This window comes from Nelumbo lutea, chromosome 3 (genome assembly GCF_056320005.1).
Source record: "Nelumbo lutea isolate HS-2025 chromosome 3, American lotus-T2T, whole genome shotgun sequence".
Lineage (NCBI taxonomy): Eukaryota > Viridiplantae > Streptophyta > Magnoliopsida > Proteales > Nelumbonaceae > Nelumbo > Nelumbo lutea.
The window spans coordinates 59,750,400-59,815,411 of record NC_142686.1 but is presented as its reverse complement, the minus strand read 5'-3'; the positions used below and the strand labels follow the sequence as shown (position 1 = coordinate 59,815,411).

At 39.1% G+C, this 65,012-nt stretch overlaps 3 protein-coding genes across 10 annotated transcripts; 1 reads left to right on the top strand and 2 right to left on the bottom strand.

Annotated features, from left to right (window-relative positions):
* The first annotated feature begins 14,834 nt into the window (after nucleotides 1-14,834).
* Nucleotides 14,835-15,581, top strand: LOC148865208 (uncharacterized). Its single transcript, XM_088976362.1, has one exon. It carries the CDS (start codon nucleotides 14,835-14,837, stop codon nucleotides 15,579-15,581), a length of 747 nt encoding a protein of 248 aa, XP_088832488.1.
* A 4,219-nt stretch (nucleotides 15,582-19,800) lies between these two features.
* Nucleotides 19,801-21,755, bottom strand: LOC148865207 (chalcone synthase-like). The gene is made up of 2 exons (XM_088976697.1): nucleotides 21,448-21,755; nucleotides 19,801-21,018 (listed from the first exon to the last, which is right to left on the bottom strand). The coding sequence occupies exons 1-2, from the start codon at nucleotides 21,623-21,625 to the stop codon at nucleotides 20,027-20,029; spliced, it is 1,170 nt and encodes a 389-aa protein (XP_088832823.1). The 5' UTR covers nucleotides 21,626-21,755; the 3' UTR covers nucleotides 19,801-20,026.
* Nucleotides 21,756-33,574: 11,819 nt separating this feature from the next.
* Nucleotides 33,575-63,012, bottom strand: LOC148865206 (uncharacterized). Of its 8 annotated transcripts, none has more exons than XM_088976690.1 (8): nucleotides 62,723-62,906; nucleotides 58,358-58,485; nucleotides 55,841-56,068; nucleotides 49,539-49,634; nucleotides 48,680-49,447; nucleotides 36,008-36,269; nucleotides 35,591-35,910; nucleotides 33,575-35,415 (listed from the first exon to the last, which is right to left on the bottom strand). In XM_088976690.1, the coding sequence occupies exons 3-8, from the start codon at nucleotides 56,027-56,029 to the stop codon at nucleotides 33,808-33,810; spliced, it is 3,243 nt and encodes a 1,080-aa protein (XP_088832816.1). In that variant the 5' UTR covers nucleotides 56,030-56,068; nucleotides 58,358-58,485; nucleotides 62,723-62,906; the 3' UTR covers nucleotides 33,575-33,807. The 8 variants fall into 8 exon arrangements, with proteins under 8 accessions (XP_088832816.1, XP_088832821.1, XP_088832822.1 ...); XM_088976695.1 differs by lacking the exon at nucleotides 58,358-58,485 and adding an exon at nucleotides 53,285-53,397 and having other exon boundaries at nucleotides 62,723-62,902; XM_088976696.1 differs by lacking the exon at nucleotides 58,358-58,485 and having other exon boundaries at nucleotides 55,841-55,908; nucleotides 56,000-56,068; nucleotides 62,723-62,887.
* Nucleotides 63,013-65,012: the final 2,000 nt, after the last annotated feature.

The following is a 65,012-nucleotide window of genomic DNA, read 5'->3' as shown; positions in this document are numbered from 1 at the left end:
TTCTACCCAATTTGCGCAGATATGGGTTTTGAAAAATTTGTTCCCAAAATTATGGGCGACTAATATGAAATTAATTTTTATTTGATTTTTATTTAGAATTATTCTTTATAATTTTCTTGATTTATGGGTTGTTCGTACAAGAGGAGATTGAATTCTTGATTTGCGCAGGGAACCTGCAATTTTGCAATTTATGGATTACTTTATTACATTTGGTCTGTTTTTCTTTTTAATTTTTAGACTGAATGTATAGGTATTCGATCTGATGTAATTATTAATAGAAATTAGGATTTCTATTTATTTTATTTTGGATCGAAAAAGGCGGCATAGAGAAGGAGATTTCGCAGATGGGAGAATCACGATCTGCGATTTGCAGTTTATGAAACTGCAAACTGTGATCTAACCTCTGTTTTGCAGGATGGATTGTGCGAACAACCCTGTTTGATTGATTCCTGATTTTCTTTTATCAGTATTTAATTTCAGATTATTTTATTGAATTAAAGATTTAATTAAAGATCAAACCCTAGACCCATTCGAACCAAGATTGGTTCAAATTGTTTGGACCAAATCTAGGGTTCGATCTAGGCTGAAAGTCAGCCCTACTTTCCCACCAATGGGCCTGAGGATTGATATTTAATTAAATGGTTAATTCAGCCCAACCTGTAAAGGCCCAGTTTTAAATGGTTAAAACTGCTAAAAGCCCACTCTACGGATGAAGCTATATGGGCCGAACCCATCAACCCTAATTCGACCCATATACCTAGATAATATTAATGGTTAATGTTATGGATTTAAAATGGGCTTTACAGATAATTAATTGAATGGATCAATTTATCCTTGCATGTGATGTATGGATGTGTGATGTATTACGTACATGGGCCATAAATGCTTGGCCCATGATCAATCGACAGTGGCTCTTGCGCACACCATGGCTGAATGCACATCATTGCCATGGTGTTCCTTTTGGTCATTGGATGACCTCCCTCAGTGGTGGGCCCCACACCTCATGTTGAGGTTACGTGCGGGACCCTAGCCGATTTGGGCCCACTGAAATCTGACTTTATGAAAGTTAGTGGGAGCCACTTGGGTTTGACCTAGATCAAACTAGGGCGTAATTGACTGTTCCCTCCAGCTAATATGAGTGCATATGATAGGGAGATTCATATGATGAACTCTCTAAAGGCCTTCCATCATTAGCATGAGGATGGGTCCTTCAGTAATGAGGAAATGCACTAGAAAATTGGCTATCCATTTGCTGTTGGGCTTGTCTGAATGTTTCATAAGATGATAGGGGTGTCATAGACTGATGTGGGAGGGGCTTCACCAGAAAATGAGAACTCTCTCACGGTACCTTGGCGTTCACGAATATGATGGGTAAGCACTCACTGGACAGAAAGGTTTACCTGAAAACGACTTTGAACCTTGTCTGACAGAGGCCAAAGGGAACGCTCATATGATGAGTGGATATGATCATTCACAGAAAGGTGGTGGGGTTTTGTAACTGAAATAGTTGGCTCCATGCACCCTATGTGATTTCTCACATTTCCAGAGACAACTCGCAGTCTCTGTCATTGAGAAAGGAGGAAAATCTCAGAGATGAATAAATGGGAATGGAACGTAGATTAAAATCCATATCTATGTAATGAACATGAATCAAATTAGGTTGTGGACTGATGTTTGCTCTTTTATCAGAAAAATGACAAACGGACAATTTACAAATCTGCTTGATGACAACAAGCTGAAGGGCCCAAACTATGCCGACTGGTACAGGAACCTTATGTTGGTCTTAACCTCTGAGAAATTGGACAAAGTAGCCAAGAATCCTGCCCCGGATCATTTGGGAGATAGGGCTTCTAAGGCCCAGAGAAGAGAATTTCAAGAATGGGAGGAGAAAAACTCCCTTGCCCGTTGCTATATCATTACCTCTTTGAACAATCCAATTCAGAGGCAGTTTGATCAGATCGAACTTTCTAAGGATGTTTTGGACAGTCTCAAGACAATGTATGAAGAGCAGAATCATTCTACTCGGCAAAAGGTCTTGAAACAATTGATGACTGCACAAATGTCCAAGGGCCAACAAGTTCACGACCATTGTCTTCGGATGATGGGTTATATCAATGAACTAGAGGCTTTTGGATCTGGGCTGGATCTAGTAACACAGATCGATGCTATTCTCAACTCTTTGTCTTCATCCTTTAATCCATTCATCATGAACTACAACATGAACAAGCTGAATGTCAGCTTGCAGGAACTCAACAATATGTTGTAGAGGGCCGAAGAATTGATTGAAAGGATGAGCCCATTGCCATGCTTGTTGAAACTGGCAAATCAGGCAAGAAAATGAAGGCAAAGAGAAAGTCCCAGAAGAAGGCTCCCAAACCCAAGAAGCAAAGGAAGGACAAGGCATCAGATGCCTGTCACTTCTACAAGAAGACCGGCCAGTGGAAAAGGAACTATCCTGCCAAACTGGAATTCAAGAAAGGTAATCTCGAAAGTTGTGTTATAGAAACCAACTTGTTGGTGGCTTCTGCGTCCTGGTGTATTGACTCCGGGGCTTCAACTCATGCGTGTTACTCACTACAAGGGTTCAAGGTAAGCAAAAGGCTGAGTGAAGGAGAAGTCACGCTCTACTTGGGCACTACTGCAACTGTTGCAGCCGCGACCATAGGAACCGTGGAGTTACTTTTTAGAGAAGGAACTATTGTACTGAAAGATTGCCATTATGTACAAAATTTAAGAAGAATTTTGATTTCTGACTCAAAACTATGTGCAGATGGTTATTCTATCTTCTTTACTAATACGATTACTATTAAAAGAAATAACAGATTCATCGCATACAGGGAACTAGAGAACGGTCTCAATGTTCTACATTCTTCTCTAGAAACTAACATAATTGAAACTACGTCGGCTGAAATCCTTAAGAAAAGAGCCTGAGATACCGTTAATCCCATGTGCCTATGGCATTACCGACTTGGCCACATCGGTGTTGACCGAATAACAAGGTTGGTAAAGGATGGTCCTTTGGATTTTCTAACTGTAGAAGATCTTCCCACTTGTGAGCCTTGCCTGCAAGACAAGATGACGAAACGACCATTTAACGGTAAGCCTGAAAGATGTATAGGCACAGTTGACCTTATACATACTGATGTATGTGGTTCCCTGAGTGTTAGGATATGGAATCAACACGTGTATTTCATCACCTTCACCAATGAATTTTCACGATATGGTTACATGTACCTAATAAGACACAAATCTGAATCCTTTGAAAAGTTCAAAGAGTTCAGACAAGAGGTCGAGAAACAGTTAGAGAGAGAAATTAAAGCCCTTCGATCAGATCGAGGAGGCGAGTATCTCTCTGATGAATTTAGGGACTACTTAAAGGACAATGGGATAGTATCACAGTTAGCTCCTCCTGCTACACCACAACTTAACGGTATTTTAGAGAGGAGGAATAGGACCTTATTGGATATGGTCCGGTCACTTCTCATACACTCAGAGTTACCCACATCCTTTTGGGGTTACGTGTTAGAGGCTGCGATTTACGTGCTGAATCGGGTTCCAACCAAATCGGTACCGAACACTCCATATGAACTTTGGACCGAAAAGAAACTAAGTGTCAGACACTTGAATATTTGGGATTGTCTAGCACATGTTAAAAGAACAAGTGCAGACAAGTTAGAATCCAAGACCAGCCATTGCCTATTTGTAGGGTACCCAAAAAGCTCTGTGGGTTACCTATTCAATGACCCAAGTGAGTAGAAAGTGTTATGCAGCCGACTACATCCTAGACACCCATCTTCAGTAAATAGTTCTTGATGAAGAGAGCTTGGGAGAAATGGGAGATGTCTAACAAGTTCTAGGTAATAACCAACCTAGAAGATCTATTCGGGTATCCAGGCCACCAGTCCGTTATGATTATGACCAAGATTGTTACGTGGTGGAAACCTTGACTAGTGAGGAGGATCCCTATGTTGGACATAGATTCCCAGAAGTGGGTGGAGGCCATGAGAGCAGAGATGGATTCAATGGAGACCAATGGAGTCTGGACTCTGGTAGATCCGCCCTCCGGGGTAAACAATCGATTGCAAATGGATTTACAAGAGGAAGAAAGGCCCCGATGGTAAGGTTGAGACCTTCAAAGCTCGTCTGGTGGCGAAAGGGTACACTCAGAAATAGGGCATCGACTATGAGGAAACCTTTTCGCCTGTGGCCATGCTTAAATCCATTAGGATCCTGCTAGCTGTAGAAGTTGGAACATCCATTTTGGAACACTCGTTTATGGACTTAAGCAAGCTTCTAGAAGTTGGAACATCCGTTTTGACTCTGTTGTCAAATCGTTTGACTTCAAGCAGAATCTAGATGAACCCTGTGTCTACAGGAAGTATAGTGGAGATAAGGTTACCTTCTTGGTTTTGAATGTAGATGGCATTCTACTCATTGGAAATGACGTAGGAATGTTAACTACCGTAAAAGTATGGCTTTCACAACAATTCTCCATGAAAGATCTTGGAGAAGCCTCATATATACTGGGCCTTTGACTCTTTAGAGATAAATCGAAGCGGATAATAGGATTATCCCAATTTGCTTACATTGACAAAATAGTCAAAAGATACAATATGGAAAACTCCAAGAAAGGAAATGTTCATTTCAGGCACGGAGCCACTCTCTCCAAGAAGATGTCTCCCAAGACTTCTGAGGAGAGTGATGGCATGAAAGACATTCCCTATGCCTCTATCGTAGGGAGCATCATGTATGTCATGCTGTGCACTCATCCTGACATTTCTCAGGCAGTGAGTGTAGTAAGCAGATTTCAGGCCAACCCAGGGCAGGAGCACTGGACTGCTGTGAAAAACATACTTAAGTAACTTCGAAGGACAAAAGAGTTTTGTCTAGTATTCAACTGTAGCTCACTACAAATCCAAGGGTATACAGATGTCGATTTCCAATCGGATTCAGATGATAGAAAGTCTACACCTGGATATGTTTTCAAGATAGGATCGTGTGTTGTTTGCTGGAAAAGCAGCAAACAGGGGTCCACTACAGACTCCAAGACCGAGGCCAAGTACATTGCTGCAAGTGAGGCTGCCAAAGAAGCCATGTGGATGAAGAAGTTCATTCACGAGTTGGGAGTAGTTCCGTCCAGCACATCACCCATCCCGTTGTTGTGTAACAACAATGGAACCCCTGCTCAGACTAAGGAGCCACGAGTCCATTCGAAGTCGAAGCACATCGAGAGGAAGTACCACGTACTACGGGAGATTGTTGGTAGAGGGGACGTCCTAATTCAGAAGGTAGCATCAGCAGAAAATGTAGCAAAACCATTGACAAAGCCACTATCACAGAAAGTGTTTGAGAAACACATGGAAAGCATGGGACTCCGACTTGTACCTAATTGGACCTAAGTGAAAGTGGGAGCTGTTAGACAGTTTTGTATGCCCTTAGCTTCAATCAGAATGATGTACTTTATGAGTTTATTGTAAATGAATAAAAGTACATATTTGATTCATGTTCCCTTGGTATGTTTCTATGTAATACCCTTAAACTGGACACTTAATGAGACTCATGTTAGTTTAGAATGTTCACAGCTAGTGGGTCGATCTGGGGAGACCTATCCTGATAAGGCTGACACTATGGTGCCACCAAGTCGGTTGGGGTGGCCTGTCTCAACTACTAGGGTGAGACCCTAGGCACATACGATGTATGATTAATTGAATCTTTGAACTGGACCAGATTTACAGTATTGCCCTGGACCTTGGAGATTAATGGGAAAATCTGGAAAGTTACACCCAACCCCTAGACTCGATTATGATACTGCACTAGGTGTCGAATTGGGCTATCTTTGATGTACCAATCAGTGAGATCCTTAGCGGGGGTCAAAACCTAGGTATGTTGGGACAGTCTAAGAATTCATCTGAGTGGGTTATAGGGGATGCACTCTCACTGATGGAAACCAAGACTACCGGCAGTCGATTTCAATCGTTGAGATTTGTTTTGCAAAATATATTTTATATGAGATATAAAAGTATATATATATATATATATATATATATATATATATATATATATATTATGATTTCTAAAATGTTTGCAAAAGGTTTTAATTCTCGGGATCCATATAAGTAGAGAGTACAACACTATTCCTTGCAACCGAGGGAGAGGTCCTCTCTTGTCGGGCAGTGTATGATCATTATGGGCTGAGAGGTTATGTGTAAGACCATTGAGGATAATACCTGATGGGCTAATCTTGCATCTGCCCACAGTCCTTGGGTGTTACAAGGTGACTTGGACCAGGGACCACTTAGGGTAAGTGTTGGGTCCATAGAGCCCATTTGATGGGTTTCAGGGGGTGCACTGTCCATAACAGTGTATTCGGTCAGGCCTTGTAACAAAGGCTAGGTCAAACCCATGTGGCTGATGTGTAGATCAATGCTTGGGTCCCATGCCATACAAGGAAGCCTAACTGGGCAACAGTTAGGAAGGTTAAGTGAGCACATAAGCTTAATAGGCCTAAAGCCCATTTCAAACTGGACTTATTTAATAAGTTAAATATGGGTGAATTCTGAGATGGATCAGCAGATAGGATAGGGTCTTAACCCTATCCACTCAGAGAGTCCAGATCTGAATATGATTCAGATCTAGAAACCTCCTGATGAGATTAGGAGAAGGCTAATCTAATCTATAGATAAGATAAGGGTTTATCCTTATCAGCTGAAGAGAGATCTGATCCAAATATGATTTGGATCAGCAGCTCCTAATTGGATAAGGAGCTGATCTTTTAGGATTACAAAAGGAGGGGGCGGCAGCCTTTAGAGAGATATTCACATTCTCTTCAGAGCTGAAATCACTGAAAAAAGATTTATGCAATCCCTGCAAAGGTCTTTTTTGCTGCCTCTTTCCTGCAGCCGCCAGACATCCAGTTCGATCTCCAGTTGTGGGAGAAGTCAAGATTCGATCTTGACACTAGTTATTTGAGAAAGAATTGATAGGAAGCTGTGCTCACATGCCATCCTGCTGTTTCTTGCGAAGGACAGAATTCTTGGAGAATAATACTATTGATTCTTCTCTATCCTGCATTGTGCCATCTTTAATGGGAGCAGTCTTTGGATCCTTCATTGGGCGTGAACACCTTCGTTGGGAGATACTTTTTCTCCGTATTTGGTATAATCTTATCTTACTCCTTTTGGTTCAGATCTAGTTCAGTTTATGGTTCAAGATTAATTTTGAAAATATGATTTTTTAAATAGGGAATGCGATTCCCAGTTGAAAGGGAGAGAAAAATTTTTTAAATTCGCCCATTTATTTCGCAAGATTTGGGCATCCATACGATGGATCTCTCATCCCTTCATTGGGTGACCGTGGTTTTTTTCTTTCCCACACTAGAAGGTTTTTCCACATAAATTTGGTTGTGTTTTTGTGTGCTTGTTCTTTGGTTTAAGTTCTACTAAATTATTTCCTAACAGATTCACACAAAGAGGGAGAAAAATATTTTTTCTGCTGTTTTTGAAACTTGGTTATAATTTGCTTGATTTTGTGATTCTCCCTACAGATTGATTCCTCACCTCTATTTTTTTTTCTTTTTATCTGTGAAAGATAAGCTATCTAGTTGATGTTTGTATTCTTTTTGAATTCCGAGCTGGACTTATGTACATCTTCATACTCCAAGGCCATCTTTTCTATTATCCAACCTGCATGTGGGATTTTGCAGCTTGGTTACATGACAGTTCTGATTAGAGGATTCTGTATGCGTGGATCATGTTTTTTGTTAAATATTGCTTAGATTTATAGGTGTCTTGTTGGCCTATGTTCAAAGGTGCCCAATTCAAGGGAAAAGACCTTGTTCTCATTATTGTTCCATTTGAACCGCTACTTCATATATACTATTAGGATAGAGAGAGAGAGAGATTGGGAGAGGAGAGGAGACCTGATCGCCTAAATGCAAAGCCACTTCTAGTGTGAAGAATTTAACATTAATCATCACCATAGGCTCAGATTGAATACAAAAATAGAGAGAGAGAGAGAGAGAGAGAGAGATGATTGAGACAGAGAGAGATAGAAGATTGAGAGTTGATTGGGAGAGGAGAGAGACGAAGAGGGCGAGAAGAGGAAGAGGTGTGTGGAGGAAAAGTGGAAAACCTTCTCAGCCCGTGTCAATTATGTAGCAGCAATTGCTTAGTCTTTAGTGGCAATTTTAATTGACTTCCACTAAAGACCAATATTTCTAGCTCTGGTCACCAAATAGCCGGTTGAAAAACTACCGCTAGAAATATATTTTTTGTAGTATATTCTTAGTATGATATAGTAAATGTTATTTCTTCTAAAAATATGATTATAATCCTAAAATGATTTAATGTGTAGGCATTAAAACATGTGAAGCTCCTTTACCCAGGATATGATAAGAAAGAGGTGGCTAGAGGTATACTTATTAGTAAAGATCCTAAAAAGGTGGTGGGTGATAAAGCACTTGGTCATGGATGGTGTGAGATATCCTTAAAATCAATAATGATTAATGGCTTAGTTTTGTTAAGGAAATGTGGTAATATGGTAACTCTTGGAGATGCACTTGGATCTTACATCGCATGGGTTAAATCAATGGTAAATGTATAATGCATATAAAATTCTTACATTATTTAATTTATATAGTTAATTATTTACATCAATCTTTATGTGTTCATTTTTGTTGAATTTGACAGACCAAAGTTTATGATGCGATGAGAATAATTTTGTCAATTTTCTTTTCTCTTTTGGTGATGAAAAAAATTATTAAATGAGTATATTGAACAAGGACTATTATGGATATATTGTGTAAATGTGTAGAGGTTTTATTTGTAAAAACCCCTCTTATCATACAGTAACAGGTGAAACTATTTTTTTTTTATTTTTTTATTTTTGTAATGGCATTCATTTGAAATTCAAATGAGAACTACACTTTTAGCAACAGTTCGATGAAACCGTGGCTAAACGTTCCATACAGTTGCACTTTTGGCAATAGTTATATTTTGTAACGATTATTCTACAACATCCCTTTTTGACACTAACCATTGCTATAAGAATTTTATAGCAACCATTAATGTAAAAACCATGGTAATTTAAATGAATTATTAATACTTTAAGTGACGATTTTATCTAAAACCGTTGCTATCAGGGGCGGAGCCATAGGGCGCCAACCATTGAAGTAGAGAGTGGGCGGGAGGAGGGAAGGGAAAATTTATATAGAAAGTGAAGATTTTCTGAACCATGGGGGGGACATGGCTACCTTGGGTCCCCATTGGCTCCGTTCCTGGTTGCTATCTCTACTTGTTCATCAATATTTGCTATAGATATTTGTAGCCACGACCAAAACCGTTGCTATCTCTACTTGTTCATCAATGGCATTCATTTGAAAATCAAATGAGAACTACAATGTAAGCAACAGTTTGATGAAACCGTTGCTAAAAGTTCCATACAGTTGCGGTTTTGGCAATAGTTATATTTTGTAACATTCTACAACATCCGTTTTTGACACTAACCGTTGCTATAAGATTTTTATAGCAACCATTAATGTAAAAAACCATGGTAATTTAAATGAATTGTTAATACTTTAAGTGACAATTTTATCTAAAACCATTGCTATCAGGGACAGAGCCATAGGGCGCCAACCATTGAAGTAGAGAGGGGAGGGGGAGGGGGGGGGGCAGGGGGAGGGGAAAATTTATATAGAAAGTTAAGATTTTCTGAACCATAGGGGGAGACATGGCTACCCTGGGTCCCCCCTGGCTCCGTTCCTGGTTGTTATCTCTACTTGTTCATCAATATTGCATATTTTATAGCCACGGCTAAAACCATTGCTATAGATATTTGTAGTCATGACCAAAACCGTTGCTATAGATACATGTAGCAATGGTACAATATAAGTCCGTTGCAATAAATTTTTTTATTAGCAATGGTTCAAACCATGGCTATACATATATTTTTAGCCACGGCGTACAATATCCGTGGCTATAGGTTTTAGCCATGCCAATATCTGCCATCGAGAAAAAACCATGGCTAAACCATTGCTCTATCCATTAGCAACAGTTTTTTGTGTCTTTTTGCAATGGTTTTATCCGTTTCTAAAGTTGATTTTTCCTGTAGTATATTCCTTATTAATATACATACATACACACATAACTCCCGCTCTCTCTCATTAAATGCCAACTGAGGGCTGGCTCAATTGGTATGTTAGCCAATTCTTTCTAACATGGATGCGAATTCAATTCCTCCAACCACTACTTTGGGTAAGGGGTTATTTGGGTGGTGCGTATCACCAAATACCAAAAATATTCTCTCGTTAAATATTGTATTTAATTTTTTTCTTACCAATAAATTCTACTAAAATCTATATCCAATATTTTTTTATATAAAGCCTATATTTTTTTTGAGACCAACTAAAAATAAAACTGTCCTTTCATCCAAGTGAGAAGAAATTCAAAATTTTCAGATGAAATGGGTCTAGAATTTGGGCGTATCTCTAATACCTTTTATCATATTAAATGGTTTATTACTTAAAATAGTCTTGAACTATTTGAGAATTAGTTAAAGTTGTCCTAAGGTAGTAAGATATGATGTAATATGACACATATTACCCTTCCATTACTTGGCCATCACATTCCATTTACATGGGATATCATGTGACACTTTTAATTTTTGAAAACCCAATTTTGTTCTCAACACCAACCTTGCCCATTTCAGAGGTTGCCCATGAAATTTTCTAGAACTAGAGTAGCGTCGATATTCCTCTTCCCTCTCTTTCTTCCCACATTCTTCATCTGCTTCCCCTTCCTTTTTATGAAGCTCATGGCCAAAGAGAAAGATCATAGGACCATGTTCCTTTTCCAATCATGCCCATGAAGAAAATTTTTTAAGACTGAGCCCCCTCAGTCTATCCCCTGGCCCTAGTTGTTGTCATTTTTGGAGGAACGCCATCGTCGTTTGAATCTCATCCTCGATGATCTCATGTACATCGTTGATTGACTTCAAGCTTCCCTTTTCCTCTCAACTGTCCACGAAAGGATCAAGCTTGCCTATGTGAAAATCTGGAACGATGGCTAGTGTTCAGGTTATGGCTGAGCTAGCTTACGCCACACGGCTGCCCTATTCCCTTGGCCATGTTAGCGCTGCATCACCTTCATGGCCCAATTTGTCTTCGCGGCTATGTCCACACTGCATCACCTCCGTGGCCCCACCTTATCCTTTCAGCCATGATGGCATCATGTCATGAGGATAAGTACAACCAAAATAGGAGAGTGGATAAGGATAACTCCACTAGGGATTAGGTTTTATCCCGAAAACCTTGACAGTTAACTTGATCATCCTGACAACCCCGGAAACATCATCCGATCAGGACATGGATCTTCAGCTACAAAAGGTATCTCTTATTCAGAGTAAAGGATCCGACTCTTAACTCCCATACCGTTACTCTACTCGAACTAGCACGTTCTCTAGTTGCTCGGCCCGACCACCTACTACTTTCTACTGACTTGAGCGTCGGAGTGCCAACGCGGGGATAACTTCTCGGGCTTCTGACCTTTTCTTGGTTTCAGATTTCATTGCGTGGCTTCATTATTCTGTTAGACAATGTATACCCTTAGCTCCAATCAGATTGATGTACTTGATGACATTTATGGTAAATGAATAAAAGTACATAATTCATTCATATGTTTTTGGTATGTTTCTGTGTAATACCCTTAAGCTGGACACTTATGAGACTTGTGTTAGTTTAGAATCTTCACAGTCGTTGGATAGATTTGGGGAGATTTATCCTATCAAGGCTGACACTGATGTGCCGCCAAGTTGGTTGGGTGGCTTGTCTCAGTTGCCAGGGTGACTGAGACCTGAGGTACATTCAGTGTGGGTTTTTTTGAAACCCTGAACCAGACCAAATTCTAGTATTGCCTTGAACCTTGGAGACAGACGGTCAAAATTGGAATGTTAAACCTGACCCCTAAGCTCAATTATGGTACTACACTAAGTGTCGGATTGGGCTGTCTTTGATATGCCAATCAGTGAAATCCTTAGAGGGGGTCAAAACCTGGGTATGTTGGGACAGTCCGAGAATTCACCTGAGTGGGTGATCATAGTGACAAGATCTGCCCCTTTGTTGGATAAAGTGAATGATCGGGGGGGGGGGGGGGCGGGGGGGGATGCACTCTCTTTGATGGTACCGATAGTTGATTTCAAATGTTGAGATTTGTTTTGCAAAATATATATATATATATATATATTATGGTTTCAAAATGTTTGCAAAAGGTTTTAATTCCTGGGATCCATGTGAGTAGAAAGTGCAGTACTGTTCCTTGTAGCCGAGGGAGATGTCCTTTCTTGTCGTGCAGTGTTTGATCATTATGGGCTGAGAGGTTAAATGTAAAACCATCGAGGGTAATACCTGATGGGCTAATCTTGCATCTGCCCATAGTCCTTGGGTTTTCATAAGGTGGCTAGACCCAAGGACCATTTAGTGTAAATGTAGGGCCCATTAAGAGCCTATGGTGATGGACTCAGGGGTTCACTGTCTCCTACAGTGAATTCGGCCATGCCTTGTAACAAATGCTAGGCTGAACCCATGTGGCTGATGTGTAGATCGATGTAAGGGTCCCACGCCATACAAAGATATCCAACTGGGCAACAAGTTAAAGGTGTAAGTGAGCACATAGGCTTAATGGGCCTAAAACCCATTTCAAACTAGGCTTAAATTGGTTAATTAAAAGGAGGCAAGAACTGATTTATAATCTGATTAGGATTAGCTGAAAGGATAAGATCAGTCTTATCCATTTAAGAGTTCATATCCAAATATCAGATTTGAATCAAGAAACTTTCTCCTAATTACATTAGGAGGCTGATCCGAAGAAGACTATAAATAGGGGGCAAATTCCTCAGTTTTATACACAACAATCTACAAAATTCTCCCCTTATTCTTGCTATCCCTACCCAGTTCGATCTCCACCTTCGGAACTGATCAAGAAGAGTTCTTGATATTGTTTCTTGGCTGAAGAAACAATCTGAAGTCATGCTCACCAGCCCTTTACTCCATTCTTGCTGAAGAGTCATCCTACTGATCTTGCTTCATTACACACTATGTCATCTTTAGTGGAAACGGGTTTTGGTTTTCTCCTTGGACGTGAACACTTTCATTGGGAGTTACTGCTACTTCGTATCAGGTATACCCCTCTCCTCCCTTTGGTTTCAGATCTGGTCTGGTTTTGTTTCAAAAATGATCATTGAAAATGCAATTTTCTAAAATAGAGAATGTGATTCCCAAATGGGAGAGAGAGAAATTTTTGAAATTTCTCCCAACCTTCCTGCAGGGTTTGGCTATCCATATGATGGATCTCTCATCCCTTCACCTTGCACCTTGGCTCCACCCAGTTGACAAGGATTATCTCACTATGACCTCGGTTCTTGCACTACCTAAGATCAAGCAGCATTAGATTGACGCCATCTGTGGAAAACACACAAAATTCCTTCCCAAAACCCTTTTATTTTCCGCACAATTAAAAACTGATCAAGATGCTGAGAAACAACTATGAGCGTTCAACAGGCCAATCCCCATCTCGAGAATCCCACTCTCATCACAGTCCTCCATGCCACAAAACCTAGCAACCTCAGCACCAAGCCATAGTCGACCCTACCTAGTTCCAAGCGATGCAAGAAAATGTCAGCAAGATCTTGGCAATGATGTAGTCATTGGGATCTATGGCGTCGTCCGCTCGGACCAAACCCCCTCTTGCCTCGATGTATACGAAGGGTGATCCTCGCCTCAAGGACCCCAAAATGCATTGACCGGACAAGGACGGGTTACGACCTGATCAAGAAAAGCAAGATACCACAAGATTAGTTTCATCCACTCGGTCCCGTGAGCTTGATAACCGCGGCAAAACCCACCAATGTACTCGGATCCCAACCAAAGAAAGGCTTGGTAATTGGACGCCGTATCAACTAGTTTCCATTTCCGAGTCCAGTTCAGTCAAGGACCACCTAGCACAGCCCAAGAAGGATAGATCCGCACATGCCACAACTCCAGACGACAGAGATGCGGAAATCCGAGAACTCTGACAACGCTTGACCGAGTTGGAGCGCAGCCAAGCCCAGAGGAGCGTGGCACCATCCATAGTCCAGCTGGTGCAACCAAGTGGTCGGCCTGCCAAGGAGCCACCCTTCATCCAAGAGATCGTGGACGAGCTCCTCCTACAAGATGGCGGGTGCCGCAATTCGAGAAGTACAATGGGAATATCGACTTGGCGATCACATCAAAGCATTCAAAGCTTAGATGATGCTACACGGTTCATCCAAAGACCTGATGTGCAAGGCTTCCATAGAAACTCTCAAAGGTCCAACCTTGATATGATATTTGTCCTTTCCCCCGTGCTCCATAGCATCATGGGAGCAACTAGAGAACCGGTTTTTCGCTAAATTCACAGCAAGCCAAAAGCACTAGAAAACTTTGGCCAAACTCAGATGCGGCAGAGGAAGGGAGAATCCCTCAAAGATTACTTGGCCAGATTCAAAACTAAGGCATTGCAAGTTTGGAACCTAAACCAGTCAGTAGCTGTCACAACCATTCAATATGATCTGCGGCCTTCTCCATTCAACTTCAACATCTCTAAGAACCCCCCTCAAACCATAGCTGCATTGATGAGCCACGCCTAGAAGTATATCAATGCGGAGGAATCACATGCATAGCTAAAAGACAAGGAAGAGAAGCCCAAAAAAAGAGAAGGAATACCGAGGATCACAGGATAGAGAGTGTGGACAGAGATCACAAGAGATTGGACTTCCAGACCGACCGCAGACCAAGGACTCCTCCACCAACCTACAGGAAATTCATGCCGCTGAATACACCATGGTCTAAAGTTTTGATGCAGATCTACGACCGTAGCTACATCCGCCGGCCCGAGAAGATGAAGACCCAAGGCAACAAAAGGAGCCGTGATAAATATTGTAAGTTCCATAGAGACCACGACCACGACATGGACAACTGCTATGACCTGCGCAACCGCATCGAGGACTTGATCAGGCGAGGGTACCTCGGTGGGTTCATTAACAAAGACGAGAAGCCAGTAGAAGAAGAACCACGTCCAGGAGGGATCATCGCTGGAGGAGAAAGCAGCTCGGGCCACAAAAAGTATCTGCGGCTACTCGAGTTCAGCGAAAAAGGTCTGAAGAAAAGACGTGAAGACCCGATTGCTTTCATAGAAGATGACCTTCGGGTGGTCCAGAACCCACATGATGACGCCTTGGTGATCACTGCCGAGGTGGCCAATTTCGAAGTGCGGTGCATCCTAGTTGACACAGGTAGCTCAGCGGATGTCTTCTTTGAAGACGCATTCAACAGAAACCGCCTCATCCCTATCAACACCCCTAATGGGCTTCTCCGGGGAGTCGCTCATGCCAATGGGAGGATCACTCTCCCCCTTCTAATCGAAGACAACGACATCACCATAACGGCCATGGTCAACTTCATTGTTGTCCGTTGCTCGTCCTTGTACAACGCTATCCTTGGCTGGCCGACATTGAGCTCTCTACTGGCCTCAGTTTCCATGTTACACCACACAATGAAATTCCCAACCTAGTACGGTGTGGGAGTAGTGCATGGAGACCAAAGGGCTGCATGATAGTGCTACTTAACCTCCTGCCAAAAACTGCGCCCTAACGCAGACCTACAAGCATAGATCTACGGGATGACGTGAATACACAGCATGACCAACCTTTCGAAGACCTTGTCCAAGTGCCACTCTCCAATGAAGACCTTGAAAATATGGTCCAAGTCGAATCTCTCTTGGGAGACCGTCTTCGGGATGAGTTAGTATAGCTACTAAGGGACCATGCCAATGTGTTTGCTTGGTCGGTGGCGGATATGTCAGGGATTAACCCCAAGGTCATCACCCACCACTTAAACGCCGACCCACGCTACCGACCCATCAGGCAGAAGAAGATAAGCTTCACTATAGAACAGTGGCATGTGATCATTGACGAAGTCCAAAAGTTGCTTGATGTCAACTTCACTCGAGAAGTAAAGTACCTGGACCGGTGGCCAATGTGGTAATGGTGAAGAAGGCCAACAGGAAGTAGAGGATCTGCATTGACTTCAACGACTAGCTTGTCAATGCGACGACAGGGCATAAACTCCTAAGCTTCATGGATGCGTTCTCAGGCTACAATCAGAATCAGATGCACCTAGATGACTAGGAGAAAACCACCTTCATCACTGACCACTGATTGTACTGCTTCAAGGTGACACCTTTCAGCCTCAAGAACACTGGTGCCACTTATCAGTGGCAGGTGAATGAAGTCTTCATGGAATCAGCTCAGCTGAAATGTTGAAGCATATGTTGATGACATGCTCGTAAAAAGCAAGAAGGTCGAGCACCACTTGAATGACCTTAAAGAATTTTTCAGCACCCTTAGGAAGTAAAGAATGAAGTTGAACCCGACCAAATGCGCCTTCGGGGTCGACTCCAACAAATTCTTGGGATTTATTGTTACAAAGAGAGGAATTGAAGCCAGTCTAGAAAAAATCCAAGCCATCCTCGACATGCAATCACCTCGGACGCACAAAGAAGTGCAGCGCCTCACCAGACGAATAGCCGCCCTCAGCAGATTCATGTCCAAATCAGTGGACCAGTGTCTGCCCTTCTTCAAGGCCCTCAAACACATAAAGAACTTCCAATGGACCGACGAGTGTGAATGGTCCTTTTAGGATCTAAAGAGATACCTAAGCTCGTCGCCTCTCCTTACAAAACTGAGCCCAGGGGACAAGTTGTTGCTCTACCTCTCAGCCAGGGATGAGGTCGTCAGCTTGGTACTAGTCAAGGAGGAAGACCAGGTACGGAGACTGATCTACTACACCAGCAAAGTTCTTAATGGCGTAGAAACCCGGTACACCACTTAGAAAAGGTGGCCTTGGCGTTAGTCACCTCGGCAAGGTAGCTCAAACCATACTTCCAAGCTCAAAATGCCCGGGTGCTTATCGACCATCCCCTCAAGCAAGTACTCCAAAGGCCGGAAACATTTGGCCGCCTAGTTAAGTGGAGCGTGGAGCTAAGCAAATTTGACATCGACTATGTTCCTTGGCTTACCATCAAAGCCCAATCCTTGGTCAATTTTATCACAGAATGTACCTTCACCACACAGGACCCGACCCTAACTCCGCAGATATGAACTCTCTATGTAGACGGTTCATCCAACAGATAAGGCAACAGGATCAGCCTCATCCTCCTCGGCTTAGACAACATGGTCTAGAGCACGCCCTTAGGTTGGAGTTCAAAACCTCCAACAATGAAGCTGAGTGTGAAGCCCTAATCGCCAAACTTTGACTTGCCCTAGACCTCGGAGCTCAACGAGTTGAAGCTTTCAGTGACTCCCAACTGGTAGTTAACCAAATCCACGGCCAATTTGAGACGCAGACTCCTGCTGTGGTGAGCTACTTACAGAAGGTGCAAGAGCTCATACAATGGCTTGAGCAGTTCAATATTCAACAAATTCCCTGAGTTGAAAACATCCGAGCTAACGCACTATCAAAGTTAGCCAGTTCGTCGCAAACCAACCTTGACTCAATAGTGCGGATGGACACCTTGGCCCAGCCGAATATTGCACCGACATCCCTCCTCATCTCCCTATTCAGCATGTCCCATCTTCGATGAACCCCATCATACAATACCTCTGGGATGGCACACTTCTAGAAGACCGAATGAAGGCCAAGAGACTCGTGCACAGATCAGCTCGGTATTGCCTGATCCTGGGATAACTCTATCGCTACTCACACACTCTCCCCTACCTAAGTTGTCTTCCACCCTCTGAGGCTGAATATGTTCTCAGGGAGATACATGAGGGTATCTACGGAGATCACCTTGGCACCCGAACCTTGTCTCACAAGGCACTCTGGCAAGGATACTTTTGGTCGACATGAAGCAGGATGCAGCACGGCTTGTCAGAAAGTGCAATAGTTGTTCGAGGCATTCCAATCTCCATCATTAGTCAGTAATTCCCTTGAAGTCGAACACTAGCTTGTGGCCCTTTACGCAGTAGGGAATGGATATCCTCGGCCCCTTTCCCACCGTAGTTGCACAAAAAAAGTTCCTCCTAGTGGAAGTGGACTACTTCACCAAATGGGTGGAAGCTGAAGCCATAACACGCATTATCGCACATAATGCCCCAAATTTCTTCTGGCAAGGTATTGTTTGTTAGTTTGACATTGCTTGGGTTCTTATCACGGATAATGGAGCGCAGTTCACTGACTGCAAGTTCGAAGCCCTCTGCGCCAACCTAGGGATCGATTACCAGACTACAGCCGTGCACCAACCATAGAGTATTGGGCAGACCGAAGTGACCAACCAAACGCTATTACACGGCCTGAAAACCAGACTTGACCAGGCCAAGGGAAGGTAGTTGTGGAGTTGCCTAGTATCCTCTGGGCCTATAGGACTACTCCGCGGATAACTACCAGGGAGATGCCCTTCAACCTAGCCTATGGGTTCGAAGCCATGATACCCATAGAAATAGGCTCGCCGACTCTTCGGATCGAGTTCTACGACGAGTAGCAGAACAATGGAGACCTCCGTGCAGAACTATACCTAGTGGAAGAAGCATAGAACCAAGCATACATCGGGATTGCAACACAATAGCAAAGAATGGCCAAATACTATGGTTCTAAGGTCCAAAGAAGGGAATTCAAAACCGGCGATCTTGTTCTCCTCAAAGTCATAGTGCCCGCACCAGGAGAAGGAAAGCTCGGACCCAATTGGGAAGTATCATATAGAATTACCAGAGTCCTCGGACCCGATACCCACTGACTAGAAGACCTTAACAGTAAGCCTATATAGAGGAATTGGAATACTGGGAACCTCCGAATATACTATCAGTAACCTAGTATCAATAAAAAAGTTCTTTGTTCTACAAGATGGTTGTTCAACACGTATCACACAGCACGCCACACTACACACACATCGCGTATACTAAATGGCACATATCGCGCATGCACATCAATCAGCTAAAAGCATAACGTCGGGATAGCCCACACATCGACTCGACTGACCTTTGAACGTTCAGAGCTCGTGACTGACCTAAGGGTTGCAAGCCACTCTCCCAATATATAAAATTATGAGTATAAGAGAGATCCGCTTCTATCAGGGTTTACCCACACCGTTCTAACAGTTTTTTAAAACCTTGCATCGAAAATATCTCTTCATGAAATAAAACATACAAATATGATGATATTCTCAATGCAAGGCAGTTAAGACTGCTCGGATGGGCTTTGCCCGACTGAAGCCGAACTCCGTATGAGATGGTTTGCTCAGAGCCCTAACAAATGGTTGGGATAAACCAATACCTCACTAAAACATCTTGTAACAATCAGTTGACATGTTTGTTTCTGACTGGTGTCCTAGGAACTGTCACATCCTGTTTCTTACAGATTTGGACTCATTTGTTCAAACATTTAATGTGCAAATACAAATATACACAGTAAAAATAGCAGGTTTAAAAATACTGTATAAATGGTTTTGCACCGTACATGTTTGTATTTGCACTCTTCCCAAACTGTTCAATACAGTTTTGTAAGAAGATCAAACGAGTTATGTGGATTTAAACCTTTGCCAATTATATACTCCAAACATCTCAAACATACATGTACAACTCCCAACTCCAGCTACTCCACTATCCTCTCTAAAGGGTGTTTGGCATCAATGGTAACACATATTTCTGTGCAAAAGCAATTATTGCTCTTAGAAACAAAAAAAAAAAAAAACACTACTGGGAAAGTAATCCACTGGGTCAGGGTGGGTCACTTGTATATAGCCAAAGAACGTGGTGACCATATGTATTATTAAATATAAAGTAATACATTCTCTGATCGATGTCTTTGTCGGTAGGACACATTGGCATACTACAATTACAAGACCAGATCAAACACAACCAACCCACATCTCAATTCACTTGAGAGGGAGGAAAACAAGAAGAAAATGCAAATTTAACCATTCATTTGGTTAAGAGAGATTTTGCAGCCTCCATGCATCTCTCTCTAGGCAGCGATACTGTGAAGCACCACAGTCTCAACGGTGAGCCCTGGTCCAAACCCAAACAGCACACCCCACTCGAGCCCTTCTCCAGTGGTCTTGAGGCCATCCTCAATCGACTTCTTCCGCATCTCATCCAATATGAACAGCACACAAGCACTTGACATGTTTCCATACTCGCTCAGGATGTGTCGTGTGGCACTTAGCTTCTCGGGCTTAAGGGCCAGCTTTTCTTCCACTTGGTCTAGGATGGCTGGACCACCAGGGTGGGCGATCCAGAAAATTGAGTTCCAGTCGGAGATGCCCAGAGGCTGGAATGCCTCCACCAGGCTCTTCTCGATGTTCTTTGAGATGAGACCGGGCACATCCTTGAGCAAGTGGAAGGTAAGTCCAACCTCTCTCAGGTGCCCGTCAATGGCGCCATGGCTGTCTGGGAGAATTGTCTGGGCTGCCGACACCAACTCAAACAAAGGCTTTTCTACACCGGGCACCGGGTCTGCACCCACAATAACTGCAGCTGCTCCATCCCCGAAGAGTGCCTGACCTACAAGACTGTCGAGGTGAGTGTCACTTGGGCCACGGAAGGTAACAGCAGTGAGCTCTGAGCAGACGACAAGGACACGGGCGCCTCTGTTGTTCTCTGCAAGGTCCTTGGCCAGGCGAAGGACCGTGCCTCCGGCGAAGCATCCTTGTTGGTACATCATGAGTCTCTTGACGGAGGGGCGAAGGCCGAGGAGCTTGGTGAGCTGGTAGTCAGCCCCGGGCATGTCGACGCCACTGGTGGTGCAGAAGACAAGGTGGGTGATCTTGGACTTAGGCTGTCCCCATTCCTTAATGGCCTTCGTGGCAGCCTCCTTGCCCAGTTTTGGCACCTCAACCACCACCATGTCCTGTCTAGCATCCAGCGAGGAAGCCATGTACTCACAGATGTTTGGGTTCTCCTTCAAGATCTCCTCGGTCAAGTGCATGTAGCGCTTCTTGATCATTGATTTCTCGCCTGAAATGCACATCAAAGTTGTTAAGAGTCTTGAGAGAAACAAATTAAGTTGGGTTAATGTGTCTAACTCAGCCGGATCGTTGAGTCATCCGGATTATGAGTCTACTCAATTCCTAAAGTCTTTCTACTTTTGGCCAGGTCTATTTGTCTTGGCCATGGATCAATAAATTCACCCAAAACTGGATGAAAAAAAAAAATCTAACAATGAATAATATTCAAACACTTTAGCTAAAGAAACTCTCTATATGTATGATATGATCATACTTCAAAATTCAAATCCCTCTAAATAAGCTAAAGCTCAATATCTGTGTTTGTTTTGATCAATTCACTCAAAATAGACAGATGCCATGACCCAGGGACAATGTCTTCCGACTGACTGCCGGTTGCCAATCGACTCGACAGTGATCAGAGTGATACACTGATACTTACACATGCGCTTGAACTTCTCTTTGAGCTCTGTCTTGTGCTCGCTGTTGGTGATCCGGAAGTAGTAGTCGGGGTATGTGCTCTGGTCGACACAGTTGGGCGGATTGGCTGTTCCAATGGCCATCACCGTGGCCGGGCCTTCAGCCCTCTGTGCCTTGCGGATGTCTTCCACGGTAACCATTTTCGCCTTGAGCTAGCTGAGAGAGAATTGAAGGATTAATTAGAGGCCGGCCCTTGCTGAAGATGCTGGTGGCTTGAGGTGTTATGAACTGATGGGTTCAAGGGGAGGACATTGAATGACTTATAAACATAACAAAGTGGTAGTTGGGAACTTAGGATATCACGTGCTTGACCGAACACTCGTGGCCAAATTACCAACAACTCTGGAGAGCGAGTGCATGTGAGGAATGAATTTGGTGCAGCCCCACAGAGCTCAGACTCCCCGGTTACTGTCGGTTCCATCTAACTCCGTTGGTGAGTTATTTGAGGTCGATATACCTAAGCATCAATCAATGAAGACAAAACAAATTATTTCTTTATATTAAATATTTCTAGGATATGTTGCTTCTTCAGACAAATCAAAAGAAAATGAAAAATCTGAATGGCACATGCCGGAGATGTAGCCTGCTTGACCAAACAATAAACTCATACTGTTCAGTCGATCCTAATGGGCTCTGTTATTGATGAAATTGAATGGGATATATATATATATTATTAATTATCGGCTTATGTGGACGGTTGGGTTCTTTTAATTTCTGGACAGATGGCAGGGTTTCATGGGTTGTGTGGTGTTCCACGGTCAGTATCTCATTAGCCTCGTCTTCGTAGGTAGGTCTCCACCTGCATTTCAATGGAAATCACCTACCCTTTGTGGTCATGTTAGTGGCAGCTGTTTTCATAGCCAGCCCCTTTCCTAGTTGGATCCTCACTTTCATGAGTTTGTAGTATAAGAATTTCTGTTGTGATCGTATATATACATAGATGATATAGAAATTGATCAGTTTGGAACTCCTATATATAGGCAGGCCATCAGAATCCTTTGAAACCTATCCACACATCACATTGAGAACATCTCACTTATGAATTCGTATTCGTATTGGCACCCCACAGAGCATGCCCTCACTTATGAACATCTCATAATAAGTGCAGACTGAGACGTACATGTGGGGCACCAATGTATTTTCATGTTACCATTTATGTGGATTATAGTGTCCTGTGGTAGCTTGTAGGAAATCTGGATTGAAAATTAGTTCAGATCTTACACACCAGAACCCTACCTTGACATCACTATAGCCACACATTGGAAATCAGTTAGGATTCTTTTGATTTGAATGACTACATGGCTGAACTAAGGCCTAAAATTTTAGGGTCCCGATCATCATACAGTTATACATGATGAGTAGGTAGTTAGAAAATTTTGACACCTGTACCTTAAAATTCCCCAGCCTAGAAAAGAACTTTTCATACAATTCTCAGAATATTTATTAATTGCTAAATATATTAGTTAATGATAGATTTTTAATAATTAATATATATCAATATGAAAATTTAAGATCTTTGTAATTAAACTAAGAACCTAATTTTGTACCAAGAAAAATGGTGATCTCCTAAGCAACATAATTGAAACATAACTCCAAAAAAAATGAAAAAACCCTTCAATTACCTAATTTTGTACCAAGAAAAATGGTGATCTCCTAAGCAACATAATTGAAACATAACTCAAAAAATGAAAAAACCCTTCAATTACGTAACTCATCCCTAAACCGAATAGTAAGTTTGATACATGCATGTTTCTTCATTTGTGTTTCCAAGTATAGATGGGTGCAAAATTAAAACAAAAAGAATTCTTTATAATTCATGCATGATGCTAATATCTAGGGATCAGTGAACCGGGTTTAGTGAACAAACCCACATTGACCCAACCCCATCGGGTTTGCATTAGGTCAGCGCTAATCAGGTTTGGGTTGAGGCAAACCCGTATGAACTGGGCTGTTAACATCGTCGCATTGACTAGCAAATATGTACATGATTTGTATGTAACAATTTCAATGATGATGATCATCATCATAGTAATAATATGTTTTCAAATTTTTTTTGTAAAATTTTCATATTTTTGTATATAAAAATAATTTTATTTATCACACTTAGTTTTGTTTAATATAAAGAATATGTGATATTAGAGATGTGACCAAATATTGTTTTATAAAATATGTATTTTTTTTATAATTTTTGTATTTTTATCTTTTTCATTTTATTATTTAATTATAACATCATGTGTTTACCCATTTGACCTCGATGGTTGAAACTGTTTACTTGCCACCTAAAACAGAAGAATTTCATTTTTTGAGTAAGTTTTAAAGAAACATGTGTTTTATAATGTTAAAACTACTAGTAAGCATGCACGTGCATATGGCAATTCTAGATGACGAAAATGATAGTAATAATATAACCAAAATTTCCTATAAACTTTTATGTATATTTTGTTTTTATATTTTATATTTTTTATTATTAATTGGATGTAAATTGCTAAATACAAATCTGATTACATAAACACCTCATCCAAATATGTGATAATTGAATTGAGTTGTGAAGTTTCAAGTATCATTGATAAGCCTACCTGTTTGGTAGGGATGCAAATGGATTGGATCGGATTCGAATCAGGGAATATTCGAATCTGATCAAATACTATTAACAACATATCGGATTGCATCTCATAAACATGGGTTTGAACCTCACAATTAAAAAATGGACTAAATTAAAAAAAAATGAGTATTTTAGTCAAAAGAGAATTTTACAACCTTATTCATATTTTTCTATTTGATTACATAAATGTGTCTAACTTTTTTACATTTTTTTTGTAATTTACCAAACCTCACAATATGTATTTCATTTTCATTATCAACAAAAATAATTTGATTACATAAATTTGTCTAGTTTTTCTACATATTTTTGTAATTTACCAAATCTCACATTATGTATTTCATTTTCATACAGAGAGAAAATTTACAAAAAATATAGAAAATCATAAAAATTGAAGAAAAAAATAAATTACAAAAAAAAGAAAGAAAAACCATAAATTTATATCTACTCCCATATATAAAAAATGAGAATGATTTAGTTAGTGTGGTCAAAAGACCCTGATTTTTCATACTAATTCTACCCCCTTAGTTTTTATGGTTATTCTGACATACCAATTCTATATGAGGGTTCATGATAATTGTTGGCAAAAAAAAAAAAACATTATCGTTTCTAAAAGGAAATTGGGTGGGTTAGGTACTTAGGTTTGGGTTGAGCTTTAACCCAACACACTTGACCCATCAACCCACTAATGACCCATTTTGGGTTCAACCCAAACCTACCATAACCCAACCCATTAATTTTTCACATAATACGTAAATTCTAGAAAAAAATATAACTACAAAAAAATACATAATATATAAATAAAGATATTTAGGAAATAACAAAAATTAAAGAAAAGATAAAAATTACAAAATAATTATAAAAAACACAGAAAATGAGAAAATTAATATAAATTACAAAAAAAAAACAAAGAAATACGCAAAAAAAATTACAAAAAATGTAGAGAATCATAAAATTTGATGAAAAATAACAAAAATCACAAAAAAAAAAACAAAGGAAACCATAAATTATAGAAAAATGAAAATATAAAAATGTCATTCCATGATCCCTCAACATGTTTGTCAATTAGGCCCAGGTCTTGTAAGGGCATTTGGCTAATAGGATTGTATGTTATCATGTGTGTGGTTGTTAAGTAGGGCCTACAACTCATGTCCTAAGTCGTATGTAACGCTGTGACACATTTTGAATTGTTCGATTGTTTTATTCTTGGACAAATGTGCAGAGGGGCTCAACATGCTTAGAAAGTGTTTGCATACATGTTACTTTAGTGGTTGGTTGATAAATTTTTCTTTCAACTAATTTTTTTATCTCCTCTTAATTAAAAAGTAAGAAGGAAATGTTTTAGGCTTAAATGCAAGTCATTTAATAGTCATCTTAGATAATGACTTCTGCTATTCATTGGTTATTTGTGTAAATTAGCATAATAGCTTTGTTTACTTGTAACCATTAATATATAGTAATTATTTTCATAGGTTTTAGGTTATTACAAAACAGGAGATCGGTTAAGAGTGGCATCTCCTATTCTCCATAAATTTTGTGTTTCATTGGGATGAACTGTATCTATATATAATATTGTTGAATGTAATTTTATCATTGATTTGATGCACTAATGTTTCAATCTAATGCATTTGCAACCAAAATTATATGCATATTATAAAATTTAGATCTTGGCATTTTGTGAGGATAGTCTTTTTTATGTATTACATAATTGTCATAGGACTTGAACAGTTTGTAAACTTTCATCTATGCCTGAGATACACCGTGCATCGCATGGGCCGTTCTACTAATATATGAAAAAAAAACAGAGGCCTTAATTTAATCTCCCTCCAAGGAACATTGGTATCACCACCACTTCAACTGATTTGAGTTGACAGTGAATTCAAATAAGTAGAGGAGAGAGGACTTCAAATCAAATTGCAATCTCTCCCTCCTAGAAAAAGCTTTTGCTTCCTTGAGATTTAGGTAAGCTGCAGCTCCTTTCCATCTTGCATTCTTTTTCTTTTTTTTACTTTATCGATTCAAAAATTTTGATGACAACAACCGATCAATTCATCCTGTGTGCATTTCTGCAATTTCACCGGAGGAATTAAAGATTAAACTAGGAATTTTTATTTTATTTTTCTATTCATTATTGTGGTCAAATGCATCCCTGCTTCAAGCTCGATTGGTGTTGCGGCAGTTTGTAGAGTTTATTTTGATTTGTTGACGGAACTCATTTATCTGCAATTTTGGTTCTCTTATTTTAAAAGAATATAGTATGTTTCATGTTTTTTCCTTCATTTCATTTTTAAATCGAGGCCTGTTGTTGAAGTTTTAATGGTATATTTAACTAAATTTGTTGAGCTTCTGAAGATTATTTGAATGATGGAGGTCGGCATCAACAAATTCTGATATCAGTAGGAATCTTGGTTTAAAATCAAGGGTTCCATTCCATGGTTGCTAGTTGTCAAGTTGTAGACTACCTTGAAGCCTTTTAAGTAGTGCCAACAATTTTTTTGAGATGGCCCTTTACACTGCTTTCTGATTAGAAACACAACAAATAGAAAACAATACAAGTAAATAGACAACTAAATCAGCAAACAAATATTAGAAGAATATTGCTTTTCTCTAGCAATCAAAAATACACCAATGTGAATATGGGTGCACTCCTCCAATATGCCATTGGAAGGATTTAAATATCAATACGATAGGTTGGGTTTGAATCACGGCATTTGCATTTTTCACGTATAAACACATGAGTACATTGATCCATTAGGCCACCTTTCACCTTATGATAATAAAAGAAAGAAAATAATATTTTATCACTCCCAACATCCACATTTGTGCTCAACAATTCTAGCTAAATAAAAAAATAATATTCAAAACTAATATTTTATAAACTAATAAAATAAATAATTTCTCAAATCCACATTTATATTGAAAAGTGGTTTTTAATCTCAAGAAAATTATACGAATAAAGATAACATGTATTGGAACATAATAGAATAACTACATTTAGACCTTCAGCCCAATGGCTAAACTCATCACAATAAATACAATACTCTCTCTTGTTGTGTTTTATCATTGGCCCATCAAACAGTTTGGACGTTCAGAAAGTGTTTCTCCATGGGCTTCTTTTTAAGGAGATCTATATGGCCCAACCACCCAGTTTTGTTGAACCTTTTTAGCCCAACTTTGTTTGCGTATTGCATAAAGCTTTGTATGGGCTTAAACAGGCCCCATGGGCCTGGTTCTATCGATTATATTCTCATCTGTTACAACTTGCCATATACCTATTGATTTATGTCAATGACATTATCATCACTGAGAGTTGTGCCCCTGCCATTGAGTCTGTCATCTCTTCTCTCTCTCTCTCTCTAAGAGCTTTGCCATCAAGGACTTGGGGGATCTCCACTTCTTCCTTGGCGTTCAAGTGTCATGAACACCCACCTCTTTGTTGCTCTCTCAACGCCACTACATTGTTGACCTATTGAAGAAAGCCAATCTTGCTGATGTTAGGCCCATGCCAACCCCCCATGGGTTCTAATTGCCATCTCCCTAACGATTGTGTTGACCTGTTACCTAATCCTACCCGCTACCGGAGCATTGTGGTCTCCTTGCAGCACCGTACATTCTTTGCTTTTTGAAGGGTACTATTTCTCATGGTTTGTACATCCATCCTTCCACTTCCTTTCAACTTCAGGCTCATGAAGATGCCAATTGGGCTGGGTGTCCCGACGATAGGCAATCCACCAGTGGTAATGCATTGTTTCTTGGACCCAATCTTATTACTTGGAGTGCAAAGAAATAACATACTATTGCTCGATCCTCCACCCAAGCTGAGCTATGGGCTGTTTCTACTGCGGTTACAGAAATCATTTGGGTGCAACATCTCCTTCGAAAACTCCATGTTTCTCAACACACTATGCCCACTGTCTGGTGTGACAACGTCGGTGCTCTATACCTTGCCTCCAATCCCATGTTCAAGGCTCGAATGAAGCATGTAGAGGTAGATTTCCATTTTGCTCGGCACTTAGTTTTACACCGTCGTCAACTGGATCACCTACATACACACACGCGGGGTCAACTTGCTGATGTATTTACTAAAACCTTCTCCCCCTAAGGTTTAACGATATGAGAATAGAGTCCCATACGCATGTCAAATACGTTGGTGAGGAGAGTATTTCATCCCATACATATCCTCCTTATTCTATCTCTAAAATAAGGAGAGTAATAGTAATACAATTTTCCCATGTATATCTTGAAGTGCTTTTTTTAATGTTTCTTCATGGTATGCCCTCCTTGGCAGGTCTGTTGGTCTGTAATTGACTCTTTGATGATTTTCAAAAGCCTTTCCTGCAGATCTAAAGTATGTCATGGAGGATGTATAGAAGGTAGCTTAATACCAGTTATAGCTAAAATATGTCTATTACCATTTCATTTAAGGCTTTTTCGTATTACACTACTTGAAGATTATTGCATTAATTTTAACATTTTATGGTTTCAGAAAACCTTCAGGCCTGTTTTTCTTATCTTCGTACTTCTTAGCTTTTACTAATTGGGCCGATAACAACTTATTCTTACAGATTGGAAGAACACCTGCAACCATTCGCTACCTCTTAATTGGAGCAAGGGTTGACTTAAAGTTTTGTTATGGCTGAAGGACAGGTTAGATGGTAGATATTTAAAAATGTACAAATTGTTTTCCCCTTTCTGTCCTTAGTGCACTTTTGAAGGTGAATACTTCCACCTTACTGACATAGCAAATTATAAGACCATTAGAGAACCTCATCAAGGCAACAGGCCATATCCATATCCAGATATTATATGGAAAACCTGGCACCAGAGGGATCTATGGAAAAATTACTGGAAAAGAAGGGCTATATTTTCTCTGCTATTATATTTCATATTCTGCATTCATATTTTCTTTTGATGTAATGACTGCAAGCTTGCTGCAGGTACTGCTCTTGTTTTTGAAGGAGAAGAGTCTACGGTAGCAGCCACCTCTGAGCTTTAAGGTTTTAACATATTGGCGGGCTTACTTTGTATGAGGATTGCTTCACACCAAAAGTAAAAAAAAAAACAAAACCTACTGGTTTGGTGGTTTGAGTATGCACCAACAAAGTATGTATTTGCAATCATGGACATTTACTGACTAAAAGTTTTGTACTTTATTTGTTTGAAAAGTCGAGAAAAGCAATAATGAACCCATTTATCGACACTTAGGCGTCATTAGGCACCATATCAGTAAAACAGTGAATAAAGGCCTACCCATAAGGGAAAGCACTAAAATGAAGCTTCCCCTCAACGGTAGGTGTGCACATAAATCGAAATCTACTTTTGCAAGTCTCTATGCGTACGGATTCACAGAATGAGAGAAATGTTGAAGTGGCGCCTATGTGGCGGCGTTTGTTTAATAAACACCCAAAATTCCAAACACCCTCAAAATTATAAGGTATGCTTATGCATGGTTGGAATAATTTCTTGGTGCTGCATTTGAAATATGTTTTATTGAGAACAAATTGATTGGCAACTTGTTGGACTTTTATGCTGGAAAGCCAGGTAGTTGGCCTACTAGATGGTAGAAATTTGTTGCCTCAGAAGAAGGGTAAAGAAAATGCAAAAACTGATATTAGGTTCTGCATAAGTTCTATTTTGAACAGTACAACTAGCCAAGAAAGTGGTTTTAAAGCTGAAAAAAAAGTTAAATATTGGGTTCTGCAAAAACTGATATTTTGTTTTTAGGATTTTATAGTTTGATGGGCTCTTCCCTTTCCATGTCAATAATATAACCACCTGATTAATGGATTTCCATTTTCATGTTTTTGTAATATGGTATGGCTCAAGATAGGAACCTTCTTGTATTAGGGAAGAAATTGGCCTCAGTGATCAATACATGTGAACAGGCTATCAAAAAATGATTGATTAAATTCTTGCACCCTTCTTGTAAAGTATCATGTAAATGAATTAATCCTTTCTCTTCAAGGCAATGTTAAATTATATATGGCAGTTGAAACTAATTTCCTATCTTGTCAAACTGGCCTTATTTGTTATTTCTTTGTTGCAATGTCCTAATGTCTTGTCTTTGGTCCCCTTGCAATTCAACTTTCCAACTATTTGTGATCCATTATAGAGATCATGTTGGACTTCACTCCATCTCAACGCTTTTGTTGTGTTTCTAGGTTTGAGTTTGCTTTTGGAAGCCAATTTCGAGGATCAACAGCATTGTTTCACAGGCACCGGTTTCAGGGATCAACGAAGCTATGTTACTGGTATGTATTTGGCTAGGGGTTCCTCCCCATGCTCCTTCTGTCGTTGAACAAACTTGAGATTTTTGCAATTTTTTTACATCATTTGGTCGGCTTTTAAATTTAAGCTACCTCATAGGGAATCCTTAGAATCCATGGGACACTAGGGTGCCAAAAGGTGAAATTTTATGAACCCTAATATGCTATTGCGATCGCTATTTCGAGACTTCAAGCGAATACTATAGGATGGTATCGGGTCAAGAAGACAAGACACATGGGTCGGACTTACAGCCCCACCCGCGTATATGTTAATTAATGTTACTATTCCTCGGTTCAATCAATCAATTCATAACATAAGGTTACATTACTATTAATTAATAGAAATTTTATTACAATTATCACTTAATTAGCTGTTTGATTAACTTAATTTACTATTAGCATAAATTTAAGTAACGGTAATAATTAACAATAATTAGCAACAAATGATTTATTACTGTTAACAATGATAAAATTATTAACTTTAATTAATAGTTGTTAATGAATATTAAATTTAATATAATTAATAGGGTAAATTATTAGTAGAGATTTTATAAAAATTGCTAAAAATAACTGTTAATTAATTAAATATTTATTATAACATTGTCTTTTAAGTACAATTTTTTAAACTTAATTTTCAAGAAACTAATTATTAGAGTTAATTAAATATTCAGGAAATTAATTTTCTGAAAATTAAATACTCGAATAACATAATCAGAATAAAATATTTTCTGAAAATAACTTTGTGAAAATTAACTATTGCAATAAAATATCACAATTAAACAATTTTCTGAAAATAATTAAATAAATATTTGAAAAATATATTTTAGAAAAACAATTTGAAAAATAACTAATAATTACTGTAATTATATAGTCTGAAGAATAATTTAATAATTATTGTTATTGTAAATGATTAATTAATTTAATTATAATTTAAATAATTTAATTATAATGTAAATAATTTAATAATTTAATGATAATTTTCTGAAATGAATTTAATTTCGGTAAATTCATTTTCTGAAATTTTGTTTAATAAATTATTAGAGTAAATTAGTTTTATAAAACTGATAATAATTATTAGAGTAAATTATTTACACTAAATATTCCAAGAAATTTATGAATAATTAATTACTGAATATAAAATAATTCAGTAAATTATATTTTCTTCAAATTAACTTTCACTAATTAAATTATCAAAACCATGAAAATTATTTTATGGAAATCAATAAATTAAATTTCCCAATAAATATTAAAAACCAATGTAAATTACCAATAAATATGAAAATTGTTAAATTTTCCAATTTAATAAAATTAATCAACTTTTGATTTTCCCATGCGCACAGGTCCCCACTAGTATACTGATAAATAAGTGAAGTAAATGATCGAACTTGTTCTTTGGCTAACAAACAGGTTACAATACTTTTTCTGGAAGGCGGTCCAATTGGTCTGATTGAAAATGGAGATATAATTGCCATAGATGTTGTGAAGAGAAGAATGGATGTCCAACAACAAATGAAGAGTTGGCTAACCTAGAGAAGGAAGAAATGGACTCCAAGGGAGATGTTCATTGAGAACCTCTCCTCATAACAAGCACGGGAGGTTTTCACATTAAATGTCAAACCGACCAAACTGGCCTGATCCAATCCAAGTTGGTCGGTTTTTCAAAATTACGGGTCGGTTTTGGTTTGTATAAAAAAATAAACAGACAAATCGATTTGGTTTCGGTTTTCATGTATGAAAATTGAAACCCAACCACCAACCAAATCGAACTGATCCTATATGTTTAAGTAATTATTAATTAGTCCCTACCCTGTATGTTAAATGTTGATATATTTTATTTGTGTTTTGTTTGAACTTTGAAAAAAAATGGTTATTTATGATAAAAACTAAAAACGTAAAATCAATACAAATATAATACAATGGTACAGTATTTAATTCAGTTTTGTATAAATTTAAATATATATTGACAAAAAAAAATCAGTTTTGCATAAAAACTAATTTATTTAAATATATATTTTGATTTTGCATAAAAACTAAAAAGAAATAAACTTAAATACAAATAGATATTTTAGTTTAAAATGTATATAAAAACTGACTAAACCGACCCTTCATGTTGGGTTGATTTTCCTTCAAGGTCGATCGGTTTCGGTTTAGTCAATAAGTAAACTGACTAGGTTGGGTCGGTTGAAAAAAATTACTCAAACTGACCCAACCCGACCCATGAACACCCCTACAATGCACGCTGAGAAGTGCTGTGTAGGGAGCCAAGCCAATCCGAACCCCATACAATTGCATATTAGGAACATCTTCCCATGAAATTAACATACATGTACTGAAGATATTTCTGATGTGTGACTACAAGCTGTTCTCTTAGAGTTTTTGCTTTCAGGAGATCAGGGCTCGAAAAATCAATTGCAGTAACAATGTGTTAGAAGCAAGTGGGCTGATCGCTGAAATAGGCTGTAGTGACGAAAAATGAGTCCATTGTCTGATTACCCCCAACTCCAACATTAGATGAAAGAACAAAACTTTTATACTCGGAGGGCCATTTTTTCAGCCCTCTTTCTTGTCCAAAGGAAAGACAACATTAACTATAACATTTTCTTTGTTAACTGCTTTCATGGACTGATGGACATCATGGCTTGTCATCCCTAGTTAATAACTTTCACTTGATGGTTAAGTCTGGAAAATTAAACCCTGTGAAAAAGGCTTTAACGCGGCGTCAGGGCTTAAAACCAATCAAAACCAAATTCTACGGAAGACGAAAGGTTTTGATTCTGATTCTTTGCACATCATTGGTTAGGCTAGGAGATGCAGTGATTGAACTCTTTGAGCGTTTTGTTAGGGTCTGATTCAATCCAATGGATCATGGCAAATGCTCATGAAATTAGTAACGTACCACATAGTGACGACTGACGATTAACGATAATATGATGTGTAAATGCATTGAATTGAGTAAGATCTCCGGCAGTCTGTACAAGATTCGTCTTGTTCGAGTCAAAATTGTATGGAGCTCCGATGCTAAAACAATAGATACCACACATTCATGTACTACAAAGAAAAATCAATCAATAATTAGAGGAGACTTCTTTTGCATATCAAAAAGGGGTTCTGTCAACAAAATGCATATAAAGCTTATTTGGTTTTTGCTCATAAACCTTTGGGCGCTCTTTACAGGTAATTGACAGAATGCCTAGAAACAATTAGGTGTCTCAAATCTTGGAGTATGGAAAAGAAGTTGAAATCCTTCTCATTTTTCATTTACAATATACATTTGCAACTGTACAGGGAATTTGCAAAACCCTTATATGATATTAGCAAGGATACTTGCAAATATCCAACAAGAATCAAAAAAACAAAAATAACTTACTTGCATTAATAACAATACCCTTCTATGATTGACTACAATTTCGCAAGTTTATTTGCAAAATCATCTGTTACTAGGGATTGTGAGAAGTACCTATTGTGGCCTACCATTTTGATCATCCGATATGGTTTCTTCAGAAGAAGCATCATTGTCGTTGAGGACCAAGTCATCTGGTTTGGTTGTAACTAGGTGTGAACATGTAGGATTCAGTTTATCTGCGCCAATATTTAAGTTTTGATTTTCAAATTCAGACATTAGAGAGTTTGAACTCATGCTAGAATGATGACTGAATCTAGTTCCCAGAAAAGAGCAGGCAATAGGTGGCAATGTTTCAGATTCCCTTAGACCAATGAACTTGTTATTGATTCTTTTCATCTTTAGCCCTTGAGAATCTTTTGGTTGGAATGGCAGTGCATCAGGGCTGAAAAAAGGAAGGACAACCTGTTGTTGGTCATTGTAAAGAAAACTTGACAACTGCTTGGTGGGTGGAATAGCTGAAGTTAGTGGTGACTCTATTGGCCTTGGAGGAATATTTACAGCTTCTTTGAGCCAATGAGGTAAACTGACTTTTGGGGGAAAACCAGATGGTGGAAAATCTGAAGATGGGGAATAATTTGAATTTCCTTTGCTTTCTTCCCCATGATCAAGCAACTCTGCATTTTGCAGCCCATAACTTGCTGTTCTATCAATAGGTTTCTGCTGAAGGATGGGAAACTGATCACTACCATATGTTGCACATTTTCTGTCTGAAGATGACTGATTCCTTTGGCACTGAGAATGTTTCTTGACTTGCTTAGTTCCAATTTTTGGAAGAAAATTTCTTGAGCTACTCCTTACACTAGAAACTCTGTCTAGACAGTTATGTTCTGCCAGTGATTGGTGACTAGGAGTTGAGATCGGGAAATTGGATAGAATTCTCTTTGGGATATTTCGATCTCTTTGGGAATACACATCTCCAAGAGAAAGTTGAGTTTCAACTATAAGAACATCAGGTATTTCAATTCTATGATTATTGGTGTAAAAGTTCCCATGACCGTTACCCTCTAGTGTCTCCTTCGTCCATAAGCCACTGTCAGTGCCTGGAGTGACTTGTTGACTTGCCAACCTTAGTGGTTGAAAAAGTGCACCATTCAAAAGCTTAGATTGTTCCTCATCCCACTTCTCTTCCAGGTCCTTTGCCACCCTCCATGTTGAGAAATGCAACCCTGAGTCGCGTAACATGGCTTCCCAATTGTCCCTTCCATGTCTCCTTACTCCTATCCAAAGAAAATCTAATTCTTCTTCTGACCATGCAGTTTTGTACCCCTGGAGCTTATCTGATGAACAAGCCATGCTTCCCTTTAATGCTCTTCCTCTTGCTACAGAACTGTCAAGCATCAACTTGTGCCTTGACTGGTCCGAACCAGGTTGGGGCAGCAAATTCTGAATAGATCCTCTTTGTTTAAGAATGAAATTTGGAAATGAAGAGACAGAGGAGCAACCCTCTGAGACATCAACTGCAGTTGCAGGCTCTGTTTGCAGAGATAAACCAAGAAAATGGGGATGGCATAGGAAAGATTTTGTTAATATTTGTTTGCACTGATTATCATCTTTCCCTGACTGAGTAGGAAAAATTTTCCCTTTAAAATCTGCACAAGCGGTTGGTTCTGGTGGAATGCAGACTACTGGAGTCATCTCATTGATATTGTCTTCTGGAAAGCTCTGCACATAATTAACATATGCTATTTCAATAGACTCAACAAGAGCAAAAAAAACACTATTGAAATGTAGGCAATTCCAAATTGATCTATGTCTAAAGGTGACTATAGATGAAGGATACAGTATAGGAATGATTATGCAGGATAATAGATGGTAAAAGGCACAGAGGAAACAATACATCAATATCTGCCTGCTGATAGTGATCCTGTGAAGAAATATCAATTGGCAGCAAAGTGGAAGTTGTTCGATAACCCTTGTAGCTACTGCCACTTTCATCCCTATTAATGCATGTGCATTTACCCACCAGCGTTTGATTTGAAGATTGCCTCTTCTCCACTGTCTTATCAACAAGTTCCAAAAATTTCAAACATTTGCCTTTATGAGTAACCTTTTTGTGTAAATAAATGGCATTATTTGAGCAATTTGGAAATTCAAGAGAACTTCCAGATGCAGATTCATTAGTTTTGCAGCAGCTTGGTCCTATCATATCATGTGAACCTGTCTCATCAGATGACAACAACATCAGTCTACTGGAATTTCCTTTAAGTAAATGTTCTAATATAGTGTTTTTCAATTTAGTCTAGACCCAACATACCAGGAAGTGATACAGGTGGATCCATTTGGCCCATGGTGTCTCGATCTCCTAAAAGACCAACAACAGGCTTCACGGTTCCATTCACACCATCATTTAAAATGATTTGAGTTTTGTCTCCAGTATTAGTAATCTTGGGTAGATCGAACTGTTTTCTTTTCTTTACCATGACAACTGTTTCCTTCGAGGATGTTTTTGTACATTTTATAAGTTGATCCTCTTGGGTGTCTGAAGGAATTTTGGGGTGCATGGTAGAACTCACACCCTGCACATATTCAACAGTTGGTAACTTGTTTTCCAGTATGTATCCACGTCCACACTGCTGTTGGCTCATATGCTTGGCACTGTTATAGAATTAATGAATAATTATTTCCTTGACATAGTTGTCGAGGCAACAAAGCACCCTTGGAAATTTTTTGTACAAGGGCCACATGATATTTCTATATTCTTTATTTTATGATATTATACCATTACAGTATAAATTATTAAACTTAACTTTGTCGGTTTATAATATTTTTTATAATTCTCATACTAGTTTCTTTTTATGATTTTCCTGTTTGTTTTGGTTTGACCAATACACAAGTCAGTGGACATTGTCTTGAACCTTTTAGGACTTCAAAACTTGAACCATTAAGGAATAACTTGAAGGTTCTATCCAATCAATACATAAAGCAACCAAGGTATGTCTTTTCTTCTTATTATTTCTCTTCTTTTTTCTAAGACGAAGATAAAGGGTCCACCCCTTCTCCTTTTTATTCTCCAAGTTTTTTTTTGGTTTCTTTTTTGTAAGTTTTTTTTTTTTATTTCTTCCACCTCATCCTTGTCCTCCTAGTACAAAACAAGGGCTCAGCCTCTATATTTTCTAGGTTTTCTTTTCTTTTCTTTCTTCTTCTCTTCTCATAAATATGTTGATTTTCTATGTTTTTATGTGAGATTTATACTTATGTCATGAGGATTATTGCCAACTATTAATTAAATATAGATACTAGTTCCTATGAAACCTAAGGAACTACCCTAGGATTTACATTTCTTATTTTAAAAAACTCATCGCCTAGGCGACTAGGCATCCCCTTGTCACCTTGAAAACTATGTTCCAGGAGCAACGAAATGAGAGTACAAAAAGAGGATTAATTTATATTTTTCTTTTTTCTTTTTTAAGTTCACTGTTATGTTTAAAATTTATCTTGAGAACCTCCTCTAGAAGTGAATTTGCAACTGGCAATCTCTTCCTAGCTGGCTATCTTCTCAAGAATTACATGGAAATAGATAAGGTAATATCTTAAAAATCCTTCAGTTGCTGTCAAATCATTCTACAGGTGATGATAACAAAGATATGTAATGAAATTTAAACCTCCAAGAGAGAATTCAAGTCTTGATGAATATGAAAAGGCATCTAATATGCTTCATTAGCTTTCAGTTCAATTAAGCATGAACCACATTGGTTCAAACCACTAAATTTGAATATGATCAGCTATAACAATAACCATTTGGGATAAAATCCCAATTTAAAACTGGTTTTTTTGTTCTTTTCCCAATGAAATGTAACCCCAGATTTACAGGGTTTTGTCCCCCTTAAAATGCTAGGAAAACAATCTATATGGAGAAACAAAATCTGCATTGCAGATTTTACACTCTGGGAAAACTAAGTCACTGTATTGTTTCCAAAATAAGATTCCCCGATTTCAAATTCTCGCATGATATGACTATGTCCAACAAGGAAATTGTGATATGCATTATTTAGGAAATTAAAACGAACATCACAGCCCTAGAGATCCTTCCCGACCCAAAGGAAATTCAGCCTCTTGCAGAATTTGAAGATTGTCCTTTTGGCCCTGATCTGCCTAGGGCTGATGTTCCTATGCCTATAAGCTTAGCCAATATATATAACTGTAGTCAGAAAATCTTCAAACTCTGCAAGCATTTCATGGATTAGGCGTGGATTCAATTTCCTTTAGACCCATTTGGCATATTATTAGGGATAAGAAAATGGAGAAATAAAATAATATTTGATAACGCATCCCAGCCCCTCCCAAGGACTGGCTCTGATAGTGCAGGCTGTGGATGTGTTTTGATTTTGAAAAAAAAATAAAAAATTGAAGGATCTCAATAGGATGGATATTGGGAGGAATTAGGATGCTATCTTTCTGGATAAACCCCTCTTTTCTTTTTGTAATTTGATTTTTTTACTGATATTATTTTGTTCTCCTTGAAGATTACTTATCCTTTTCCCAGGCACATTCTTTCTTTATGTACTAATAAAATTTTATGTCCTCCAGTAAATGAAAAGAAAAAAATTAAAAAGAAACAAAGCAAGATGTTAATTAATAAACATGTCTATGAAAAAATGCCTGAAATAGATATGTCTTATTTCCCAGAATATATATTAAGAAATTAGATGTCCCAAACAAGATTCAAATGAATTGTCTCACTCTAAACTCTTTTTATGTTTTATAGTTTGCTATTAACTCTATCTGGTTTAACAAATGTTCTCAAATATTGAACTGTTAGGGGTGGCAGTTCGTACTTCAGTGGTTGCACTCATCCCGTTGAATGGTTCACCACATCACATGATATTTGTTATAACTAAACTAATAAAATACAAACTTAGGGAAAAGGACCAAAAATGAACAGAAACTTGAAGAAATAGGGACCCCCTTTCCCCATTCCTCTTCGCTTTGATTCCAGAATCTTGGGGAAATTAATAGAGATTCAAGGAACCTAGTGAGGGGGTGGAGGGTTGGAAGAGACAGAGTACCTATTACACACCTACAGTTTGTTGATGACACAATTCTGTTCTATGAAGGGGAGGATGTGAGGTGGGTCAGAAATTTGAAGTTGGTAGTGCAATTATTTGAAAAAAACGTCAAACTTGAAGGTTAATTTTGATAAGAGTTGTGTAGTAGGGGTTAACATGGAAGAAATGTGAGGGACAGGACTGAAATTTTGGGATATGTGGTGTCACAATGGCCCTTGATGTACTTGGAGATGCCTTTAGGGGATAATCCGTGGAATAACAGTTTTTGGAGCCCAGTAATCGATAGGTTCACGAAAAGGTTTGCCTCTTGGAAGAAGAATTATTTATCTCTGGGTGGTAGAATCACTTTGATCAAGTCTACATTGGCTAGATTGCCAGTGCATTACCAGGGGAGGAAAGGAAAGATCATAGAGTAAATTGGGAGTTAGTCTCTAAGAGTAGGGCTGAGGGTGGCTCGGCATTAGGTAATATCTGGAAAAAAAATGAAACCTTGTTGGGGAAATGGTTGTGGAGGTTTGGAGGGGATAGGGATAAGTTGTGGAATAAGGTTATCTTGAGTATCCATGGACAAGCAGATGATGGCTGGGATTCTGGGCTCATGGCAAGGACTAATTTAGCCTCTCCTTGGAAATCCATACATGCCATTCTTCCATCCTTTTTGTAGTACATCAGGTATGACCTTTTCTCTAGGGATCAGGTAAAATTTTGGGAACACCTTTGGGTGGGGGATGTACCCCTGAAAGACCAATTACCCTCTTTATTTTCCCTCTCCCGTTTCAAAGGGAAGTGTGTGCCTGATTTTTTGGTCCCTTCCGAGTCAAAATTTGGGTATGATTGGGATTTGGGTTTTAGAAGAGGCCTTAGGAAGTCAAAAATCGGAATTGTTGTGGACCTAATTCAAATGTTGAATGGGTGGTCTTGGTCCTTCAACAAGGGATAGTAGAATTTGGACTTTATCACCCTATGGGGCTTTCTCTTGTGCTTCATTCTTTAAGTCCTTGGCACAACAGACCAACAACTTCATACAATCTTTTCCAGTCAAGGAAGTCTAGGGTGAGCGGATCCCTCCAAGGATTATTGGAGCTTTTTGTTGGGAAACCTTCCTAGAAAGATGTAATACATGTGACTTACTCCAAAGGAAAAGGCCTAATTGGTGCTTGTCCCCAAGTTGGTGCACCCTCTGCAAGGCTAGTGGTGAAACCTGTTGAGATTGTGTCTTATTTTACAACCATTGGGTTGCCTTTTAATCTAACGATTGATGTGGTCCCTATTTAGGTAAAAGAAGTTTTACATATAAAAGCTTTCTTTTGTATGTAGGGTTAAGGTTTTTTGAGAGTGAGACTGAGAGTAAGAGGAAAAGAGAAAGGGTGCTCTTGGTGTAAGAGTTGGTTTTTCTCTTGTTTTGTTCTTCAAGTTGAGAAAAGAGAAGGAGAACAGGTGTACAAGGGTTAAGGGTTGGTTTAGGTTGCAAGCCACAAGGTACTTGTACTATTTTTCAGTTTTCTTTCATGGTGAAGAACAAGTTTCATCTCCCCCGTGGACGTAGACGGTAAGGCCGAACCACATAAATCTGTGTTCTTTGTGGTGCTTGTTTTTATTTTTCTTTGCTTGGATTTTGTTAGATTTTGTTGCTATTAGATTTCTCTTGGTTGCTATTTCAAATACTTTGTGGTTTTATGCTGTGGGTGGTTGTTGTGAGGCCCCAACAAAAGCTCCTACCACTTACTAATTTCTTGCCCTTTTGCTTCTGATATATGGGACCGGTTTCTCTCTTTATTTGGTTGTAAGTGGATACCTCTGCCAGATATACAAAGCTTGTTTGCTACTTCTTTCCTTAGATGGCCTAAGAAAAGGGGTAGGACTATGTGGAGGTGTGTGAGAGCTGCCATTTGCTGGACTCTATGGAAAGAAAGGAACACAAGGACCTTTTCTGATAAGGAAAGGAACAAAGAAGGTATCATTGAAGTAATAATGGTTAGGCTGGTGCGTTGATTTAAGTCCTTGGATCTGTTTGCTGATGTCTCTAAAGATATGCTGCTGAATAGCTGGCCTAGAAGTGGAAAATTCTGCCCCTTTTAAATCAGTTGCATGTCCTATGTGGTCCCCACCAGCCCCAGGGTTTATAGAACTAAATTTGCAGTGAAGGCAATCGAGGGCCCACTGGTGCTGGTGGTGTGTTCAGAGATGAGAATGGGAAGGTGATTGCATTGTATTCAGGCCCCATTGGGAGTGGTGACTCTCTTAGAGCTGAGGTATGTGCTTTAATGGAAGGCTTTTAAGGAAGATAAAGGAGCTGAACATCCAGAGGCTAGTTATTGAAGGAGACTCAAAGTTGATTTTAAATTGGTTACAAAATGACAGTGGACTTTGGAAATTTGCAAATGAGAAGAGGGAGGCCAAGTGGCTAACTAGGGGGTTGGAGGTTCAGTTTCAGTGGGTGAAGAGGATTGCAAATGGTTTTGCAGATACTTTGGCAAAACAGGGGGTGGAAGGGAACAAATGTTTTGGGCTTTATTGTAATTTTCATTTCTGTTCTTTTCGGGAGAGTTAAACCTCTTTATCTCTTCCCGGAATATTGTAATTACCTTTTCCTTTAATAAACCAATATCTGTTATTGATAAAAAAACTTGAAGAGATATGTAAAATCACACAACCCAATCACAACATTAATTCTTTTAACCATTTTCAAAAGATTATGTGCACATATGACCAATCAAAAACAAGATTAAATGTTATGGATACATGTGAATGGGTCAACTGTAACGCAGGGTTCTAACTAAACAGTTTGACATCCTGAAAAATTTAAACCAATGTTTTAAAACCTGGCCTTGAGACTGAAGTGATTTCCCTCTGGTCAACAGATTGGTGGTTCAACCATCTAGGTTAACAGGTCAACCATGAGTTGATAACAATAAAAAATTCAAAAAATAAAATAATACAAAAAAGGTCAGATGGGTTGACAGTTCAACCATCTGGGTCAACAAGTCAAGGCCAAGTCAGCCCTTCTTTAGTAATATGGCAGGCTAGAGGTTAACCCAAACCAGACATGATCGGGTCACTTGTCTGACTGAATGGGTCAATAATGGGTTGAAAACACTGATTTAAAAATCTGGTTGTCAAAAAATCGATATCTTTTCAAACAATTCCAGTGGATTCTCTTCCTTTTTTGAAATATTTTTTATTAAACATTCTCAGTGCTTTCTGTCCATTGTTGATTAAGTAAATATTTTTCTCATAAATATATTTATGGAAGAGAAAATAACATAATGAGAGAGTTCTAAGAGATGAAGTATAGACAAATGAAGAACCCATAGAGTCATAGACAAAGGGCTACACAACAACCATAACACAAGGCATAGACCCTAAGCTAGCAATTGCATGTACTAGGTTGAATATTAGGATTTTAGTTTAACAAATTACATGCTTTTTGTAAATTTTCCTTGGTTTCTTTAGAATTTCAAAATATCTTACCAAAACTAGCAAAAATAGTGAAATGCCTATCAATATTGAGATTGCAAATCATGTCCTATACCATAAAAACCATACTGAAGCACTAATTAAGGTAGTCTACACCAAACTCCACGAACCTGTAAGAAACGACATCTCTCCTAGCCAATATAAGGCCAGATAAGTTCTGTGACCATTTCCCTCTTCGTTGGCATTTACTTATGCTAAGTGCTCACCTTCCTACTTCTTTGTTCTAGAATATTCCCCCAAGAAGAAAACTCCCAGATTTTTACTAATTGCTTATCACAAGCCTTTGAATTCTCTTCCTTGGAAAAACCCATTTACCAAATTGATCATTACTTTTATGTCCCTTGTAGAGAACATTGATGTGGGCCCCACAGCTGTGGTCCCACTCTGTCTGTAGGGTAGAATGTATCTAGTCACAGCTGTGGTTATTTTACTATTCTGTTATTTCTAGTTTCAGTTCTATATTGTTTGTTATTTGTTAGCAGTTATGATGTAAACACCAAGGGCAGATATGTCCTTTCATGTAACTAGCATAACCTATATATATTAACTTAAAGTGGCGGTGGCAGAATATTGACATTCTGTTCTTCTCCTCAAAAACTGTGTTCTATTGCTCTTTCACCACTCTTTCTTCTACTTCTTCACATTCTCTTCTCATCGAACCTGAAATCTCTTGGTGGTCAAGACTGAATAGCAGTCTTGAAATCCTACATGGTATCAGAGCCAAGTTAGGGTTTTTCATGTGAGTCTAATACCAACCGACCACATGAGAATCTCCTAGGACTGAAAGCTGAAAAGGAGGAGTTCGCAGACTGATTCTTGGAGATCGCCAGAGGTGCTAGCAGCTGTTGGAAACTTGCTAGGGTTGCAGAGTGTTGGTGGTCAGGAAGGATCAGAGAAGACTAGGGTTCAGGTAACCCTAGAAGGCAACGAACTATTTTTCCTTGTAAGTTGTTTATTTTTTAAGAGAAGTTCTTTCAGAGAAGATAGGTTGGACCTATCTGGAGGGGAAGGCCGAACCATTCTAGCTCTTTCTCTCTTCAATTCACTAGGGTTTTATAGCAAACCCTGGACCGAACTGTGTTTCTCTCTACTCTAGGGTTTGAAAGTGATTTGCAGCAAGCCCTAATGTTTGACTGAACCCTGTGATCTACCTAGAGCTACTCTTAAGTTGATTGGTAGGTCCGATCAGATTCTAGGGTTTCTTATTAACCCTACTGCAAGCTCATCTATACAGTGTGGACTGTGCGACTGAATTGCTTCCTCTCAGGACTGATTAAAACCCTAACTTTCCCTAGCATATCAGTTTTTTAAAAGGCTGTTCTCAGAGTTCTAAGGGGGTTAGAGATCTACGGACAGCTACTGTTGTGTTGGCTAGTTGGTTTCAGATCAGAATTATTTCGGTTTTGTGCACATACACTGAGAATACAGAGATCAGGCCTATACTGTTTTGATTGTGATTGGTGCTTCAAGTGCTGTTTTGAGACTTGACAGAAATGGAGTCTAAAATTCAGGCAGAAGGCAATCTTGGGAACACCAGTTATGGTGGTATTTCTGAGATGGGTGGTCAGATTACGACTGTAAAGTTTGATGGATCAAACTATTTGGAATGGGCCCAATCATCCATGATGGCTATTGGTGGAAGAGGTAAATTAGGGTACCTCCTGGGAGATATGAAAGAACCTTCCAAGGGAGACCCGACATATACCGAGTGGATGCAAGAAAACTACTTGGTTATGACATGGCTGTGTAATTCTATGCAGCCTCATATTAGTCGGAATTATTTGTGGGCAAAGACAACTAAGGAGATATGGGATATTATGAAAGAAACTTACTCCCAACCCCTTAATGTTGCCAGAGCATATGAATTGAAATGTGAAGTGAACACCCTTAAAAAAGGAGAGAAACCGGTGTCGGTCTACTTCTCTACCTTGAAGTCCCTATGGCATGAGATTGATCACTTAGAGACTCTTGAGTGGGAGAGTCCCAAAGATGCTCAAACCCATAGAAAGCACATCGAGACAAATAGAGTGTTTGAGTTCCTGGCGGGACTGAACTCAGAATATAATATTGTGAGGCAGCAGATTTTGACTAGAGACAGTGTGACTCTCTCTCTCAGGCTTACTCATTTGTACACAGTGAAGAGACTAGAAGGAAGGTTATGATGCAGCCCACATCAGCCTTTGTAGCGGCTGCACCCAAATCAGGGGGTGACTTAGAGAAGGACAGGAGGAAGGAAGACAAGAAGGATGTAGTATGTGAACATTGTAAGAAACCCAAACATACAAAAGAGACATGTTGGAAACTGCATCCCCACTTGGTTCCTGCGAAGTTAAGAAACAAGAAGGGCACTGCTCATGTAGCCATAAACACTGATTCAGCATCCTCATATGGCACAAAAGGAACATCTTTGGAGACCTTAGCTGCAGTTCGGGCTGCCCTAATACAGCTAGAAAAGGAGGTTGGAAAATCAGCTCAGCCACCACAGCCTCCATCAGCCCCTATCACATCTGCCTTCGCCCATTCAGGTACTCGAGCTTCAGCCTATCATGCCTCAGCTCCAAGTACTACTGAACCTTGTTGGGTAATAAACCCAGGTGCATCTGATCACATGACTAGCTTGCCTTCATTGTTTACTACTTACCATTTGTCTTCTGGTAGGGATAAGGTATCTATTGTTGATGGCTCCATGGTTCCTATTTCTGGGAAGGGTGACATCAAGCTTTCAGATACTATCTCACTATCATCTGTTTTGCATGTTCCTAAGCTTGATACTAACCTTCTTTCAGTCAGTAATATTACCAAGCATATGAACTGCTCAGTAACCTTCTTCCCTGACCGATGTGTTTTTTAGGACTTGGAGACGCAAAAGGTGATTGGGACTGGCCGTGAGACGAATGGGATCTATCTGCTTGGGGAGCGGTTCCGTCAGGGAGAGTCAATAGAGAAGTTGTCTTTTCTTTCTCAGAGTGTAAGTCTGGTTATGCTTTGGCATAACCGATTAGGTCATTTGTCTTTTCAATCTTTATAGAGTCTGTTTCCTACTTTATTTGAGTCTATTGAGTTGTCTCAACTACAGTGTGAAAGTTGTGAGTTTGCTAAGCATTGTAGAAAGCCTTATTTATTGAGTAATAAAAGGAGTGATAATTCTTTTGATATTGTGCATACTGACATTTGGGGGCCTTATCATATCCCTTCCATGGGTGGGTACAGATACTTTTTGTTATTTGTTGATGACCATACCCGTTTTTCTTGGGTTTATCTCATGCGTTCACGAGATGAGGTACCTTCCCTGACCCAAAATTTTCACCAAATGATCCTAACCCAGTTTGATGCCAAGATCAAAGTTCTCCGATTTGATAACGCAAAGGAATACTTTGCTAAATCATTGACATCTTATCTTCTTCATCATGGGGTTATCCACCAGAGCTCTTGCCCTCATACACCTCAGCAGAATGGAGTTGCCGAGAGGAAAAATATGCACATTTTGGAAGTGGCTAGAAGCCTCATGTTTACTTCCAATGTCCCTATTCGCTTCTGGGGGGATGCTATCCTCACGGCGGTATACCTTATTAATCGGGTCCCTTCCAGGGTCCTTGATATGCGATCTCCTTTTTCGCTTCTACACCCACGTGAGGACTTGTTTTCTATTCCCCTTAAGACATTCGATTGAGATGGATGCCCTGTTGAAAAACAACACTTGGGAGGTAGTTGATTTGCCAAAAGGAAAGAAACCAGTTGGATGCAGATGGGTATTTACGGTGAAGCATAATGCAGATGGATCTATTGAGAGGTATAAAACTCGGTTAGTTGCAAGAGGGTTTACACAGACTTATGGCATAGATTACTTGGAGACATTTGCACCGGTAGCCAAGATGACTACTATTCAAGTTTTATTGTCCCTTGCAGCAAGTCACACTTGGCCTTTATACCAAATGGACGTGAAAAATGCCTTTCTGAATGGAGATCTGCAGGAAGAAGTTTACATGCGTTTGCTTCCTGGATTCTATGATGCAGAAATAGGTAAGAAGGTCTGCTGGCTCAACAAGGCTTTGTATGGTTTGAAACGGTCACCTAGGGCTTGGTTCAATAGATTCATACTAGCACTTGTGAAGTTTGGATATGTACAGGCCCAGTCAGATCATACCCTATTCATCAAGAGGGTGGAGTCCTCTTTGACACTATTGGCAGTATATGTTGATGATATTGTGGTCACAGGGAATGATAGCCATGAGATTGAGTCTCTTAAACAGCTTCTTCACCAAGAATTTGAGGTGAAGGACCTTGGTGTACTCCGGTATTTTTTGGGTATTGAGGTTGCTAGATCCAAACAGGGGATCTTTATATCTCAGAGGAAATATGTCCTAGACCTGTTGGCAGAAACTGGAAAGTTAGGCGTCAAGCCTGCAGATACACCAATTGAACAGAATCACAGGATTAGTGCCAAGAGTGGGGAGCTTCTTGAAGACAAAGTTATGTTCCAGCAACTGGTAGGAAAGCTCCTATATCTCTACCTCACTCGGCCAGATATTACTTATGCCGTTAGTGTTGTCAGCCAGTACATGCATTCTCCTAGAACCACACATCTTCTTACGGCAGAAAGAATCTTAGCCTACTTGAAGAGATGCCTGGGTAGGGGTATACTTTTCAAGAACAACAATCACATGAAGGTGGAGGTCTATACTGATGCAGATTGGGCTAGGAGTGTTGATGACAGAAGGTCTACCTCAGGACACTGTGCTCTTGTGGGAGGAAACCTTGTCCCCTGGAGAAGTAAGAAACAAAGTGTTGTCTCCCGGTCAAGTGCTGAAGCAGAATACAGGTCCATGGCCAATGGAGTGGCTGAAATCCTATGGCTAAGATCTCTACTTGAGGATAATCAAGCCACCATTAATATAACACATAATCCAGTACAGTATGACAGAACCAAACACATTGAAGTTGACTGCCATTTTGTGCAAGAGAAGGTCTCATCTCAAGAAGTATCCCTCCCTTACATCACATCCAATATGCAACTAGCAGACATCCTCGCTAAAGCCGTATCAAGAAAGAAGCTAGAGGCGGATCTATCCAAGTTGGGAATGATGAACATATACTCCCAACTTGAGGGGGAGTGTAGAGAACATTGATGTCGGCCCCACTCTGTCCGTAGGGTAGAATGTATCTAGTCACAGCTGTGGTTATTTTACTATTCTGTTATTTCTAGTTTCAGTTCTATATTGTTTGTTATTTGTTAGCAGTTATGATGTAAACACCAAGGGCAGATATGTCCTTTCATGTAACTAGCATAACCTATATATATTAACTTAAAGTGGCGGCAGCAGAATATTGACATTCTGTTCTTCTCCTCAAAAACTGTGTTCTATTGCTCTTTCACCACTCTTTCTTCTACTTCTTCTTCACATTCTCTTCTCATCGAACCTGAAATCTCTTAGTGGTCAAGACTGAATAGCAGTCTTGAAATCCTACACCCTGAATCCTATACAACCCAGTACATGCAATTATGTAACTTTTAATCACAATCCTTTACCACTCAACTGTTTTCAATGCCTAGCCAAGAAGATCAATCACCAAATGGACAGGTGGGATCTGCCAGGTCAACCCTTCAGGAACTACCATCACAGGATCAGAGGCTACAGTGATAACAGAAAACTTTCAGCCCGTCCTTTAAATTCTCTTGAAAATCCCATTGAGATCATTTCTCATTACTATTATGCCCCTAAGTTCCTAATATTCAATCCGGTATTACGTTTTATTATAATCCTTTACCATCCAACTGCAGTCAATGTGCCTAACCAAGAAGGTCCATCACCAAATGGACATGTAGGATCTGCTAGATCAACCCTTCAGAAACTACAATCACCTGCCTCAGAGGCTACGTTGACAGAACAGAGAACTTTTAGCCCTTCCTTATTTCACTTATCTGCATTTCAATTTTCAACTACTTCTACATTGGTCTCTAATACAAGTAAAAGAGAAAAGAAAGTACTAAATGATGCTTATTAATAAGAGGAAGATAAAGGTAAAGAAAGTACTAAATCATGCTTATCAATAAGAGGAAAGATAAAGGTAAAGAAACACCATTATCAAAATGGAAAACTATTTACTGCAACATGATATACTAACAGAAACATCAGAAGTTTATTTCAGTCAGATTTCAGTGGGTTAGCAGATCAGCAAATGCCATGGCTGATTCTTTGGCTAAACAAGGGGCTTCTCGGGTTTCTCTGTTTTGGGCTTCCTTATAATTGTATTCTTTAAAGAGTGGCTATGTTTTCATTTCTAAGGGGAGGTAACATCTTGTATACTTTATTCTCTTATTAATAAAATTACCATCCCCCCCCCCAAGCTCTTAAGGATAACTACATCAACCAAAAGGGCACAATTGAGACAGAGCCTCAGAAAATAGTTCCAAAGGGCTTATAAAGGAGAGCAAACTTGCATACCTCATCTCCTCTTGAAGCAGTCAAATGACTAATTTTAGGACCTTCTCTTGATGGTATTAAAGCTTTCTGCCAATCTACTAAGCCACATTTTTGCGAGGATCCTTCATAATAACAGCTTATATCTAATGTGGAGTTGCACCATCTGTTCTCTGAAAATGTTTTCCCTTCAATCATAGACTGCATTGGTGCATCAATGCTATTAACAGCCCCTTTCTTTTTGGCTCTTCGACTGAAAGTAATTAGTGGGGAACTATATTTCTCTTTATGAAGTTCACCATTACACAGTAGAGGCTTATTGTTAGAACAGAAATTTTTGCTTTCTAAATCAACTACCTTCAGCATGGAGACACTTGGACACCCAAGGCTGCAATTCTTTTCAAGCATTGAATCTACACATACAGAAGTTATTTTGAATTCTGTTTCCATATCTACCACATTCGTATCTGAACTTACTTCGGTATATGCAGTCTTGTGAACAGATCCAGAGAACAATCTTGAACATGAACTCTTATCAATGTAATTAGAAGTACTTCCGGCGGATGTATCTTTCAGAAGGGATCCACTTGTTTTCTTCACAGAGGCATCCTCACCAGCGTTCCTTTTTGGAAGAACTTTATGAGAATGAAGGATGATTGGTCTTTGTCCAGATCCTTTGATACACTTCCTTTCTCTTTTTTTCCCTGACACCAGGACCTCGTGTTGCAGAATCTTTCCAGAGTTTTCTTGTTTAGCACAAGCAGAGCATAGCCATTTCTTATGAGCAATATGCTAAAAGAAAAAAAAAAAAAAAAAGAAGAATGTACCGTCAGTTTTACATCTAAGCAAATGCTTTTATTCATCTTGTGCAAATTAAAAATACCTCAGTTGGGGGTTCATTGCATTGAAGATGATAATGCCGAAGGCAGATACCACAGTGCAGCAGGTTGCCACCATCATCAGAAGATTTGGTACAAAGCTGTTATGAGAATAGAAAGAATAAAAAAGTTGGTAATAGATCACAAGTAGCATTTGCAAATTAGTTCAGCCGCCCTACCAGGGGCACCCTTGTAATTATGCATTAAATTAGAATCAATCCTAATTTAATGTGCAAGATAAATATTGAAGGGAAGAGAAGAGAAAATATAAGACATTTCGTGTGGACAAAGGATCCCTTATTTTGTACTTCCTGACGGGACATCTTGAGCTCAAAGACTTTGATGAAGCTTATTTTTGGATTACATTTCTGGTTTATCCTTGATATTGTTGTATAAGATGCACGGGAATGATGTTTATTGTTTACAGTCTTACTCTTGGTGTGAGAGAAACTTCCCATTTTGTTCGAGTGTTCCATCAACACTCCATTTTCTTGTATTTCTCTCTTTTCTTTCAACCAATGAAATATTTAATGGAGGCATTTTCTTAGCCTTGAAAAAGAGGAATAGAGTTAAGGATAGAGATGAAGGTGGGAGAGAGAGAGAGAGAGACAAGAATGGATTTATGCAATAGTGGCTTTCCCACCAATTTCCATATAATACTAATAATGGCTTTATGCAATAGTATGCTTAAAATAAACCTAGAAGACAGCATAGCCATCGAATACCAAAATCCTCACATAGTAGGTGTTGAGATGCTACGGGGTACTTGTGTCATTGTTAATGTTTGTATTCAGATTCTTGAAGAAGAAGAAGAAGAAGAAGAAGAATCGGGCGGCATACACGAACCATCCCATCAAAATAGTATTTATATTAGGGAAACATTAATACATGAGATGATAACTTTACCCCCCCCCCCCCCCCCGCATTAGTAAGTAGTAATATAACTTAAAAGTAAAAGAAAGGCCAGGCCCATTAACACTTAATAGCAGTACAGCCTAACAGAATAGAGAAGATATAACATGAATGGGCTGAAGCCCAGACTGTTAAATCCCACAACACTCCCCCTCAAGCTAAGCATAGATGTCCATCATGCCCAGCTTGCATACCAACCAAATCTGGCTTTGGCAAGACCCTTAGTGAAGACATCAAAAACTTGTTTCGTAGATGGCATATAAGGAATACATAGCTCCCCAAACACTATCCTTCCTCTCGCAAAGTGTCTATCAATCTCAATGTGTTTGGTCCTATCATGTTGGATAGGGTTATTAGCAATGTTTATTGCAGCTTGGTTATCACAATAGAGCTTCAAAGAGCCAAAAATAGTAATTCCCAATTCCTTTAGGAGTATCCTGAAACATAGTCTGTTTCTTGCTTCTCTAGGATACAAGATTTCCACCCACAAATGTGCAATATCCAATTGTAGACCTCCTATCCCCGGCTGGTCCAGCCCAATCAGCACCAGTATAGGCTTCTACATTAAGTTTATCATGCTTCTTAAATAACAAACCTTTTCCTGGACATGTCTTCAAATACCTCAATATTTTCTCCACTGCCTTCATGTGTGAAACCCGAGGAGCATGCATAAAAGGAATAACAACATTGACATAATAAGCAATATCAGGTCTACTAATAGATAGATAGAGAATTTTACCCACAAGTTGTTGGTGTCTTTCCTTGTCTGGGTAAAGATCCTCATCCTTTTCCTATAATCCATGGTTTTGCTCTATAGGGGTCTCAATAGGCCTACTCCCTAATTTTCTTGTGTCCTTTAGAAGGTCCAAGGAATACTTCCTTTGACAATTATAAATTCCTTCCCTAGACCTGGCCACCTCTACTCCTAGGAAGTAGTACCTTAAAGGTCCCAAGTCTTTTATCTCAAACTCTAAGGCCAAAAACTTCTTAAGACTTTTGATCTCCTATGAATCATTTCCTGTCACTACCATGTCATCCTCATATACAATCAATGTTGATAATTTCTCTTCACTTTTTCTTTAGAATAGTGTGTGATCAACACTACTTCAATGGTACCCCACAGTCTTCATTGGCTTGCACAATCATTCAAACCAGGCTCTAGGCGATTGCTTAAGTCCATATAGGGCCCTCTTCAACCTACATACTTTCCCATTCATGTTATAACCCAATGGAGAATCCATATAAACTTTCTCTTGAAGGTCTCTATTCAAAAATGCATTCTTGACATCCAACTGGTGCAATTCCCAACAATAATTTACTACTAGAGAAAGTAACGCCTGTATGGTATTCAACTTAGCAACTAGAGCAAAGGTCTTTATAGTCTATGCTCTCCTCTTGTGTGTATCTTTTTGCCACCAACACTGTTTTATATCTCTCTACTTATCCATCAGCCCTGTGTTTCATAGTGTACACCCATTTACATTCAACTATGCTCTTTCCAACTAGTAGATCCACCACTTACTAAGTGCCAGCCTTTAGTAATGCTCTCATTTCTTCATTCAGTGCTTCCCTCCATTTAGGATCAGCAACTACCTCAGATTACCTGGAAGGGGTGGAGATAGAATACAAGGCAAAAACAAAGGAATAAAATGTCAAAGAAAATGGGAGTAAGAAACAAACTTATTTATAGGGTAAAGAGTACAAGACCGAGTAGGTTTCCGCAAAGCAATAGGAAGATTCAAATTAGAGTCAAAAGAAATAGGGATAGTACCTTGGTTGGCTTCAAAGGCATCTAACTAGTTGTAGTCATCAACTAATGGGCCTCTCTTCCTTTTCCTCAAACACACACCCATCTCCCTCTCAATAGTCTTGTCAACTTGTGTAGTAGGAGATACCTCATCATCTTGTGAAGTAGGAATAGTCTCATCATCTTGTGTAGTAGTAACAAAAATGGTAGAGCAAGGACCATCAGAACACTGCGGAATAGGAGGAGAGGATGGAAGAGGAGAAGAGGGAACAGGAGCAGAGACAAACGGATTAACATGATCGGAATTCTCTTCCACCCCACAATTCTCCCCTTGAAGAGGATTCTGGGAAGGTTCAAAAAATGTTTGTGACTCATAAAAGGTAACATCTTTGGCAACATGGGTCAAAGCCTTGTATCCCTTTTGTGTGGTGAATAACCCAAAAAGGCCCCCCGAATATCCCTCGGGTCCAACTTGGTTCTTTTTGGATCCTTAACATGAATGAAACAAACACAACCAAAACTTCTTGGGAACCTTGTGCTGGAGTAATAAAGCACGAGTTGTCTCCATAAGATGTCTTTTTCCTCTCTGCAACCCCATTCTATTGTGGGGTATAACTACAAGAGGATTGGTATAAAGTCCCTTTATCTTCAAAGAAGAAGTTCAAGGTATTCTTAAAATATTCAACTGCATTCCCCAACCTGAACTGTTTAACTTTCTTTCCAAACTGGGTTTCAACCATCTTTCAAAATATCGAGTTATTCTAGGAACTCCCTCATGTTCTTTCATAAGATAAACCCATGTACACCTTGAGAAATGATCAATGAAACTAATAAAATAGTGATAGCCATCCATAGAAACAATAGGTGAAGGACCTCACACATCAGAGTGAACTAAATCAAAAAAGGTAGTGGCATTACTGATAGAACTTGGATAGTTTACCTTACAATGTTTTGCCAACTGGAACACATCACAAAATAGACTTTCAACAGACACATTTTTAAATAACACTGGTAACAAAACGTTTAACAATGGAAAAGACATATGACCTAGTCTAGCATGCCAAGTGAAAAGGATTGTGCTTGGCTCCTTACTGTTACCACTAGTAGAGGCCTTCAAAGTAGAGCATGTATCATCATCAAGGTAGTAGGGGCCACTAGCTTCATGACCACTCCCAATCGTTTATCGTTTTCCTCGTCATTCGAACCTAAAAAACACAATGAGTGGGAAAAAAGTTACAACACAATCTAGGATTTTGGTTATTTTTTAGCAAAAAGTAAAACAATGGTGAAATCTAGAAGATGTAGGGAAGATTTGAAGAGGATTCCCTTTCCAAGTTGAATGTCTCCCTTTCCAGAAACAATGGAAAGAGAGCCATCAGCAATTTTTACCTTATCATGCCCAGATGAGAGATTGTAAGTGAATAAAGAGGATGAATTTGTCATGTGCTCAGAAGCTCCCAAGTCAATAACCCAAGAGTTTAATGAAGAGGACTGGATAGCACTAAGGGCAGATGTTATACCTGTCTTTGCAAATGAGGATGAAGCAATGGATGATTGCTTCAACTGAACCATAACCTAGTTGAGGATATCTACCTCTTCAACTGTAAATTCTGGGAAGCTATTTGGTGAAGTGGAGGTTTGTCTCAAGTTATAAGATCCAGTACTATTATCCTTAGAAACACCTTCTGAAACATTTAGGTTGGCTACATAACCTGAGTTGTAGTTAGGACATTTGTCCAGCTTCTTTTCCTTCCTCAAGGTTGCTGGTTTCAAGTGCGGATAGAGAATCCATCAAGTATCCTTAGTATACTTCTCTCCCCCACAATGAACACTTCAAGTTCTTCTTATCCACCCCTTTTCGACCCTTAGAGCTGCCGAAAACAAGAGCATACTGCTCAGTAGGTTAAAGAGGAACACCAATTCCTATTTCTTTCCTCCTGATCTCTTCATTCCTAATTAGATAAAACACATGATGCAGATCTGGAAGTTCATCTCTCCCTAATAATTTGTGTCCTAATTTTTTCTTGAGGAGTCTAAACCGGCTAGGAACTTGAATATTATTTCTTCTTCAGCTTGTCATGCCTTTCTTTGTCTTTGGTGTTGGCCCACTCTCAAGGATTAAATGATGATCAAGCTCTTCTCACAAGCCTTCTAGTGTATAGCAAAATAAGTTGCAACAGTCATGTCCCCTTGAGTCAAATTAAATGTCTTGATTCAGCTTGTAAATCCTTGCTATGTTCTTCTTTTGACCATAAGTGCTGTACAGCTTTTCCCAAATCTTATGGGCTGTTGTATAGTGTTGAACAATCCTTGCAATTTTGGGAGTCATAGAAGTTAGCAACCATGACATCATAGTTGTATTTTCCCTACACCAAGTCCTATAACTTGTTTCATCTTCCTTGGACTCCTTAATCTTCCCCATCAATGTAGCCTTGCAGTCCATGGCTCATTATGGGCCACCTTGCTGAAATAACCCATTCCCTATAATTGTATTCATCTAGTTTCACATTAGTAATCTGTACCATAGGATTTCCAAGATGAATAATATTGTCCACAGTCATGAAACCTCCAGATGAGTGTTCACTCATGCTGGAAGACATCTTGAACTCACTCACACTGATATTTAATTAGTAACAGGTTAAACAGCACCTCCCTGGATTGATTCTTTGCTCAAGCTCCAAAAACTTGGGCTAGAGTACATATGGATCTCTTGGACTGATTCTTCTTGCAGTCCAGCGGCTAGACCTATTAACTAGGTCTCTCTAGTAATCCATACGACTACTCCACAGCTTCTTGCCCTATCTGGGCATACCAGCAACTATTTTGGGCCTCCTTGGAGATTTTCCAAGGAAAGAACCCTAGAAACAGCTTCAACTAACCACAACCAGAAGTAGAGTTCTTTCTTGTTGCTCCAACAATAAAATAAAATAAAAAAGTAAAAAAAAAAAAAAAAGAAAACTTAAGAAGAAAGAGGAGGTGAAGAAGGTAGGTGAGCAGAATAAGAACAGGTTATTGCTCTGATACCATGTTTGTATTCAAATTCTTGAAGGAAAGAGAAAAGAAAGAAGAAAAAGAAGAAGAGAGTTAAAGAATAGGACGAAACATACAAACCAGTCCATCAAAATGGTATTTATATTAGGGCAGCATTAATACATGAGATGACAAATTTACCCCCCCCCCCATTAGTAAGTAGTAATGTAACTTAAAAATAAAAGAAGGCCGAGGCCCATTAACACCTAACAGTACAGCCCAACAGAATAGAGAAGATATAACATAAATGGGCCGAAGCCCAGACTGTTAAGTCCCACAACAGTTAACATTTATGTAATCAGGAGTACTTAATGCACCCTATTACTAGAAAGCAGTGTTGTCAGACTTGTACCAGACCAGATGGTAGAACTAGTTCCACATAGATCAAAACAATTCACAATTAGTCATGTGGATTTTAAATTGACAGAGACAACCTTAATGTAAAAACTGCCTTCCAACAGTTTCTATAGCCATAGATAAAGTGATGAACTACAAACTCACACAAACATGATCATGTTACATTGTGTTGAAACAAAGTGCTTAAATCCATGATGACTGAACAGATTAACATGCATTCCTATCTGAAAAAAGTGCATGTTGAAAGTTTTATATGTTCACCTCTGTGTCTCCTTTCTCATTTTCAGGCAAATGCTTTTTACTTGATTCACCATGCTGATTTATTCCTCCTGAGAAATTATCATTTTGGAAATTAGAGGTTGAACTTGAGCATTGAATTCCATGAGTAGGTACAGTTCTTGATAATGTCCGCTTTCGTACATATGTCTTAACCACTTTACTGTTTACCATTTCAGCCTTCAAGCATCCCTACACTCCCAAGTCCCAGTCCTGACACCCAGAAACATGTTTTAGCACAAGAGTGAGCAAATGACATCTTAAACTTGATTCCAGAATTTCAGAGTAGCAGCTAAAGCAGAGTCTACATTTGACACAATCAACACATCCAAAACTGCAAAACCAGAGAAAGTTCTATAAGAGTTAGAAATAGCTCCATCAAACAAGAAAAAGTAGTTAATAGCTCAAAAATATGTAGAGAAAGGATGCTACCAGTCCATCTTTTATTATGTAGTTACTTAGCTGCAGGGGTAGAGTTATCTTTTTTTCTTCTATCATGATTTTAATGATGTCACCCTAATATAAATAAGAAGGGTGCAACCAGCCCATCTTTTTGACCTCCAATCATTCAGTTCTGTCTCCTCTTGCTCCTTTTTATCACTGGATTATATGAGGTCAGAGCAGGATATCTGATCGATCTCACCTTTTCTATTTTCTTCTCTAATATTTATTCTTTTAGCTTCTGGGTACAAGAAACAGAATGAAGTTGATTTAAACCTTCATTCTTGCTGTTTCCTCCTTTTCCCTTTGGTCGTGGCATAAAGGAAATCATTTTGTCGTGAACAGTGACTTGTGATGGAACACTGAGATCATAGGAAGCTTTCCAGCATGCTTTCTCTGTGGATCCTGTGATCAATCTTCAGCAGAATGTGAACCACTGCAGGTAAGTATGCTGAATAGTTTTCTGGTGGTATGAGGAGTAGAATCACTCTGTTTAGTGGTGTTGGAAAGTGGTTTAGTCACTGCAAGAGTAGAATCAGTTCTGTGGAGAGGGTAAGTCTGTTTATCACTTTTCTTGTCTATACAGTGGTGGAAAAGGAGTTTGACAATGACTGTTCTTACTTTCTGGGTAGTCGAACTCTACTCTTAATCTGTTCTTAGTTTTCCTTGTACCAACAGATCTGTTTCGGTGACAGTTTATCCCTTAGCTGTGGGTTTCCATTACTGCTAGGGGCTGTTTTGCTCTCTTTATTGCAGTATACTATATCCTATCGATGGCTACTGAAGATTCAGTAGCATTGGGGGTCACTACTTCGTCCATGGTTGGTAACAACATGGACAGCATGACTTTCCCCATTGCTATTGTTACTTTTTATCCCTAGACCACTACCATGTAGTTAGGTAGGGACAATCAATCCGTAGTGACGGGAATCTAGGAATGAATGGGGATCCCTATCAATAAAAAAATGAAGAATATAGAATGCTGCCCCTATCTCTAAAGAGGGCCCAGTCTGTTTCGATTCCTTTTTGGGAGATCTTCGGATTATCTGGAATGGTCCAAGAGTGCTAAGTTGCTTGTTACTGCTGGGATAATGCTGGTTACCTCATTGGAAAGGCTAAGTAACCCAAAGAAGGCACTGCAAAGAATGAGCAGTGGGATCAGGGAAACAGTTTAATAATGTCCTGGCTCCTAACCTCCATGCAGTGGGATCAGAGAAGAAAGTATCACTCTCAAAGAAGAACACATCCATAGAAACATAGTATTTTCTAGAAATGGGACCAAAACACCAGTAACCCTTTTGAGAAGAAGGGTAGCCCAAGAACACACAGGGAATAGTACGAGGGTCAAGCTTACCACGAGTAGGAGGTAAGTCTTAAACAAAACAGCGACAACCAAACACATGGATAGGGATAGAAAACAAGGGAGCTTTGGGAAACAAAAGCTGATGAGGGGCCTTGTACCCTAACAAGCGAGATGGCATACGATTGATAAGGTAGGTAGAACATAATACAACATCCAACCAAAAGCATTTTGGAACATTCATGTGTCTGAGGAGTCCACGAGCAGCTTCCAAGAGATAACAGTTCTTTCTTTCTGCAACACAATTCTGTTGTGGTGTTCTGGCACAAGAACTGCAATGAATGGACCCACAAGAAGCAAAAAACTTCATGAGATCATGATGAAAGTACTCTTTAGCATTGTCGGATTGAAAATTTTGGATTTCCGTCTAAAATTGAATGAATATCATGCATTGGAAATCTTGAACAATTTTTGGCACCTCATCTCTAGACCGCATGGGATACACCCATGTATATTTGGTGTAATCATCAATAAGTGTAATAAAGTATCAATGGTCAGTCTTAGATGGTAAGGTAACAGGGCCCCAAACATCAAAATAAACAATATGGAAACAAAAATCAAATCTGTTATTTCTTGAAGCAAAATGATTTTTACAATGTTTGCTCAACTAACAAATTTGACATGTGAACTCAAACACTAACACTGACTTTAATAACTCTAGAAACAAAAGCCTTAGTGACTCAAAAGATAAATGACACAACCTACTATAAATTTGACTATTATTTGAATGACGCTTAGACTTAACAACTGCAAGGCTAGCTTTGTTCTCCAGCATGTAGAAACCGTCCACCATACAACCTCTACCAATCATCTTCCTTGAGGCCAAATCCTATATCACACAAGAAGAAGGAAAGAAGATTATTAAACAGTTTAACGAATTTGTAATACTACTAACAGAAAACAAGTTTATAGGCATTTTTGGAACATGTAAGACCTTAGGAAGGGTAAGTCCAAAAGGAAGGGAGATGGTTCATTGACCAGATATGGTAGAAAAAGAGCCATCAACTAGTCTCACCTTGTCCCTTCTAGATAATAGTTGATAGGATTGAAAGCAATTTGACTTACCAGTCATATGGTTTAAAGCTCCATAATCTATTATCCAAGGGGAATCTAAGGGTTGAGAGGACACATGGAAGCAGTGGCAAAATTACCATTACCTGATGTACATGCAAAGGAAGTCGAAGGGGGTGGAGAAGAATCCAACTGGCGGATTGCCCTACCATACATCTCCAAATGGTCACGGAAAGAATTAATGATGTCTTCCCTGGGATCGGTCACGGAGGGGCAATCCTGGCTCAAGGTAGTAATAGATGGTTGACTCCTAAAAGGCCAAGTTTGTTGCATTCAACTTCTTCTGACCTTGCTGTCCTAGTTTCTTATTTTGATTTGATTTTTTACTCAACTCTTAGGCCCACTTTGGCTTCCCATGAAGTTCCCAACATGTACCCCAAGCATGTCTAGACTTCTGACAATGAGTGCACCATAACTTATCCTTGTCATCAACTTTCTTCTGGAAGTCACTCTTCTTAAAGGAATTACCACCTCCTGTAACTACACTCCCTTTAGCAGCTAAGGCAATCTGCTCCCCCTCGGAATTATTCATCATATTCTCTCTGCTTTCTTCTGACTGTACTAGGGCATACACACTAATGGGAGGTCTTTACTTCCCAATATCTGAACCCTAATAGACTCATATGTAGGGTTCAGCCCCAAGAGGAAGACAAAAACCCGTTGCTGGGAAACCAGAGACTTGTAGGCCTTAGCATCTGCATCACATTTCTACTTTTCTAGTCTATGTTCTGATAATGGTATAGTTCTTTCCAAATTGAGGTTAAGTCTAAATGGTAAACAGAGAGATTCCTCTCCCCCTGCTTACAAGTTGAGGTTGCAGCTTGCAACTGATAGATTTTGGCATAATACCATTGTTCTGAATAAGTGGATTTAGCATGCTCCCAAATCTCATGAGCTGTTTCTGCCCACATGAAGATCTTCCTTACTTGTGGCAACATAGACAATAATAGACATGACATCACCATACTTCGATTCTTTAACTTTACCATTAATATAACCCACTTTCCCCTTGCAGTTATGTAAAGCTTAATTCCCTTTGACCATTCTAGATAATTGAGACCATCAAAAGGGATCACAGCCATGGGAAAACTCATGTCAAATCCTCCATTCAGTCCACTTTGACTGGAAGACACACCAGACATACCAGAATCCTTAGAAGACATAGTACTTGTTCTCAGTTAAGTCACAGTTCAGTCAAGGTTTGTGTTCTTAGTTCAGCCACAGTTCAGTCACAATTCTGTGCTTGTTCTCACCCTACCAGCCTACTGAACCAGTTCCAGAGACAAAACAAATCAATTCCAGGTCTGAACAGTCCTTACGAGTAACACTTTACCAGATTTTGGCCACCCGACTACTGCAGTCTTTAACAAATAAGTAGAAAAACTGCTGTCACAGTAGTTCCAGTTCATTTAGACCTGAACAGCCCATCTTTCTGGGCACAAAACAGGATCGCTCTATCCACACAAGCTGAGAAATCACCCTTTCACAACAGCCACAGATCATTAGACCTACATAACCCACTTATCTGGGTACAAAAGGATCATTCGATCCATAGAAATTGAGAGACCTTACAGCATTTAGTCTCCCTTCCCTAGGTGTTTTCTTGGCCCACGACCAAGAGGGAAAGGGAAGAATTGCACAGGAGATCTTTTCAGGTTAACCCAATGTACTCTTCCTTGGTTCGATCCACAAGAAACAGAGAAAACCAGAAAAACTGAGAAAAAAACTTGGTCAAACTGCTTCTAATCCCAAATCTGCCACTCTGATACCATGTTTTCTTGGTAAAAAAAATCAGTGGGAAGTAAGAATAAAGAGAAGAGAGAAGAGAGGAGGAAGAAGAGAGAGAGATTTGGAGTCAAAAACCATGGCTGGTGGGGCCAGCTTCTGTTATTTATATTAGAGCAACCAGAACTATTAAAAAATAAGAGTAAAATTACAAATGTGCCCGTGGCACTAAGCTCCAGAATTTTAACAGTTTTAACAGGACCCATATCGTCCTTATAGCTATAATCACTAGTTCATACATATTATTTTTAATAGCTGGAATCTCACCATCAACCTCAACATTGGTCTGGTCATCCCATTCTCCATGCTCGTCTTGTCCTTCCCAGTCCTCATCCATTGCTTCCTTGTCATCACCATCTTCACCGTTGCCTTTAATAGTATCTTCATTTATGATGTTCTTACCTTTTCCCATTCGCGTACAACAGATCCTTATTAGGCTTCGGGTTCATGTTAGATCCCTCCATGCCAGTGGTGGTCTCAGCATTGGGATCAGTTTTTCCATCCTTCAAGCTATGCCCTTTTTTAACCCATCGCAAAACCCTGGTTCTCATCACAAGTAGAAATAATCATTGCATGTCCTGGGTTGAGAAATCAGGCTTGCATGGTTCCTCGAGCTCTGGCTTGCCTATTAGATCTTAACTGGGTCCAGTTTGTAGCTTTACTGGGCCCATTATTCCTTCTGTTATTCAAATCACCGCCATAGGGGGTTCCCCCATTTGTAAGCTTCATATTGAATGACTTTCTTTTCCTGTTAAAAGATAAAGAGACAACTATTCTCCATAATCCACACCCCCCAAAAGCTAAAGAGACTATACTCCACGATCAACACCCAAAAATGATAGCCAACCAAATTAAGTAGACCATTCAGGTGGGTTCCAAGATCTGAAAAGTCCCTTGCTGATAGCTTAGCAAGAACCTCTCTACCTTGGGCTCACGGTCTGGGTTAACTGTATTCACGTAGTCTCTGGTATTGTTGTCTGTATTCTCAATTGCTGGATATGGTGTGGAAATAGACCTCTCAAAGAGAGATTTCCAATCCTGTTTCAGAGATATTCTCACAGGGTCAAGGGTTAGGAGATTGGAGCCCCGTTTTTAGAAGGAATCTAAATGACTGGGAAATTGAACAATGGTTGGAGCTGATGCAATTTCTGAGTGCTATCAGGGTGGACAGACCAAGAAACGACAAAAGAGTTTGTGTTTAATCTGGCTCTTTCACAGTAAGGTCTTTCTACAACAGACTTTGTTTTGAAGATGGGGTTAGCTTTCCTGTGAATAAAGTTTGAAAATCAGCAGCACCACTCAAAGTCGCCTTTTTCACATGGATAGCATCACTGGGGAAATGTTCGACCTAAAACCTGGCAAGAGAGGAAGATTGATGGAGCCAAGCAAGCGCGTAATCTGGCTTCACACAGATTATTCAAGAATACTCCTTACAACTCTCTTTTTTTTTTTTTTTTTGACAGCAGCAATCTTTTTCTATCTAGCTGACTAGAAGGTTAGTATATGTTTTTCTTTGTTTCCTGCTCTGTGCCTTATTGTGCAGGTCTTCGTAATTATGTTTTTCTTTACCTTTTCTCAAAAATAAAAAAGAAAAAAGAAAAGATACGGCCCCCTTCTCCTTTTCATTTGAAGGGATAAGGAGTTATGCTCATATTTCCTTCAATTCATTTAATATTGTTTCTGATCCAAAACAAGTATTCCATACCCGAAAACCAATGAGGCCCATCACCCGAGCCGATACAATTTCATGATCTCAAATAAATCCATACAACCAACAATCAAGGTTTGCAGTAATGTCCAACATGTACAGAATTACTATTGATCCTAAGAAGAATATATGAAAATATGATCTCCCATTAGGCTTATCATGTGCATCCGAGAGAAGATGTTGAGAAAATTCAAAAACTTACTCTACTTATAACCACCTAGAATGCCTAGCAGATCAATTAGAACACATAAAAAAAGAAAAAGTAAAAAAAAAAACAAAAAAACAAAAACAAAATCACAGTCCAAGAAACCACCTTTCCAGACATTCCCAACGAAACGAAATTAAAAAAAAAAGAAATATAAAATAAAAAGCTTGCACATGCAATCTCACCGTAAAAAGAAAACATGAAACTGGCATTTTCAGCCGGTTAGGAACTAGGAAAAGAAAAGAACCACATCAAATTTTGGTGTGATAAACAGAAATAAGAGAAGGAAATGCGTACTAGATTCCGGACGCCGGAGAATTGACGAAGAACAGATTCTCCGACCTCAGCTAGTCGGAAAATGTCAAAATTCAAACCAGAAGTACGAGCAAGAGAGAGACGGGAGAAAAACAAGCCATTTGGCATCTCTGTTGGTTTAACCGTCTAAGTAAGCATTTTGTCGGTGTGTAAGAGAACCGCGAACGTTTCATTAATTGAAGACGAATTTGTATTGTAGGTGCTTGCTGCTACACGACCTCGTTGAACCATCACACGTGGCGCAATATACACATTTGGATTGGTATTCCAACCTGATTGACCAAGCAGGTTTGGGAGGGATGACGGACCCTATTAAAGGGCGAGATACCGTTCTCGTGGCACATAGGGATGGACATTTTCTCCGTCCCCACGGGGACCCGACATTCATACGGAGATGGGTTTACTGCGGGGATAGAGGACAAATTTTACCGCGACAGGTATCGAGGAGGGTTAATTTCAGCATTAGGGTTGGGGACGGGGAACCCGTTGCAATTCCTAGTGGCACACTTTCTTCCCTTTAATTAAAGGGTAAATTTCAGAAATCTCTCTTGAAGTCTGGTAATTATAATCTTTTCCCTTGAATTTTTTATATAATTGCAAGTAAACCTCCTCTTAGAATCCTCATAAAAGAGATATCAAAATGTCTAAAATATCCATATAGTTACTTTTGAGAAAAATGATTATTTTCCAAATTTTCTCTTCATATGAATGTTACTCTAAACCCTTTTAATTTTTTTTTTCTGAAATTAATTTATTTTTCAAATTTGTCCTTCATATCAATCGCTCAAAGGTAAAGTTGTTTGCAACTTTAAATTCTCCTTTTTTATTGTTCATAAAATTTGTATTGTTTTTTTTCTTTTTATTAAAACCAGCCTCAATAGTAATTGCATGAGTACTTTGGACATTTTCATGCTTCTTTTTAAAGGATTCAAATAGAGGGGGTCTACTTTCAACTGTGTTAGAAAGTTCAAGTGAAGTTATTCCAATTATTAAACTTGGGAGGAGATTTTTGCAATAGTTAAAAACTTCATGGGAGGCTTCAACAATTTACTCCTAATTAAAAAGGTTCAATTTCTAAAACATCCCCTAAAGCTTTGGACTATTACTAAAACCTCCCTAAAGTTTGGTAATTGCAATCACCTCCTCTAAACTTTCTACAAAGTTGCAAGTACACCCTCTCTATTAGAATCTTCTAAAAAGAGGCATGAGAATGTCCAAAATACCCATGCAATTACTATTGAGGGTGATTTCTATAGAAAAAACAATACAAGCTTCATAAAAGAGATAAAAAAAAAAAAGAAATTAAAGTTGCAACTCTACCTTTGAAGGATTCATATGAAGGGCAAAATTGAAAAATAAATCAATTTCAAAAAAGATATTGGAAGGATTTGGCGTAACAATTCATATGTAAAGAATACTTGGAAAATAAACATTTTGATCAAAGTAACTGCATAGATATTTTAGATTTTCATGCTTCTTTTTAGAGGATTCTAATAAAGGGGGTCTAATTGTAATTGTGTCAAAAAGTTTAGGGGAGGTGATTTGAATTACTTACCAAACTTCAAAGGAGATTTCAGCAACAACCAGAAACTTCAATGGAGGTTTTAGAAATTTACTCTTAAAAAATAAGAAATTCGGATTTGCTCTTCACATGGCACACCTCACAGCAATCTCATAGTGCATCACAGTTGTCATTGGGAACATCTTATCATGAATGATAACATCAAGCTTGGGAAATGATCTCAATGCATGGCTATGATGCACTGTGAGGTTGGTGTGAGTCATGCTCGGTGAGGAACAAACCCACCCGATTTCAAAAAACAACTATTGTGTTCATCTAATCTTTATTCCTTTTGGTCTCTTATTAGGAGATTTGAGCAATTTACACATGGTAAAACCCCAAGAATTGGGTAGGGGCTACCAACCTTATCCCAACAAGGCACTATAGCCTCTCACATTGGAAACATTTCCCCTTCCATTTATGGGGAGATGCTCCCGATGTACAGTTGCAATGGCCGGTTGGAACATTATTGGCACCTGTGTTGGTAGCTAATCCGAATTCTTGAGAATTAACCAACATCACCATTGATGTTGGAGGAAAGAGGACAAGAACATAGTATAGATTGAACGGTCGAGGACTTGCATCTAATTATGGTGGCCGGTAAGTAGTGATGTGTACATGCATACATTATTTTCTAACGAGATTCTTGCTTTCGTTTATCGTGTGGTGGATTTCCTGAGATTTTAGAGGGGAATGGACCCACTAAGGGAA

What these genes read in the sequence shown, in the direction of transcription:
- LOC148865208 (XM_088976362.1), top strand. Translation starts at nt 14,835, where the DNA reads ATGCCGCTGAATACACCATGGTCTAAAGTTTTGATGCAGATCTACGAC.
- LOC148865207 (XM_088976697.1), bottom strand. Translation starts at nt 21,625, where the DNA reads ATGGTTACCGTGGAAGACATCCGCAAGGCACAGAGGGCTGAAGGCCCG. An exon ending in AGAGAAGTTCAAGCGCATGT is followed by an intron (nt 21,019 to 21,447) that starts GTAAGTATCAGT and finishes TGTGCATTTCAG; the next exon opens with GCGAGAAATCAATGATCAAG.
- LOC148865206 (XM_088976689.1), bottom strand. Translation starts at nt 56,029, where the DNA reads ATGGTAAACAGTAAAGTGGTTAAGACATATGTACGAAAGCGGACATTA. An exon ending in GCAATGAACCCCCAACTGAG is followed by an intron (nt 49,448 to 49,538) that starts GTATTTTTAATT and finishes TTTTTCTTTTAG; the next exon opens with CATATTGCTCATAAGAAATG. An exon ending in CTGCTTCAAGAGGAGATGAG is followed by an intron (nt 36,270 to 48,679) that starts GTATGCAAGTTT and finishes GAATATGTGCAG; the next exon opens with GGTGTGAGTTCTACCATGCA.